Genomic DNA, 72089 nt, shown 5'->3' on the forward strand with positions numbered 1-72089 from the left:
CCAACATTTAATTAAGCCCGATTAAAGATGTAAAGAAGCCCAATCAAAAAAACTTGGATTATCTTAGCACACTTAACAATCCATGGGTTGTCCTGTATTTTTAAAGGAATCGATAGCAGCAAAAAAAATGCCAAGGATTTCGTGGATTACAGTTGTCGGCCACCAACAACAAGAAGTCGACAAATAAGAATAAAAAAGGGTTTCGGTTTCAATTTCTTATCTGATCAAAACGTCATCATCATTCATCTTAATCATCTCATCACTATATCATTATTATTCGCTCATCATCGTCATCGACAATCTTATAACATCATATGTCATCATCACGTCAGAATCAAGGTTACATGTACGCGGAGCACATATTGTTGTTTTGGGTTAATCACGACAAATAAAATATACAAGAACGATGGTGGGTTGATCGAACAACTGCACTAGTAGAAAAACAAGGAGGGTTCTTGGGTTGGGTCACACGCAAATAAACATTGCAGTAGGAGAATATACAAATGGGTTTTCCCATGGGTTGTTGTTGGGTTCATTGAACACCATTAAAAGAAAAAGGTTTTAATGTGGCAACCGGAACATGAGTAATAGCAAACAGCAGCAGTTTCGATAAGTGGTGGATTTAGATGATGGTTATGGTGATTGAAAAGGTTTCGGACAGGAACATAAATAGTAGTAGCCATCGACAACAGAAAAACACAATATATATATATATATATATATATATATATATATATATATATATATATATATATATATATATATATATATATATATATATATATATATATATATATATATATATATATATATAATCCGGTCACTGGTTTGTAACTACAACAAATAGTAGTAAAAGTTTCTAGTATTGTAGGTGTGTTTGAGGGTGGTTTGGGTTTGTAAAACAATAACTGATCAGCACTCATGTTACAAGGTGGTGGGTTTTTAATCGTAATATATAGCTGGATAAAATAGGAGAGAGAGAGAGGGGGATCAATTGGTGGTTCAAGGTGATGGTGGTTAACTGTTACAGATGCAGCAGTAATTCGAGTCACATGGTGTTTGCAAAAGAATTAGGAACTCAAACAACAACTCAAAACATTTTGATAGTGGTGGCGGTTTGATTAAAAACGGAAAAGAAAAAGATTTGAAATGCGAAGGGGGTAGATCACGATGGTTATGATTAAAGGGAGTGACGATTGGTGTTGTAGTGGTGATCATCGTTTAACAGAAGTTGCAGGGAGAAGTAGTAACAAGATTCTTGTGGTGGGTTTGTGTAACTGTGTTAATTCTTGATGTTGAATAGTTTTAATTGATGGTGTTGGTTTGATGTTGCAATTTCCCGAACAGTAAACAGAAATAAAACAAAAAGAAACACTAGTACGTAGTAGTAGGTGAAGATTTGAGAAAAGAATGGTTTATATGCATGTATCATGCATAATACATATAGGATATAAGATATTAATAATAATATAATAATAATAATTATAATATAATATAATAAAACTTAATCAATTATGTGAGTTGAAACCGTCTGAGTTTTGTTAATATGTACCGACAGTTTTAATAGGAATAGTATTTCATACTCCGTTGCTAATCAGGGGCGGGTAAAAGTTCTCACAAAAATTTCAAAATTTTAATTTAAGTATCTTTATTTATTTAGGTCATTATGGTATAAAGTTTGGTCATTAACTATTAAATAAAAATAACATTAATTATCCCCTCCCAACCCCCAAGCAAAATATAAAAATTTTAAAATTTGACAAACAACATCTAAATATATTATTAATAAGCCTAAAATTTATAAAATTCATTTTTGAATCACCGTTTATTTTAAAATTACTTAAGTTTAAATTTTAACTTGCTTAATATCCATCGAAACATCAAACGAGTATTACAATCACTTAATATTTATTTTTAATATACTTTATTTATATATAGAGATATATTTTAAATAATAATTATTATAATATCCTATTTTTATTTTATTAATTTTTTTATAAGAACAACATATAATACTTCAAATTATATTTCAAATTATTATTTATATATATATACACACATATCTATTTACAATTAATTGTTCGTGAATCGTCGAAAGCAGTCGAAGGGTAAACGAATTTATGGAAACAGTTCAAAAATTTTGAGACTCAACTTTACAGACATTGCTTATCGTGTCAAAAATAAATAAATCGTATCAAAAATAAATAAATCGTATCGAGAGTTTGAGTTAAAATTAATTAAAAATTTTTGGGTCATCACACTGCTACTAAAAGTGCTCTCTGAAAACCCTCATCCCAATCGATGATTTATTTTTGGGTAAAGATATTAACTTTAGTTTTAATTTTATATTTTATCTCATTGATTTACTATAAGGAATGGATTAAATAAATTAAGGTTCTAAAATAAAACAGAATGTAAAGAGCATAGGAATGGTTAGGGCTGTGTCAGGTTAGCGAGAGGTCGCAGGTTCGAGCCCGGGCAGTGGCATTTTTTTTTAAAGCTTGTCTTCAAAGGTTTTATTCTATTATTACTATTATTATTATTATTATTATTATTATTATTATTATTATTATTATTATTATTATTATTATTATTATTATTATTATTATTATTATTATTATTACTATTATTATTATTATTATTAACAAAATTGTTATTATTAATTATTATTGTTATTATTATTACTAACATTATTATTATTATCATTAATAATAGTATTATCATCATTATTAACATAAGTATAACTATCATTAATAGTATTGTTATCATTATTATCATTTTTACAAAAATTATCATTTTACTATCATTAAAAATATCATTATTATTATTATTAGAATTAGAATTATTATTATTTTTATCATTATTTTTATTATCATTATTATTTTTATTTTTAACATTAATATTATTATTTTTAACATTGTTATTATTATTATTAATACTACTATAAATATTATTATTATTACTATTATTAACATTAATATATTTATTAACAAGTATTGTTATTAAGTATTATTAATATTATGAAATTTTATCAAAATTAGTATTTTTATTGTAAAAATAATACAACCTTTTTATCTTTATTATTATTACTATCATTATTAAAATTTTTATATATTTCATTATTATTATCAATATTAACATTATTATTAGTATTATCATTACTATTATTATAAGTATCATTATTATTATTAATATTGTTCCTATTATTAATATTATAACAAATAAACATTAATTATAGAAAAATATTTTTAATACATATAACATAACTATATTAGTATTTTTATCTATCTAAAGTAACTAAAGTAAATATATCTAACTAAATTATTAAGGAAACCTATAAATAATTAAATATAATTATATCACTAAGAATAATATATAAATTTGTTTGATTACAATTATATGTGTTAATATATATATAAATGATATAGGTTCGTGAATCCGGGGTCAACCCTGCATTGTTCAATATCGTCATATGTATTTTTACTACAAAATACAGTATAGTGAGTTCATTTGATTCCCTTTTACTCTTTACATTTTTGAGACTGATAATACATGCGCTGTTTTTATAACTGCTTTATTAAATGCTTTTGAAATATATTTTGAACTGCGAATACATGAAATGCTTTTATAAATGTTTGACTAGATAGACACAAGCAAAACATTCTTCGAATGAATTATTATGCAGACGGAAGTTCTGTGGATTATTATTGAATTAGTTGGACGTGATAATTGCCACTAATTGTTGCGAATATTTTTCCCCTGATTATTATTTCTTGGTAACCTAAGAATTAGAAACGGGTATGGCCCTAATTCACGCGAATCCTAAAGGTAGCTACCGGGGTTAACACCACCACCCAGAATGTTCACTAGACGGAAGAGCTAGTGGGCGTGGTGTTTAGTACTTCGAGGTTTATATATTATACAGACGAGATGTTCTGTTTTTGGGGATATTATTTATGCGCATTATATGTTAAGGTCGGTAACCAAGCCAAGCAATGAATGAAAAGTGAATGTTATGTATCAAGAGAATGATTTTATACACAGGTTATGTGTATGATATTTTTGTACACGAGATATGTGTACGGTTACTAAGATTTATGAAAATGGTTTCGTACACGAGATAGGTGTACTGTATTTGAATCTTGTAGTCTATCAAAATGATGAATTTTATTGTTTATGATAAACTAATGAACTCACCAACCTTTTGGTTGACACTTTAAAGCATGTTTATTCTCAGGTATGAAAGAAATCTTCAGCTGTGCATTTCCTCATTTTAGAGATATTACTTGGAGTCATTCATGGCATATTTCAAAAGACGTTGCATTCGAGTCATTGAGTTCATCAAGATTATTATTAAGTCAATTATAGTTGAATATATTATGAAATGGTATGCATGGCATCAACTTTTGATGTAAATGAAAGTTTGTCTTTTAAAAACGAATGCAATGTTTGTAAAATGTATCATATAGAGGTCAAGTACCTCACAACGAAATCAACTATTATGAATCATTTATAATTGATATGAATGGGGCATTTCAGTTGGTATCAGAGCGGTGGTCTTAGCGAACCAGGTCTTGCATTAGTGTGTCTAATTGATAGTTGTTTAGATGCATTAGTGGGTCTGGACTTCGACCGTGTCTGCATGTGAAAAGTTTTGCTTATCATTTCGTGTCGAAAATTACCTGCTTATCATTCTTAGTCTAGACACATCTTACTGCATTGATTGCATGAATAGTGTATAGACAAAAATTCATATCTAAGCGTATCTATTACTGTAAACTTTGCCTGACAGTTCCGTAGATTCCTCCGTAACTTATGAGATTTTAGTATTATATATGCATATGTAAATTATGTATTGCAGGGTACTAATCTACATCCTATAATCTATTTCTTATTGAAAATCCTTCATCTGCTCGTACGAGATGAATCCCTCAACCAGTTCGAGTCCTTCAGATTCTGATAGCTATTCCGATAGTTATTCCGACAGCTATTTTGACATGGATATTCACCTAAGCTCCGAAAATAGTATAAATGAAATGGATCAACCAACTAGTCATCTTCAATTCTGGATGAATTGAGGATGGGTTCGTAGTTGACTTAATCAATGGAGACGCGAAGAAGGCAATCCTTTCCATCAACCAAATTCACCTCTTGGCGATGAACCTAAAGCACTCACTGGCGAACCAATCTGGAACACCATTTTCTCTCTCATTTCCAGAGTATCTCGCCACGACTATATCATAAAATAGATTCTAAATCTTATACATTCGCTCATTTCTACCGACAATCATCCCTTAGTAATAAGTTAACGAGCTTCGCGCCCGAGTTGTAGCCTTGGAAAATATGGTGCAAAACGTACCAGCTTCAGCAACATCACCGGCACCAACATCAATACATGTACCACTAACAACAACATCCGCATCACACTCCTCAACATCACAATCTATACCTCAAGCATAATCATCATTATACATGACGTTCTACATCATTTATCTTCGTTCGATATGGCAATTATGTAATCTTTAATGTTTTAGAGATTATATATTCTAGTTCTAACCGTAACCCAAATGAGTTTAATATCATATTAACTCATTAAATCCATGATTACACCTGAAGAAAATATATATGCATATATGTTTTCATAAAGATTGTAATTAAAAATTCTTTTGTACAAACTGTTAATGGTGAAAATATTTTAACGGGTAGGTAATACCCGAGGAATATTTAGATTTCACCTTAATAAGTTACACTGTACATTCTTCTAAGCTGCTTCAACAGTCATTTACTATCCTACATACAACCACCGATATACGTATCCGTTCACTGCAGAATAACCATTTTTATTCAATTTTATATTTGGATTTTGACCTATCAGAATCCAACAAGTGGCATAATGAAGAAAACATTTGACAAAAAAAAAATTTTGTTAGAAACAGACAAATTAACTATGAGGAATTTTGTTAAGAATCCACGCTAACAAAATCCTAGCTAACTGTTCCTAGCTAACTGATTAATTTCGTATTACATTTTATTTATCGCAATTTAATTATCGCAATTTATTTATCGCAATTTAAATTCTCGCAATTTTATTTATTGTCATTTAATTTCTGTTATTTATTTTATGCACTTTAAATATCGGGACACGTATACAAGGTTTTGACATATCATATCGACGCATCTATATATATTATTTGGAATAACCATAGACACTCTATATGCAGTAATGTTCGAGTTAGCTATACAGGGTTGAGGTTGATTCTACAATAATATATATACTTTGAGTTGTGATCGAGTCTGAGACATGTATGTAACGGGTCACGACATGTATTAATTAATTCGAATATTATATATTAAACTATATATGAATTTTTGAACTACTAATTGTGGACTCCTAACTATGGACTAATGACATTGGACAATTAAAATGAATTAAAATATTGATTATAACATATAAAACTAAATCTTTCTTCAAGTTTGCCACTTGATTTCATCTTAAACCTCATTTGTATCTTGACAATTCCCAATCTGCGTTCAAACCTTTCATGATTCTTGAAAACACCTCAATCGAGAGGATGAACCAACCGCACTTTATCTACGAGAAGAAAGATTTATGCATATAGTTATGCACCTAAAAACACTCGGAACCTGAGTAAACGTTTAACATGTATCTGTGCTAGATCCTTTAGCATTATTATTACCCAAAATAACTTTACAATTCCTTTTCAAGGTAGCAAATTTTGTCACAGCTCCAGCAAGCCAACTTAGACTTTTAGTTCGAAACAACCTTATTATAATTTTATTATATATGCGTGCTCTTTTATTATTACCGGGGAACCTTTTATATTCCACCATATTACCAGTAGATGTACCAGCAACCTCGTTACTCCTTGACTTAAATCTCTCCGATAAATCACTATATTCATTCAGTAAAACCCTATCATATACTCATCCGCATCTTGTAACGAGAATTGCCATACCAATTACTGGAAATTAGCAATCGGTACTTTGAAAACTCACAGCATATCTACATCAACAGTTATATGTATACACATAACATTTATCTCTTAGAATTATGATCTTTCATTCTGAAATTCTGAAAAGCACCCAGTCTACGAATCAATACTTCAAATTCTGAAAAAGCTGAATACAGCAGTAAAAACTGTACACGACCTTAACATTCGAAGGTATAAAGATAAAGAATAAGTGTGTTGGCAAAGCTCGAAAAAGTTGGAATTGGAAAACGGATTAAGCAAACCATGAAGGAGGCTATGGATAAATCACAAAGACTAAACCTGGCCTCAAAGAATCCAAATGATTCAGTATCTGCTGAAGTTATTAACGAATACCTTACTCCTGATTCAAAACCTTTACAGACAAATCTTATTCATCGTCCATCGATATTAAAAATTCTAAGATATCCTAGTATCTTTCATTATAAAAATTCTTGATATTTCTGAAGATATTTTTCATAACTATTCTCATCTGAAATCATCTATCTCTTCGTGCTATCTGTGTTACATCATAAAGGAAACTTTTAGTTTCTATATTCTATAAACTTTTGAGTTTAAAATATGAATGTTTTTGAAGTAGTGTTGGGAACTGAAGCATGAGTTAGTATAATATAATGACACTTGATCAACGTGATTATATTACATTAAGTCATGCTGAGTTTCTAATGGAACGTGATGATTCATGAAATATCCCGTTCATATTGATTATAAATGTTCCATATTAATTGATTTCGTTGCGAGGTTCTGACCTCTATATGAGACGTTTTTCAAAGACTGCATTCGTTTTTAAAACAAACCATAACCTTTATTTTATCGACAAGGTTAAAAAGTCACCACCTTGATTATTCAGATATGATAATCTAAAAATATCACACTTACACACTACCAATACATATTGGTTTATAATATTAATATGTTACAACAAAGTAAATCTCGAATGTAGTTTTAAACAATATTATACAAGCATGCTGACACCAAATCTTCTCCATATTTTTAGTATGCAACAGCGGAAGCTCTTAATAATCACCTGAGAATAAACATGCTTTAAACGTCAACAAAAATGTTGGTGAGTTATAGGTTTAACCTATATATTTATCAAATCGTAATAATAGACCACAAGATTTCATTTTTTAATAACATACAATCTGTATAAAAATCATTCATATGTTGAACACCTGGTAACCGACATTAACAAAATGCATATAGAATATCCCCAAAACAGAAATCCATCTGTACTAATAACTCGAAGTACTAAAGCATACCATTTTCCAGTATGGGGGAGTTAGGGCCCGTAGATCTACCTTTAGGATTCGCGTCAATTAGGGTGTCTGTTCCCTAATTCTTAGGTTACCAAGCTAAAAGGGTGATATTCGGTATTCATAATCCAACATAGAATGTAATTTCAAGTACTTGTGTCTATTTTGTAAAACATTTACAAAGCTGCATGTATTCTCATCCCAAAAATATTAGATTTAAAAGTGGGACTATAACTCACTTTCACAGATTTTTACTTCGTCGGGAAGTAAGACTTGGCCACGGGTTAATTCACGAACCTATAACAAATATGTACATATATATCAAAGTATGATCAAAATATAATTACAACATTTTTTATTACGTTTTAATGATTTGAGAGTTTTAAGTCAGCAGTCCTCGTTAGTAACCTACAACTAGTTGTCTACAGTTAGATGTACAGAATTAAAGCAATATATTTTATCTTGAATCAATCCACGACCTCGTGTATACAAGCCTCAGGCTAGATCACAACTCAAAGTATATATAATATTTTAGAATCAACCTCAACCCTGTATAGCTAACTCCAACATTACTGCATATAGAGTGTCTATGGTTGTTCCGAAATATATATATAGATGGGTCGATATGATATGTCAAAACATTGTATTCGTGTCTATGGTATCCCAAGATTACATAATATATGTTAGAATACATGTATAATACAATATAAGTTAATTAAGTTAGGATTTGTATAGATTTGTTACAAATTTCACGTAGCTACAACAAGCAAAATTATCCAAATCTTGTTTTACCCATAACTTCTTCGTTTTAAATCCGTTTTGAGTTATTCAAGTTGCTATGGTTTCATATTGAACTTAAGTTTATGAATCTAAACAGAAAAGTATAAGGTTATAGTCGAAAATACAGGTTATAAGTCGTTTCTGTAAAGGTAGTCATTTCAGTCGAAAGAACGACGTCTAGATAACCATTTTGGAAAACATACTTCCACTTTGAGTTTAACCATGATTTTTGGATATAGTTTCATGTTCATAAGAAAAATCATTTTCCCAAAAAAACAACTTTTAAATCAAAGTTTATCATAGTTTTTAATTAACTAACCCAAAACAGCCCGCGGTGTTACTACGACGGCGTATATCCGGTTTTAAGGTGTTTTTTGTGTTTTCAGGTTTTAAATCATTAAGTTAGCATATCATATAGATATAGAACATATGTTTAGTTGATTTTAAAAGTCAAGTTAGAAGGATTAACTTTTATTTGCGAACAAATTTAGAATTAACTAAATTATGTTCTAGTGATTACAAGTTTAAACCTTAGAATAAGGTAGTTTTATATATATGAATCGAATGATGTTATGAACATCATTACTACCTCAGGTTTTGTGGATAAACCTACTGGAAATGAAAAAAATAGATCTAGCTTCAATGGATCCTTGGATGGCTTGAAAGTTCTTGAAGTAGAATCATGACACGAAAACAAGTTCAAGTAAGATTTCCACTCGAAATAAGATTGTTAAAGTTATAGGAATTGAATCAAAGTTTGAATATGAGTATTACCTTTTATTAGAAAGATATCTTACTGTAAATAAGAAAGATTTCTTGAGGTTGGATGATCACTCAAAGTGGATTTGCAAGATTGGAAGTAAGCTAGCAAACTAGGAAGTGTTGTTGGTGTGTTCTTGAGTAGTTGTTTTATAACTTGGTTTATGTATGGATTTATGAACTAGATTGAGCTAGATTTTGATGAAGAAGATGAAGAACACTTAGAACAATGGAAGAACACTTGAGAGAGAGTAGTTTGATGCATGTAAGTTGCAAAATGAAAGTGTTTGTGTACACTCTCATTCACGTAAATCTTGCTCCATCATATAGGCTCCATTAGTTTGTTATTTTGTGAGATTTTTCATGCTAGATGTTAAATTATGGTTCCCACATGGTTAGGTGACTCACATGGGCTTCTAAGAGCTGATCATTGGAGTGTATATACCAATAGTAAATATATTTAGAAGCTGAGTATTGTACGAGTACAAATACGAGTGCATACGAGTAGAATTGTTGATGAAAAAGAATGAGGATGTAATTGTAAGCATTTTTGTTAAGTAGAAGTACTTTAATAAGTGTCTTGAAGTCTTTCAAAAGTGTATAAATACATATTAAAACACTACATGTATATACATTTTAACTGAGTCGTTAAGTCATCGTTAGTCGTTACATGTAAGTGTTATTTTGAAACCTTTAAGTTAACGATCTTGTTAAATGTTATTAACTCATTGTTTATTATATCTAATGAGATGTTGAATTATTATATTATCATGATAATATGATGTATTAATATATCTTAATGTGATATATATACATTTAAATATCGTTACAACGATAATTGTTACATATATGTCTCGTTTCGAAACCCTTAAGTTAGTAGTCTTGTTTTTACATATGTAGTTCATTTTTAATACACTTAATGATATGTTTACTTATCATTTAACATATTTAAACATAGTGTAACAATATATTAATATGATTCATAGGTATTTAATAAGACGTTGTTATAACGATAATCGTTATATATATCGTTTCGAGTTTCTTAATTCAATAAACTCATTTTTATGTATACAATTCATTGTTAATATACCTTGTGAGATACTTTCTTATCATAATATCATGTTAACTATATATATATATCCATATATATATATATATATATATATATATATATATATATATATATATATATATATATATATATATATATATATATATATATATATATAACATCATATAATTTTTACAAGTTTTAACGTTCGTGAATCTCCGGTCAACTTGGGTGGTCAATTGTCTACATGAAACTTATTTCAAATAATCAAGTCTTAACAAGTTTGATTGCTTAACATGTTGAAAAAATTTAATCATGTAAAGATCAATTTCATTTAATATATAAATATATAAACATGGAAAAGTTCGGGTCACTACAGTACCTACCCGTTAAATAAATTTCGTCCCGAAATTTTAAGCAGTTGGAGGTGTTGACGTATCTTCTGGAAATAAGTGCGGGTATTTCTTCTTCATCTGATCTTCACGCTCCCAGGTGAACTCGGGTCCCCTACGAGCATTCCATCGAACCTTAACAATTGGTATCTTGTTTTGCTTAAGTCTTTTAATCTCACGATCCATTATTTCGACGGGTTCTTCGATGAATTGAAGTTTTTCGTTGATTTGGATTTCGTCTAACGGAATAGTGAGATCTTCTTTAGCAAAACATTTCGTCAAATTCAAGATGTGGAAAGTGTTATGTACAGCCGCGAGTTGTTGAGGTAACTCAAGTCAGTAAGCTACTGGTCCGACATGATCAATAATCTTGAATGGTCAAATATACCTTAGATTTAATTTTCCTCGTTTACCAAATCGAACAACGCATTTCCAACGTGCAACTTTAAGCATGACTATCTCTCTAATTTCAAATTCTATATCTTTTCTTTTAATGTCAGCGTAGCTCTTTTATCGACTTTGGGCGATCTTCTCGGTAGTTTCTTGTATTATCTATGGACCCGTAATATGTCTATCCGCCACTTCACTCCAACAAATCGGAGACCTGCACTTTCTACCATAAAGCGCCTCAAACGGCACCATTTCAATGCTCGAGTGGTAACTGTTGTTGTAGGAAAATTCTGCTAACGGTAGATGTCGATCCCAATTGTTTCCAAAATCAATAACACATGCTCGTAGCATGTCTTCAAGCGTTTGTATCGTCCTTTCGCTCTGCCCATTAGTTTGTGGATGATAGGCAGTACTTATGTCTAGACGAGTTCCTAATGCTTGCTGTAATGTCTGCCAGAATCTTGAAATAAATCTGCCATCCCTATCAGAGATAATAGAGATTGGTATTCCATGTCTGGAGACGACTTCCTTCAAATACATTCGTGCTAACTTCTCCATCTTGTCATCTTCTCTTATTGGCAGGAAGTGTGCTGATTTGGTGAGACGATCAACTATTACCCAAATAGTATCAAAACCACTTGCAGTCTTTGGCAATTTAGTGATAAAATCCATGGTAATGTTTTCCCATTTCCATTTCGGGATTTCGGGTTGTTGAAGTAGACCTGATGGTTTCTGATGCCCTACTTTGACCTAAGAACACGTCAAACATTCTCCTACGTATTTAGCAACATCGTTTTTGATACCCGGCCACCAAAAATGTTTCTTGAGATCCTTGTACATCTTCCCCGTTCCAGGATGTATTGAGTATCTGGTTTTATGAGCTTCTCTAAGTACCATTTCTCTCATATCTCCAAATTTTGGTACCCAAATTCTTTTAGCCCTATACCGGGTTCCATCTTCACGAATATTAAGATGCTTCTCTGATCCTTTGGGTATTTCATTCTTTAAATTTCCCTCTTTTAAAACTCCTTGTTGCGCCTCCTTTATTTGAGTAGTAAGGTTAGTGCGAATCATTATATTCATAGCTTTTACTCGAATGGGTTCTCTGTCCTTTCTGCTCAAGGCGTCGGCTACAACATTCGCCTTCCCCAGGTGGTAATGAATCTCAAAGTCGTAATCATTCAACAATTCAATCCACCTGCGCTGCCTCATGTTCAGTTGTTTCTGATTAAATATGTGTTGAAGACTTTTGTGGTCGGTATATATAATACTTTTGACCCCATATAAGTAGTGCCTCCAAGTCTTTAATGCAAAAACAACCGCGCCTAATTCCAAATCATGCGTCGTATAATTCTGCTCGTGAATCTTCAATTGTCTAGACGCATAAGCAATTACTTTCGTTCGTTGGATTAATACACAATCGAGACCTTGCTTTGAGGCATCACAATATATCACAAAATCATCATTCCCTTCAGGTAATGACAATATAGGTGTCGTAGTTAATTTTTTCTTCAACAATTGAAATGCATTCTCTTGTTCATCCTTTAATTCAAATTTCTTCCCTATATGCGTTAATGCAGTTAAGGGTTTTGCTATTTTGGAAAAATCTTGGATAATCTCCTGTAATAACCAGCCAGCCCTAAAAATTGGCGTATGTGTTTCGGAGTTTTCAGGGTTTCCCACTTTTCAACGGTATAAATCTTTGCTGGATCTACCTGAATACCTTCTTTGTTAACTATGTGATCGAGGAATTGAACTTCTTCCAACCAAAATGCACACTTTGAAAATTTAGCGTACAGTTTTTCTTTTCTCAGCAACTCTAGAACTTTTCTCAAATGTTCTTCGTGCTCTTGATCATTCTTCGAGTAAATAAGTATGTCATCGATAAAAACAATGACAAACTTGTTAAGATATGGCCCACACACTCGGTTCATGAGATCTATGAACACAGCTGGTGCGTTAGTCAATCCAAATGGCATAACCATAAACTAGTAATGACCGTAACGTGTCCTAAAAGCAGTCTTCAGAATGTCATCCTCCTTCACGCGCATTTGGTGATATCCAGAACGTAAATCGATCTTTGAATAAACCGACGAGCCTTGTAGTTGATCAAATAAGTCGTCAATTCTCGGTAATGGGTAACGGTTCTTGATGGTAAGTTTGTTCAACTCTCGGTAGTCGATACATAACCTGAATGTACCATCTTTCTTCTTGACAAACAGAACAGGAGCTCCCCATGGTGATGTACTTGGTCGAATGAAACCACGCTCTAAAAGTTCCTGTAACTGACTTTGTAATTCTTTCATTTTACTGGGTACGAGTCTGTATGGAGCACGATCTATTGGTGCAGCTCCTGGTACAAGATCTATTTGAAATTCAACGGATCGGTGTGGAGGTAGTCCCGGTAATTCTTTCGGAAATACATCGGGAAATTCTTTTGCGACGGGAACATCATTGATGTTCTTTTCTTCGGTTTGTACTTTCTCGACATGTGCTAAAACAGCATAGCAACCTTTTCTTATTAGCTTTCACGCCTTTAAATTACTAATAAGATTTAGCTTCGCGTTGCTCTTTTCTTCGTACACCATTAAGGGTTTTTCTTTTTCCCGTACAATGCGAATTGCATTTTTGTAACATACGATCTCTGCTCTCTCCTTTTTCAACCAGTCCATACCAATTATCACATCAAAACTTCCTAACTCTACTGGTATCAAATCAATCTTAAATGTTTCACTAACCAGATTAATTTCTCGATTCCGACATATGTTTTCTGCTGTAATTATTTTACCGTTTGCTAATTCGAGTAAAAATTTATTATCCAAAGGCGTCAGTGGACAACTTAATTTAGCACAAAAATCTCTACTCATATAGCTTCTATCCGCACCCGAATCAAATAAAACATAAGCAGATTTATTGTCAGTGAGAAACGTACCCGTAACAAGCTTCGGGTCTTCCTGCGCTTCTACCGAATTAATGTTGAAGACTCTTCCACGGCTTTGCCCATTTGTATTTCCTTGATTTGGGCATTTACTCTTGACGTGGCCCGGTTTTCCACATCCATAACAAATAAAGGCGGCATTACTTGTCCCGACATTACTCGTTGAATTATTTTTGTTAATCACCGGTCCGTAGATTTCACACTTCGTCGCGCTATGACCACCTCTCTTACACTTAGTACACGTTGTCATGCAGAACCCAGTCGGATGGTATCCTTCACACCTCTGACATGGTTTTTACCTTTTGTTATTATTGTTGGGATGGTTGCTATTGTGGTTGTTGTTGTTGTTGGGACGTTTGTTGTAGTTATTGTTAGGATTGTGGTTATTGTTGCGATTGTTGTTGCGGTTATTGGGATAGTTGTTGCGATTGTGGTTGTAATTGTTGTTGTTATTGTTGTTGTACTTGAGACTCTTGTCACCGTTTTCCTCCCACTTCCTCTTGAGTTGTTTCGTATTGGCTTCTTCGGTCGCCTGCTCTTTAATTCTTCCCTCAATCTGATTTATAAGTTTATGAGGCATTCGACTTGCCTTTTGTATGGAAGCGGGCTCGTGTGAACTCACATCTTCTTGAATCCTTTCTGGTAACCCTTTTACAAACGCGTCGATCTTCTCTTCTTCATCTTCGAACGCTCCCGGACACAATAGGCACAACTCTGTGAATCGTCGTTCATACGTGGTAATGTCGAACCCTTGTGTTTGTAACTCTCTAAGCTCTACCTTAAGCTTATTGACCTCGTTTCTGGGATGATACTGCTCGTTCATCAAGTGCTTGAATGCTGACCACGGTAACGCGTAGGCAGTATCTTGTTCCACCTGCTCGAGATAGGTATTTCACCATGTTAACGCAGTACATGTGAAGGTATGCGTAGCGTACTTTACTTTGTCTTCTTCAGTACATTTACTTATAGCAAACACCGATTCAACCTTCTCGGTCCACCGTTTTAATCCGATTGGACCCTCGGTTTCATTAAATTCCAAAGGTTTGCAGGCAATGAATTCTTTGTAGGAGCATCCTACACGATTTCTTGTGGAATTAGTTCCACTGTTAGAACCAGAATTATTGTTGTTATTTTGCATTGCGGCCTGCACGGCGGCTATGTTTGCAGCAAGGAAAACACGGAAGTCTTCCTCACTCAAGTTCAAGTTCTGACGAGTCTTCGGTGCCATTTCCTTCAAAAATAGCCAAAAGAATTGAGTTAATCATATAGAATTTAAGAGTAGTCAATAGTATTTCGTAGCATAATATGAACTTATTTATAAAAGCTTTTTCTTCATATTAGCATTTTATAGTTTTAATTCGGGTAGTACCTACCCGTTAAGTTCATACTTAATAGCTATTATACAATTCAACTACTACGATTCTATATGAAAAACTTATTACAATAATATTTCGCATTCAAACTTTTATACAATATTTTACAAACATACAATACCACTATTATACATATAGGATGAAATATAGCACATAATAAGTTGCTACTCGGCAGCTATAAAGGCAATTCTAGTTAGTACGCAAGCCGTTCAGCAAAAGAAATAAAGACACGTAATTCATAAGTCCAGAAACAAGTCATACATTCTGGTTGTACTAATATTATTTCCCATCCTTGGTTATGTAGCAGATAACCATTACGACCGTTAGCTAGGTAGCATGTTGTAACATCGTCAAAAGGACGAGGGTTTCGTAATGCCCAACAGCCTCGTAACAATCTAAAAACCTTGCTTCTCACCTCAACTACCGTGTCCGTCACTTGTGGGAATGTTTTATTTAAAAGTTACAACCCAATGTTCTTTTTCTCAATTTGATGAGAAGCGAACATTATTAACCCGTAAGCATAACATGCTTCTTTATGTTGCATGTTAGAAGCTCTTTCTAAATAACGGAGTCCTATGTTGGGATATGTTGAGTCAAAATACGTTCGTAACCCGTAGCGTAAAATTGCATCTGGGTTTCCCGCACTAAATACCTTAAAGAAAACTTGGCATAACTTAAAGTCTCCCCAATGTGATATACCTCATCTTTCAAAGGAAAGCCTTTTATATACTAAGGTATTCCTGGAATGTCTTTCAAACGTTTGACAAACTAATTTTGCCGTAACTAATTGTGCTGATGAATTCTGCCCGACTCTAGACAAGATTTCATCAATCATATCTCCTGGTAGGTCTTCTAAAATTTTTGGTTTTCTATCCTTAACGTCCATTTTTGTTTTTATACTGTAAAATAAACAAGGATTAGATTCGTAAAAGGTTATTAACAAACAATACAAGAAATTTTTTTTACATATAAAAAAAATTCAAACACACTACAATACATATATTACACAGCATGATTACAACTCTTTATTTCGACTCACTCGTTTCTTCTTCTTCGGACTTAGTTCGTTTGGCTAATTTCCTAGGGATACTTGGTGATCCTCTAATACGAGCCGTCATTTTCACAAATGGTTTAGAAAAACCTGGTGGCCTAGATGTTCCTGGATTATTATCAAAATCTAAGAAATACGGGCGTTTACGATATATATAAAGTTCATCGGGTTGTAATCAGGTTTCTCTATTTTGATACCTTTTCCCTTATTGTTTTCTTTTGCTTTTTCAAATTGGGTCGAGGTAATTTCTATAACATCATCAGAATCCTCGTTGGGATCCGATTCATCAGAAAATTGGTAATTTTCCCAATATTTTATTTCCTCGGCGGAAACACCATTGACCATTATTAAGTTTGGTCCGTTGGTTGAGGATTTTCTTTTATTCAATCGTTTAACTGTTGGTATTAATATTTCTTCCTCCGGAACCTCTTCTTCTTCCGGTTCCTCCTCTTCCGGTTCCTCCTCTTCCGGTTCCTCCTCGGGATATTGTGAATCTTCCCAAAATATATTCGACTCTTCATTATTAATATGTGAGTCGATGGGATTTGTACTAGAAGTAGACATCTATCACACAATATCAAACACGTTAAGAGATTAATATATCACATAATATTTACATGTTAACAATATATAGTTTCCAACAAAAAGTGTTAAGCAATCGTTTTAGAAGAAAACACGGTCGAAGTCCAGACTCACTAATGCATCCTAACAACTCAGTAAGACACACTAATGCAAAATTCTGGTTCTCTAAGACCAACGCTCGGATACCAACTGAAATGTCCCGTTCATATTGATTATAAACGTTCCATATTAATTGATTTCGTTGCGAGGTATTGACCTCTATATGAGACGTTTTTCAAAGACTGCATTCGTTTTTAAAATAAACCATAACCTTTATTTTATCGACAAGGTTAAAAAGTCACCACCTAGATTATCCAGATATGATAATCTAAAAATATTACACTTACACACTACCAATACATATTGGTTTACAATATTAATATGTTACAACAAAGTAAATCTCGAATGTAGTTTTAAACAATATTATACAAGCATGCTGACACCAAATCTTGTCCATATTTTTAGCATGCAATAGCGGAAGATCTTAATAATCACCTGAGAATAAACATGCTTTAAACGTCAAAAAAAATGTTTGTGAGTTATAGGTTTAACCTATATATTTATCAAATCGTAATAATAGACCACAAGATTTCATTTTTCAATAACATACAATCTGTATAAAAATCATTCATATGTTGAACACCTGGTAACCGACATTAACAAAATGCATATAGAATATCCCTAAAACAGAAATCCATCTGTACTAATAACTCGAAGTACTAAAGCATACCATTTTCCAGTATGGGGGGAGTTAGGGCCCGTAGATCTACCTTTAGGATTCGCGTCAATTAGGGTGTATGTTCCCTAATTCTTAGGTTACCAAGCTAAAAGGGTGATATTCGGTATTCATAATCCAACATAGAATGTAATTTCAAGTACTTGTGTCTATTTTGTAAAACATTTACAAAGCTGCATGTATTCTCATCCCAAAAATATTAGATTTAAAAGTGGGACTATAACTCACTTTCACGAATTTTTACTTCGTCAGGAAGTAAGACTTGGCCACGGGGTTGATTCACGAACCTATAACAAATATGTACATATATAGCAAAGTATGGTCAAAATATAATTACAACATTTTTTAATACGTTTTAATGATTAGAGTGTTTTAAGTCAGCAGTCCTCGTTAGTAACCTACAACTAGTTGTCCACAGTTAGATGTACAGAATTAAAGCAATATATTTTATCTTGAATCAATCCACGATCTCGTGTATACAAGCCTCAAGCTAGATCACAACTCAAAGTATATATAATATTTTGGAATCAACCTCAACCCTGTATAGCTAACTCCAGCATTACTGCATATAGAGTGTCTATGGTTGTTCCGAAATATATATATAGATGGGTCGATATGATATGTCAAAACATTGTATTCATGTCTATGGTATCCCAAGATTACATAATATATGATAGAATACATGTATAACACAAAATAAGTTAATTAAGTTAGGATTTGTATAGATTTGTTACAAATTTCACGTAGCTACAACAAGCAAAATTATCTAAATCTTGTTTTACCCATAACTTCTTCGTTTTAAATCCGTTTTGAGTGATTCAAGTTGTTATGGTTTCATATTGAACTTAAGTTTATGAATCTAAACAGAAAAATTAACAAGTTTATAGTCGGAAATACAGGTTACAAGTTGTTTTTGTAAAGGTAGTCATTTCAGTCGAAAGAACGACGTCTAGATGACCATTTTGGAAAACATACTTCCACTTTGAGTTTAACCATGATTTTTGGATATAGTTTCATGTTCATAAGAAAAATCATTTTCACAGAAGAATAACATTTAAATCAAAGTTTATCATAGTTTTTAATTAACTAACCCAAAACAGCCCGCAGTGTTACTACGACGGCGTATATCCGGTTTTACGGTGTTTTTCGTGTTTTCGGGTTTTAAATCATTAAGTTAGCATATCATATAGATATATAACATGTGTTTAGTTGATTTTAAAAGTCAAGTTAGAAGGATTAACTTTTGTTTGCGAACAAGTTTAGAATTAACTAAACTATGTTCTAGTGATCACAAGTTTAAACCTTCGAATAAGGTAGTTTTATATATATATGAATTGAATGATGTTATGAACATCATTACTACCTTAGGTTTTGTGGATAAACCTACTAGAAATGAAAAAAATAGATCTATCTTCAAAGGATCCTTGGATGGCTTGAAAGTTCTTAAAGTAGAATCATGACACGAAAACAAGTTCAAGTAAGATTTTCACTCGAAATAAGATTGTTAAAGTTATAGGAATTGAATCAAAGTTTGAATATGAGTATTGCCTTGTATTAGAAAGATATCTTACTGTAAATAATAAAGATTTCTTGAGGTTGGATGATCACTCAAAGTGGATTTGCAAGATTGGAAGTAAGCTAGCAAACTTGGAAGTGTTGTTGGTGTGTTCTTGAGTAGTTGTTTTATAACTTGGTTTATGTATGGATTTATGAACTAGATTGAGCTAGGTTTTGATGAAGATGATGAAGAACACTTAGAACAATGGAAGAACACTTTAGTGAGAGTAGTTTGATGCATGTAAGTTGCAAAATGAAAGTGTTTGTGTACACTCTCATTCACGTGAATCTTGCTCCATCATATAGGCTCCAATTTGTTATTTTGTGAGATATTTCATGCTAGATGTTAAATGATGGTTCCCACATGGTTAGGTGACTCACATGGGCTGCTAATATATGATCATTGGAGTGTATATACCAATAGTAAATACATTTAGAAGCTGAGTATTGTACGAGTACAAATACGAGTGCATACGAGTAGAATTGTTGATGAAAAAGAATGAGGATGTAATTGTAAGCATTTTTGTTAAGTAGAAGTACTTTGATAAGTGCCTTAAAGTCTTTCGAAAGTGTATAAATACATATTAAAACACTACATGTATATACATTTTAATTGAGTCGTTAAGTCATCGTTAGTCGTTACATGTAAGTGTTGTTTTGAAACCTTTAAGTTAACGATCTTGTTAAATGTTATTAACCCATTGTTTATTATATCTAATGAGATGTTGAATTATTATATTATCATGATAATATGATGTATTAATATATCTTAATGTGATATATATACATTTAAATGTCGTTACAACGATAATTGTTACATATATGTCTCGTTTCGAAACCCTTAAGTTAGTAGTCTTGTTTTTACATATGTAGTTCATTGTTAATACACTTAATGATATGTTTACTTATCATTTAACATATTTAAATATAGTGTAACAATATCTTAATATGATTCATATGTATTTCATAAGACGTTGTTATAACGATAATCGTTATATATATCGTTTCGAGTTTCTTAATTCAATAAACTCATTTTTATGTATACAATTCATTGTTAATATACCTAGTGAGATACTTTCTTATCATAATATCATATTAACTATATATATATATATATATATATATATATATATATATATATATATATATATATATATATATATATATATAACATCATATAATTTTTACAAGTTTTAACGTTCGTGAATTGCCGGTCAACTTGGGTGGTCAATTGTCTACATGAAACTCATTTCAAATAATCAAGTCTTAACAAGTTTGATTGCTTAACATGTTGAAAACATTTAATCATGTAAAGATCAATTTAATTTAATATATAAATATATAAACATGGAAAAGTTCGGGTCACTACAATTCACAGACCATAACGTCATCATGTGTCATGTTACACGACTCTTACAGTCTATCTAATCTCCGAACATATCAAGAAAATATATTCTTGATAGTTCTATCTTTCGTGAATCTGGTAATTTACCAAATTAAATCGTGCTATTACATTTTCTTTTGATTAGAAGATTTCTTTAAATTCCTTGAATTCCGGAAATCCACCGTGACTACGTAAAAAGTTAAATCTCTATCTCAAACTTTTATGACAGCTTCACCCGTACACTTCACATAATCAAATTGTTTCATCTGTATTACTCAATAATGATAAAACTCTATTTATCAACTCATATTCGTCATGAAAACATTTTTATTGTTAGCCATGACCACCTCACTCAAATTTCGGGACAAAATTTCTTTAACGGGTAAGTACTGTGACGACCCGGAAATTTCCGATCAAATTTAAACTTAATCTTTGTATGGTTTCGACATGATAAGCAAAGTCTATTTAATTGAATCTTAAAAGTTTTGAACTGTATATATGGATACATTTAAACTTTGACTATTCCCGACGATTCACGAACCACTATTTATAAATAGATACATATATAAAAAAAAATATAAATATATATTAATTCGAGTTATAATTTAAAATATTATATTATTTAGTTATTAGAATTAATTTTGTAAAATAAATTAATATATGATATAATAAAATTTATTATTAAAATGAATATGTATATATAGATATAAAAGTTTATTGAATACATTTATTAATCAATTGTGATACTCGGTTGACGTATCATTTATTGAATACATTTATTAATCAATTGTGATACTCGGTTGACGTATCGTTAGTATTCATATAGATCTAATATGAAATTATGAAGATTTAAAATTAAAGTTGAATCGTAAATTGATTACGAAGATTTTAGGTTTGATAGAAATATTTTTATCTTTTTAGTTTAAATTATAGTACTCCGTACATATCATTTGGAACTGAAAATAAATATTAGACCCACCTTTTTGATCAGTTTTCAAACATTTAATGACCAAAATAAATAAATATATTTAATCTAAAAATTTGAGATTTTTAGGAACACTTTTATATTTTAACTGTTTAGCAATGCACACGATATAATACCTGTAAAATGTAAATGTCGACTGAAGAAAGGACAAGAGTCTGATGGCTGTGCTATTTGAATTCTAAAATATCCACAAACTTTTAATTACACGTTTTTAATTTAATATAATATGGAAAGTGGGTTATAGCTGTCCAATTGATTTATATTTTTATTACTGATGCTTTTCCTATCTATCTTAATCTAATATATACATATAGAGGTGAGATGTATGCAGAGAGAGATAGGCACATATCGCCAATACTACCCTATCTTCTTCAACCTCACACCACCACCGTGATCATCTTAACCTTAGCCGGCTACCACCAACATGGTCACGACCACCACCACACTCGCCATCTTCCATCCACTTCCGGTCACCATTCAAATACGTCACCTTAACACCACCTCTTCATGAACCCACCACTATTTTCATCAAACCTTCACTACACCATAACCAACCCTCTTCTATTCTATTAGCTACTATTACACCTTCTATTACTTCTGTTCTATGATTTCTGTGTAACAAAATAGCTGCAGGTTGCAGCTATTACTGCTGCTGTTACGCACCCATGAACCAACCCTAGCAACCACAATGACCGCCATTCTTCAATTTCCCCCTCTCTCTTTTCTATTCGTAACCAAAACAACCGCTTGATATCTTTTTCTTCTTCCTAGTTCGTTTGATAACCAAACACCCACCACCAATGTAATTGACTTTTTGCTATTGGACTTACTTGAGACACGCCTGTTTGAGACACACTTGATCGAAACCCAGCTGCAAATTATTTCAACTTAAGTGTCTGTTTCTGTTTCATTGTCGAGACTAAAAGCTCACCCAAAACCACCGATTGTTTCTGTTTTATGACAATCAAACCCACAATTGAAATATCAAACAATAATCTAAAAACCTGCAAATACATATTACTGCTACTGCAGCTTTATATTTCTGTTATGTCCTAGCTATGTGTCGAAACCACCATCATAGACAAAAACATCACATTAATTGTTGTTATACGATGAGGACTAGGATATGATGAAGGAGAGGATACCTATAATAATGAAGATAATGAAGATGAAACACGATGGTGTGAGCAAAAGTCTCTCTGATTCCTATTCTGATCCAAAACCATCACCGATCTTCGAATTATGCTTTATTGATGTTACTTTTTCTGTCGGATTTCCAAACACCACCATAATACACTGCTGCACTTCACCGGACTCTGTTGAGGAAGAAGAACGAGGGCCTAACTTCATACGAAAGGATGAAAGATTAAATACGACCGAGTATGAAACATGTCTCAATTGATTGTGATTTATGTTCTTGATTGAGTGAATTTTATTTTGATCGAATGAGATTGTTGGAGGGTACTCCTGCTGCTAAAAGTGCTCGTTGAAAACCCTCATCCCAATCGATGATTTATTTTTGGGTAAAGATATTAACTTTAGTTTTAATTTTATATTTTATCTCATTGATTTACTATAAGGAATGAAAGGACCCATCCTAATCCATCTGGATGAATACATTACATTTGGTTACATCGCGAGGTACTTGACCTCTATATGATACATTTTACAAACATTGCATTAATTTTTAAAAGACTAACTTTCGTTACATCAAAAGTCGACGGCATGCATACTATTTCATAATTTATCCAACTATAATTGACTTAATAATAATCTTGATGAACTCAACGACTCGAATGCAATGTCTTTTGAAATATGTCATAAATGACTCCAAGTAATATCTCTAAAATGAGCAAATACACAGCGGAAGATTTCTTTCATACCTGAGAATAAACATGCTTTCAAGTGTCAACCAAAAGGTTGGTGAGTTCATTAGTTTAACATAAATAATCATTTCCATCATTTTAATAGACCACAAGATTTTCATTTTCATTTCTCATAAATATACGTCCCATGCATAGAGACAAAAATATCATTCATATGGATGAACACCTGGTAACCGACATTAACAAGATGCATATAAGAATATCCCCTATCATTTCAGGAAATCCTTCGGACATGATAAAAACAACATCGAAGTACTAAAGCATCCGCTACAACGGATGGGGTTCGTTAGGCCCAATAGATCTATCTTTAGTATTCGCGTCAATTAGTATACTGGTTTACTAATTTTTAGGTTACCAAGTAAAAAGGGGCATATTCGGCTTCGATCATTCAACCATATAATGTAGTTTCGATTACTTGTGTCTATTTCGTAAAACATTTATAAAAGCAGCGCATGTATTCTCAGTCCCAAAAATATATATTGCAAAAGCATTTAAAAAGGGAGTAATGAAACTCACAATACTTTATTTTGTAGTAGAAATACATATAACAACATTGAACAATGCAGAGTTGGCCTCGAATTCACGAACCTATATCATTTGGATATTTATTAATACACATAATCGCAATCGAATAAGTTTTTATATATATAATTTACTAATTATATCATTTTTATATTAATAATATATATACGTCTCATATATTCATTTTGTATATAAAACTGGAAATTTTGTTATGTTATATGTATTAAATATATTTTTATAAGTATATATATCATTTGTTTGTTAAAAATAGTATTGATAGTAATACCAAAATTATATTAATATTGATATAAACGATAATAATTATAATACTTAATATTACTAAATAAGGTATTATTGTTAATAATTATATTAATGATAATAATAATGATATTTATAATAATAACTATAAAAATATAAAAAAATTTCGGTTAATGATACTTAGAATAATGATTTTAGTAGTTATATATTAGTAGTACTCGTTATTATATAAATAATCATACTTATAATGATAATATTTAATAAACATATTCATGATAATAATATTAAAGTTTTAAATTTAATAGTAATATCATAATTAATACTTATGAAAATAATAATAATAATTGATATAATACTTATAATTACGATAATAATAATAATAACAATTATAATACTCTGTAAAAATAACAATAACTAATAATAGTAATAGTAACAACAACTATAATAATAATAATAATCATCATTTTCATATGATATCAATAATACTAGTAACAACAATAGTAACTAAGATCATAACAATAATAATGATAATAATTATAGTTTTAGTAATAATAATAATAATAATAATAATAATAATAATAATAATAATAATAATAATAATAATAATAATAATAATAATAATAATAATAATAATAATAATAATAAAAATGAAAGTTGTATACCCTTTAAATAGCCATCCTAAAAAGAATTGCCCGAGACCGGGTTCGAACCCATGACCTCTTGTAAACCCGCTAACACCCATTACCATTGAGCCATTGCCCGTTTTTCTGATTAATACTCAATTCAAAACTATTTAACCCATTTTCTTTTCTAGTTATCTTCTTCTCCATCTTCATCAATTAGACGGACCAGGGAACCACTTCCATTATAATAACTAAACACTGAATTGAATCTAGTTTGAAATTTAATTATAATTGATCTGACTTTGGTGCATTTATTTAACAGACAAATAAAACAAACAAGACCTGCTGTACAGGCTTCGTTAAGAACACCTTCAACTTAAAACTTGATTCGATTATTGTGATGTTTTTAGATAAAAGTTTCTTCATGAAATAACTTATAAATCATTCCTAGAAACTTTCTAAGTTATCAATTGAACTTGAAACGTCCAATTGATTACGAATTTCTTCAAGAACACAGCGTTTTGACTTTTTAAACCAAAGTTTGACTCGAAAATTAACACTTGATAGGAAGAATTGGGACTTTAACTTTTGCAGATAGTTGAAGTATAATAATCCTAACAAAGCTGCATTACCAGATTTTGAAGTTTAATACAAAAACGAGTTTTGAAAAATTTAAACCAAGAACAGGGTCATTTGGTTTAGTCTTATGTTCCTGTTTTAAAAATTAACTCGATTTGGACAGATGAACATGATAATTGATATTGAGGAAGTGTAATTGTTTGAATGTGTCCAAACCTGAGTAATTCGTTTATTTATCGAATAAATTGGTCGACAGAATATCAATCATCAGGTACACAAGAAAATATAAAAAAAATAAAAAGCTGCCAAGAGTTGTTAGCAAAATCGTTTGAGATTGTTTTCTAGCACGACAAGAGTACCAATTACGCACAGAATAAGAAGAAAAAAATTAAAGCGATGGTGATAGTTAACAGAATACATATACGGCTGTATTTAGGTAAGTATATACTGTTTATATATAGATATATATATCTGTGTATGTCTTTAAATATATACATACTGTATTTTGTACATATATCTGATTATAATAAATATATACACGAATTATTAATAATATTAATACTATTAATAAGTAAATAAATAATATTAATATTAATAAAATTTATAATAATAACTCATAATTAATAATTACATGATTTAATAATAATACTAATGATAATATTAATATTGATTTTATTAATATAATTTAACAAATAAATAATACTGTTAATGATATTACTAATTATTAATGATAATGTTCATAGTAATATTCATAATGACATTGATAATGTTATTAGTAAATACTAATACAAATATTACAATAAAAGATTACTACTACTAATAATAATATTGTCTAAATATAAGACTGATATTAATCATAATACTAATGTCATAACTTTACTACTAGTTGAAATGATAATAATAAAAGTGTATCAAATTTCGGTATTATAATTTTAATAATATTACTAATACTAATATTAATTCTAATAATAATATAGTATCTATAGTTAAACTTGTAATTACATTTAATATTACAATTTATAAATTTTGTAATATCTAATACTTATATCATCTATTATATGAATACATCTATTTAACATTTATATGTTTTATATATGTTTCAACATAATACTTATTAATAGAAATCATTTATATATTTTTATCCTATGTAGATTCATAATAATATTATATATATATATATATATATATATATATATATATATATATATATATATATATATATATATATATATATATATATATATATATTTTTATATATTCACTTCTAATAATAACTTAATTCCTCTGTTTATTATTTTACATTTTTAAATTTCAAATTGATTAAAGTGTATTTTTATTATTTCAAAACATTATATATACACTTATATTTATACATATTTATTTACACACAACTGTTCGTGAATCGTCGGAAATCGGTCAAAGGTTAAATGAGTCCATGACACAGTTCAAAGTTTTTAAGATTCAGTTTAACAGACTTTGCTTACCGTGTCGAGATCATATAAAGATTTAAGTTTAAATTTGATCGGAAATTTCCGGGTCATCACAGTACCTACCCGTTAAAGAAATTTCGTCCTGAAATTTGAGTGGGGTCGTCATAGCTAACAATAAGAATGTTTTCCTGACGAATATGAGCTGACAAAAAGAGTTTTATTATTGTGGAGTAATATGGATAAGATAATTCGATTACTCGAAGAGTATGAATGAAGTTATCACTAAATAGTGAAATGAGAAAGACATGTTTCATCATAACTTTTGACTAGTCATGGTTGAATTTAGAAAATAAGGTTCGTCTTAACTTTTGACGTCGTTTTGGTTGAATTCCAGAATCCAAGGGATTTAAAGAAAATTTTCGAAATCTAAAAGATTTGATCCTTCGGCGAATAAGGGAATTAAGATCTCTATAATTAAATACGGTGATCTGCCTCGATTACTCTATCTGATATTTCCATTATAAATTTAGCTTTTCCGTTCTATTAGTTTCCACCACTTCTATACCTTCTTTCTCAGTTCATATATCCAACAGATTATAATAATGCTTATTCCGGTTTCAATCCTTGTTCTTATTCTGACTATCGCAATGATTGTTCTTCTTTTCCAACTCCCACCGGAAGAATCTGTTTATTTCTACTATTCTTTAGGGATTATTTTATTTATAATCCTCCCGTGTCTTTATAATGCTATACGCACTGATATCCACAGTTTGTAATTTCGATGTTGTTGTTGGGCTTTATATTTTCCCTTATATATCGGAGTTTCATGTTCTTGTTTTTCTCTTCCCGACTTTAAATCAAGCGAATAATGGTCCAGAATTTGTAGGTATAAAGTTTCAAATGAACATAATGTCCTAAACAAGAAAGAACGTAATAGCACGATTTGATTTGTCAAATTACCAGAATTACTGAGAATAGAACTATCAAGAATATACTTTCTTGATATGTTCAGAGGTTAAGCAGAATGAAAGAGTTATGTAACATGGCACATGATGACGTTAAGATCTGTGAATCATCACGTTCCATTAGAAACACAACATGACTTACTGTAATATAATCACGTTGATCAAGTGTCATTATATTATACTAACTCATGCATCAATTTCCAACACTACTTCAAAATCATTCATAATTCAAACTCGAATTTTAAAGAAATTTAGAAACTAAGGTAGTTTCATTTATGATGTAATATAGATAGCACGAAGAGATAAATAATTTTGGATGAGAATATTTATGAAAATATCTTCAGAAATATCGAAGATATTTATGATGATATTTTGGAATTTCTAAGTTCAATGATTGATGAAGTAAGATTTTCCGCAAGATTTTAACATGAATACGGAGCAAGATATACGTTGAAGGTTTCATTGGATCCATAATTACCTGGATTCTTTGATTATAGGGTTTGGTCCTTGTATTTGTCCTCGGTCTTCTTCATGGTTAGCTCAATAAGTTTTCCAGTTTCAACTTTTCTGAGCTTTTCCAATATACTATTTTTTATCATCAAACTTCCGACAATTAAGGTCGTTTACGATTGTCTACAGTTTCTGCTGCTTCAATCAGCTTTTTTAAAGTTCAATGCTTTGATTCGTAGGCTGTATGCTTTTCAAAATTTCAGAATGGAATATCATAATTCTAAGAGATAAATGTTATATGTATACATATAATTGTTGATGTAGAAATGCTGCGAAATTCAAAATACTGATTGCTAATTCTCGATAATTGGTATGGCAATTATCGTTACAAGATGCTGATGAGTACATGATGAGACTTCAATAGATAAATATAGTGATTTGTCGAAGGGATTTAAACCAAGGAGCGACGAGGTTGCTGGTACCTCTGCTGGTAATATGGTGGAATATAAAAGGTTCCCCGGTAACGATAACGAAAGGCAAGCTTATAAATCAAGATTATAATAAGGCTTGTCCGACTAAAAAGTCGAAGTTGACTTGCTGGAGATGTGACAAAATTTGCTACTTTGAAAAGGAATTTCAATGTTATTTTCGGTAATAACAATGCCAAAAGAGCTAGCATAGATACGGTTTAAACATTTACTCAAGTTCCGAGTATTTTCAGGTGCATAACTATATGTATCAATCTTTTTTTTTTCGTAGGTGAAGTGCGGTTGGTTCATACTCTCGGTTGAGGTGTTTTCAAGAATCATGAACGGTTTGAACGAGGATTGTAATCGTTAAGATACAAATGAGGTTTAAGATGAAATCAAGTGGCAAACTTGAAGAAATGTTTAGTTTCATATGTTATAATCAATATTTTAATTCATTTTAATTGTCCAATGTTATTAGTCCACAGTCGATAGTCTACGGTTAACAGTCTAATAATTCATATATAGTTTAATATATAATAATCGAATTAATTAATACGTATCATGACCCGTGTACATGTCTCAGACTCAATCACAACTCAAAGTATATATTATTTGAGAATCAACCTCAACCCTGTATAGAGAACTCGATCATTACTGCATATAGAGTTTCTATGGTGATTCCAAATAATATATATAGATGTGTCGATATGATATGTCAAAACCTTGTATACGTGTCCCGATATTTAAAGTGCGTAATATAAATAACAGAAATTTAAATGACGATAAATAAAGTGCGTAAAGTAAATAACAGAAATTAAATGACGATAAATAAAATTGCGAGAATATAAATTGCGATAAATAAATTGTAATCAGTTAGCTAGGAACAGTTAGCTAGGAACAGTTAGCGTGGATTTTGTTAGCGTGGATTCTTAACAAATTTTCTCATAGTTAATTTGTTTGTTTCTAACAAATATTATTTTTGTCCAATGTTTTCTTCATTATGCCACTTGTTGGATTCTGATAAATCAAAATCCAAATATCAGAATGAATGAAAAGGGTTATTCTGCGGTGAACGGATACGTATATCGGTGGTTGTAAATAGGATAGTAAATGACTGTTGAATCAGATTGGAAGAATATACTGTGTAACTTATTAATGTGAAATTTAAATATTTCTCGGGTATTACCTACCCGTTAAAATGTTTTCACCATTAACAGTTTGTACAAAAGAATTTTTAATTACAATCTTTATGAAAACATATATACATATATATTTTCTTCAGATGTAATATAGATTTAATGAGTCAATATGATATTAAACTCATTTGATTTACCGTTAAAACAAGAATATATAATCTCTAGAACATTAGAGATTACATAATCGTCATGTCGTACAAAGATAAATAATGTAGAACGTCATGTAGAACGATGATTATGTTCGAGGTATAGATTGCGATGTTGAGGCGTGGATTGTTGATGGTACTGGTGCTGTTATTATTGGTACTGTTGGTGCCGGTAATGTTGCTGAAGCTGGTAAATTTTGCACCATATTTTCCAAATTGATTACTCAAGCGAGAAGCTCGTTGACTTCTTTCATTATTCCGAGATGATTGTCGGTTCTGACGAGTGGATAAATAAGATCTAGAATTTGGTATAGTATATGATCGTGACGAGATACTCGGGAAATGAGAGAGAAAATGGTGTTTCGGACAGGTTCGCCGGTAAGTGCTTCAGGTTCTTCACCCAGAGGTGAATTCGGTTGGTGGAAGGGATCACCTTCTTATTGCCTCCAATGATTAAGTAGGCTACGAACCCATCAGATGAATTGGGGATGGCTGATTGATTGATTCATTCTGGTGGCACCGATTTTGGAGCTTAGGTGAATATCCATGTCGGAATAGCTGTCGGAATAACTATCGGAATAGCTATCGAAATCTGAAGGACTCGAACTGCTTGAGGAATTCATCTCGTACGATCAGATGAAGGAATTTCAATAAGAAATAGATTATAGGATGTAGATTAGTACCATGCAATACATAATTTACATATGCATATATAATACTAAAATCTCATAAGTTACGAAGGAATCTACGGAAGCTGTCAGGCAAAGGTAACAATAACAGATACGCTAAGATATGAATTTATCTATACACTGTCTATGCAATAGAGGCAGTAAGACATGTCTAGACTAAGAATGATAAGCAGGTAATTTCCTAAGGATGATAAGCAGATGATTTTCGACTAGAAATGATAAGCAAAACTTTTGACATGCAGACACGGTCGAAGTCCAGACTCACTAATGCGTCTAAACAACTATCAGTTAGACACACTAATGCAAGACCTGGTTCGCTAAGACCACCGCTCTGATACCAACTGAAAGGACCCGTCCTAATCCACCTGGACGAATACATTACATTTGGTTACATCGCGAGGTACTTGACCTCTATATGATACATTTTACAAACATTGCATTCGTTTTTGAAAGACTAACTTTCGTTACATCAAAAGTCGACAGCATGCATACTATTTCATAATTTATCCAACTATAATTGACTTAATAATAATCTTGATGAACTCAACGACTCGAATGCAACGTCTTTTGAAATATGTCATAAATGACTCCAAGTAATATCTCTAAAATGAGCAAACGCACAGCGGAAGATTTCTTTCATGCCTGAGAATAAACATGATTTCAAGTGTCAACCAAAAGGTTGGTGAGTTCATTAGTTTAATATAAATAATCATTTCCATCATTTTAATAGACCACAAGATTTTCATTTTCATTTCTCATAAATATACGTCCTATGCATAGAGACAAAAATATCATTCATATGGATTGAACATCTGGTAACCGACATTAACAAGATACATATAAGAATATCCCCTATCATTCCGAGAAATCCTTCGGACATGATAAAAACAACATCGAAGTACTAAAGCATCCGCTACAACAGATGGGGTTCGTTAGGCCCAATAGATCTATCTTTAGGATTCGCGTCAATTAGTAGACTGGTTTACTAATTTTTAGGTTACCAAGTAAAAAGGGGCATATTCGGCTTCGATCATTCAACCATATAATGTAGTTTCGATTACTTGTGTCTATTTCGTAAAACATTTATAAAAGCAGCGCATGTATTCTCAGTCCCAAAAATATATATTGCAAAAGCATTTAAAAGGGGAGTAATGAAACTCACAATACTATATTTTGTAGTAAAAATACATATGACAACATTGAACAATGCAGGGTTGGCCTCGGATTCACGAACCTATATCATTTGGATATTTATTAATACACATAATCGCAATCGAATAAGTTTTTAAATATATAATTTACTAATTATATCATTTTTATATTAATAATATATATACGTCTCATATATTCATTTTGTATATAAAACTGGAAATTTTGTTATGTTATATGTTTTAAATATATTTTTATAAGTATATATATCATTTGTTTGTTAAAAATAGTATTGATAGTAATACCAAAATTATATTAATATTGATATAAATGATAATAATTATAATACTTAATATTACTAAATAAGGTATTGTTGTTACTAATTATATTAACTAGCTGGAGACCCGCGAAATCGCGGGGTTATTTGAGTCAATAACGATGAGACAGTTCTGGAATGGGTCTATGACATTAATGTATACGCTTTCTGTTTGCAAAAGTAATATAAATCAATATATAGTTTAAATCTAAAAATAACATTTCGTCATTGTAAAAAATTAAAAAAAGATAACAATGCAGTCAAACTTCCGGTCTTGATTCCCACAAATTATTCCATGATTGAAGACGCTTGACATGTTTATGAACAACGTAAAAAGCCATAACTGTTTGTCTTAGTGTGAGTATAGTCTGTATTTCCTTGTATGTAGTTGCTCGTAGGGTATCCGCCTGCTTGTAAAGAGCATTAGCAAACAATTATATGTCAAATTATTATTGTTGATACACTTGCAAGAAACATACTCTGTGTATTAAAGTCACCTGAGATAAGTAGTTTTCCATAGCTGATAATCTACCAATCTGTTCAAACATATTGTTTGTGTAATTTGACATAGCTGCAGTATCTCCTTTATCAACAAAACTTTTACCTACAAATGTTTCTGATATTTCGTGCTTCAATGTATGCACCTTATTTATAAGCTGCGTCTCTTGTTGTAGGGTTAGTAGTTTCAAGTTTTCTATTTTGGCTAACTGTTGAGTAGACAACTCAATGTGGTTGAGTATTAGCTGCAACGTAATTTGAAAAACAGTTAGAAATGAATTTAATTAGTAAATTGATATAATATGTAAACGATATTCATTATTTAGTGTTAACATTTGTATGAATTTTTTTTGTTTGGTTATAGTTAAATATTAACGTACTTAAGACGTATGAAGTAATATAAGTATCTCGAGTTATACCTTTATTATATCCGACGGACGAATACCACCAATCCACATAATAGTTGAAAGTGTAGGTTGCAGCCATTTGACATCTATGATTGACATCACACATTTTTTTGCTGATTGTTTCTTGGTATTTAATAACTCTAAATAGTGATCATTCAAGAGCTGTATTACCGGAGAAATGTGAGCAGCATCATTATTTACATACATTTGACGTTGTAGAGTAGCAATAAGGTTGTCAAATTTTTTAGACCAATCTCGGAAAAAAAAGTCCAAAGTTTGTAATATCTACAATATAATTTAAGAAAAAATTAATAAGATTAAGTATATGCAATCTGAATTCAGTAATACAGTAATTAAGTTATATGCAATAACAATGGTAGTTTTGTAAACATACCTGATTGCGAATCCACACAAGTGTTTTCCTGATGATTATATTATGGTAATTATAATCTTTACGTAAGTAATATATATATATATATATATATATATATATATATATATATATATATATATATATGTGTGTGTGTGTGTGTGTGTGTGTGTGTGTGTGTGTGTGTGTGTGTGTGTGTGTGTGTGTGTGTGTGTGTGTGTGTGTGTATACCTGAATTTGTGTTTGGATTAATGTTTCAATCTGATTTTTTTGATCTTGTATAAGTTTTTCCAATTGATCAACGTATATCTGTTTTAAAGACATGTTAAAAGAATTGACATGTATTGTTGTTAATAAAATTTTATGAATACTTATGGTTTGATTTATTGTAATATTACGATGTACCTTTTGTCGATCTCTACAACGCCTTGAAGCCTCAGCAGATCTGGCTCGTTTCTTTCTCAGCTATAAAACATAAGTAGATAGATTGTTATGTTATTAAAAAGTATTATCATTATGTAATGATAATTAGTAAGTATAAGTATAAAAACTTAGAAATTGCCATGAGGTACAACACATACCTGTTCTGATGCATCTTTTTCATCTTGAATAGATTCGTCAGTAGTATGTTGATCATTGTTTATAGGTAAAGATTCAGTTGTTTTGTCTGTATTCATCTGATTTGCACAGAAACAACAAAAACATTTTTCACATAGAATAAAGTAACGTAGGAAAGTATATGGAAAAAACGATTTGTATAGTTATTCTATATAGATAGTAAGATAATCTTTACCTGGTGAAATGAAAACAAACCGGATGCTGAAGACTTATGTGAAGAAGCATGTACAATGTAATTGTGGAATAAAAAGCTTGGTAGGCTTTTAAATAGAGACTAAAAAAAAATTAATGGCCGTAGTATATGAAGTTGAAAATATAATTGATATGATTTTCAATAACAAACTTAACAACAAAATCACCTACAGTTTAGGACTTAATATCCTGAGATTTTTTAAAATATTGTTAGTAATCTACAACCTAATTAGTAGGGATTTGGTTTGACTTAGTGATTTAATATGTATACATATCTCATTAAACGAATGTAAGATATTGTATATCACCATTAACATTATTTGTTATGAAAGAGGTTTTTTTGTTTTTTATAGAACTGTAACATAATTAACAAACTATGTGTAAAGGGTTAATTGGTATATACCAAACAGTGAATTTAAAAAAAAGTACTGTATTATTAGAAAAAATGTAAATTGAGAGAATAAAAAAAAAAGAAACAACACAAAGAAAAACAAAACAAAGAGTGTATTAACTAAGGTTGTTCCTGAGTTGCGTATCTGCACATAAAAATGTATATAAATGTATTACAGTTGTAATTTTGATGTTAAAACGAAATAAACAAACTTAATGTTAAAATAATACCTTTGATTTATATGGAGCACAGAACTTCTTTGTAAACCACATTTTTTGTTATATTGGTGTCTTTTCCCTTGTCATCTAATATGACAGCCTTCAAACCTTTTTTGCTGGTGACTCGAGAGATTGCAACATACAACTGTCCGTGAGAGAACACTGGTTTGCGTAGGTATAAACCAACATTTGACAATGATTGACCTTGACTTTTGTTTATTGTCATTGCGAAACAAACAGTAATTGGAAATTGGCGTCGTTGAAACTTGACTGCAATCTTTCGATCAGTAGGTGCAATCACCATTCGAGAAATGTAAGCTAAGTTGCCAAAGAAGTGGCCGGTAATGATTCGAGCTTCTATTGTATGATCCCCAATACGCTCAACCAATAGTCTTGTACCATTACATAACCCTTTTGATTGATCCATGTTACGAAGTAACATTATAGGTACACCACGTTTTAGAGTTAATCTATGGTTAGGTACACCAGGTACTTTAAGTCCATTCAATACTTCAGGTGAGTAAACTTGTTGAGCCCAAGTGTCATTCTCTTCATCTGGTGTTAGACTATCAGAGCTTAAGAAGACCCGTTCCTCATCATCTATAGAAGACAAAATGTGGTCATTTATTGAATCTACTTCTTCGTTGGTGGGAGCAAGAATAGCTTTCGAGCTGAAAAAATTTCCGTCACCTAAGTGATCAAGGATCTCTGGATATGTTGAGTTTACAATAGTACTGATTGCATTACCATTTGTTTTTAACAACATTTCCATAGGAAATTCAACATTTGCTTCACCATCATTTGGCTCGTTGATTTTGCCCTCACCAATCTTTAAAATCCAATCAGCAAAATCCCTGATTTGTTGTTGATCAGTATCATTCATATCCGTTCTTAGTCGCATGTTTTTAGTTAACTTCAAGACCTTACAATGTCTCCATAAATCAGAAGAATGAAGTGATGCATGCACAATTTCAGATCTTGTACCTCTCTGTATTACAGGAAGGATCTGTCTAAAATCACCACCAAAAACAACTACTTTACCACCAAATGGAGAAGATCTGTTAGGAGAAACTATGATGTCGCGCATTGTTCTGTCAAAAGCCTCGAAACAGTGTTTATGCATCATAGGTGCTTCATCCCATATGATTAATTTTGCTTTGTTCAATATAGCGGCTAAGTCACTATTTTTCTGAATTGAACAGAAAGAATCTTCCAATACGTTGATAGGAATTGCAAACCGTGAATGTGCTGTTCTACCACCAGTAAGAAGTAATGCTGCAATACCACTTGAGGCTACATTTATGACAATGTCTCCACGAGAACGAATAGCCGCAGCTAGTGTTTTCCAAACGAATGTTTTTCCAGTGCCACCGTATCCGTAAAGGAAAAATAGACCACCTTTATCATTATAGACAGCATCAACAATTGTATCGTACACAACGTTCTGTTCGTCAGTCATAGTAGATTTCAGATTTTGATGCTCTTCATTTAAACTCTGTATGTCGTAAGAGATCTCATCTTGTATAAGCATGTTTAGTGATGACTGTACAAATTCGAGATCTGGAAAAGGCATATTAGGTATGTTACGCAAGCTGTAACCTGCACTATTAAGGTCCTTTTCAATTCTCGAAAGTGAAATGTTGTGTAGGACACGTCTAAATGTCTCTGGATCTACAATAAAAATATTAGATTTTAGTTTAATTCAATTTATAGATAAATGACAACGTTGTAAAAGTTATTGTAGTAAAAATGTAATAATTATGTACCATTGGATTTGAGACGTTCTGGTACTTCTCTAGCAAGATCGTCAGACAGGAGGTCACAAGTTTCTTTCCAAACACGATCAGGGAACGTGATACTGTCAGTGGTAATTAATGAAACAAAATGAGACCGACATGCGTTCCCTGTTGACCATTGGTGGACCTCTTTAATAGAAGCAATGTATTCTTTATCATCATCTAATAGTCCCATTGCATAGCAAGCTTCCTTGAAGGTATCATAAATTATACCATCGATAGTTCGCAAGTCTTCATAACATGTTGGTCCTCTCACCTTATTGAGCATGATACGTAAGTAGTACGCCTCCCCTGATTTCGGATGAACATAATGTAATCGGGCAACAGTTTTCTGTCCTTGTCTCTTTGACCACTTTCTTGGTGTTGCATTCCAAACATAATGGCGAGGAAATTCAACATAAGTGTACTGTCTTCCATCAGGATTCTCTTCATTGTATTTCATCCACTCAATGAATTGAGAAGCGCCGACTGAAGGTTTGTTAATAACTTGTTCCATACAGTCATCACCATCATATACAATTGGTTGTTGATTAGGTAGATGAAAAGATAGCCTGTACACTGCCGGGGATCTGAATACTATCTCGTAGTTGAATATTCGCCAAGTGGCCTCACATGCAGATAGGTAACGACAGCTATAATACTAATTAATCTCATCCCTAACAGTGGTTGTAGTTTGGGCTTGATTTGCGCTATTATTTGCAGAATTGTTGTTATTAGAATGAAATTGAGCAGATATTCTGTCTGGACCTTTGTTGATATACTTGAACAGATACTTTATGGATCCGAACTGGTTACACCATTCAATATTCATGTGTGCTTGGTACTGTCTGAGTAGTGATTAATTATAACCAACTACGTTCCTGTAAGTTAAAAATGGTAGAACAATTAGAATGCAAGTTAAAATCAGGCTAACAGGATTTGTAGGAATTTAGAAAAGGTTTAAATGATAAAAATAAAAGTATTGTAGTTCTGCAGTTTGTATGTGTAAACCAACCTGTTGTCTAGCTTTTCTCCTTTTTTCATAATAAAATTACCATCATTACGGCGTTTGTATACAGGGAAACCATCTGCGTCAAAGTGGCTCTCATTTGTGAAATCCTTTGGAAATCCTTTCGAGCAAGTACCGCTTCGCATGCATGGACATTCTTTATGTTTCTCTCCGCACGGTCCATGCATCATAAAATCTGAAACTAAAGAATACAGTTCTGGATCCTCATCTTTATCTGGTATTTCGGCACTAATAAATCTGTCAATTTCTGAAGCGTTTGGTGTGGCTTCTGTTTCGTCAAGCCATAATATCATGTGGACATGAGGTAACCCACGTTTCTGAAATTCTATAACATATAAACCTGATATTGTTTGAAAATGGAAAACAATTATTCAACTTAGACTTGTATGTCATAAATTAATTAACTAATGTATAATAGATAGTTGTATAAATGAACATTTAATAGTAGATGCTTAAAAAAATACCTCCTCTAAGATATCCGAACATCTTTTCATCTTTGATTTGATCGTACAAAGAATATAGTTTCATTTTAAATACGCGTGTAACAATATCTGGCCTATCTTCTGGGTTTAGATTCAAAGGCGCCAAAACACGAAGAACTTCAGGCCATTTTGGATTAGACGTTAAAGTGATAAAAAGGTCAGGTGGACCAAATGATCGAACAATAGCCATAGCATCCATATAGTTTGCATACATATATCTTGCTCCGCCCGTAAAAGAAGAAGGAAGTGTTATCCGTGTGCCCATAGCTGAAACATCATAATTTCTAGTTTCTTGTGCTTTGTGTAAACTGGAGATTTGAGCAACTCTGAATGCTTTCTGATTGTTCCTGATGTAATGCAGCCTTGTATTCTCGACCATAGTATAAGCATCTACCATGAACTGCTGTAAAAGTTTTCTTGACATTAGAATCAAAGACTTTTCGCCTACTCTCATTTGTAATCGATAAGCAAAAAATTCACGTAAAGTGAGACGTGCATGTCCAGTAGCGTCCTCTATTTCAACACCCTTATGGAGTATATCTACTCTGTAACCATCTTGAGCGTAGGGAAATAATAGTGGATACTGTAGTGCTAAATAAGACGGATGAAGCTCACTTATACGTCTTAATCCCTTTCTACGGTGATCCAATACAATGTCACGTTTATCACAAGATCCATCAATATCTCCAATTATTATTGCAGCAACTTCATTTGCAGTTGGTAAATTATAAGTTCGTCCATCTTGTGCTCGGCTACCAATTAGTTTGATTTGTATCGGTTCATCTTCGTCCATGTCAAACCGATCTCTTGCCATACGAAATTTTTTAACCAACGGATTAACATGGTCAAGCAAACCTTTCAAACGGTGTACTGTGTTCGGAAGCAATGAGTTTTGGTTTGACGTTGATTTGGAACTTCCGTTACTGTAATGAAAAATAAAGCATATATCAGTAATAATTTATTATTATTTAAAAAATAAAAGCAGCCGTGGTTAGTTATTGGTTTATAGTAGTTGGTAGTATAAAGAGTAAATAATCTGGCAATGATAAAGAAAATAATGTTATACCCGTATGAATTAATGCTGTTATCTACTTCATTTCCAGTGTCATAGATATATAGTTGGCAGAATCGTGGATCTTGACCAGGCTCGGGTAGTAAGCTACCTACCAGATGATAATTTTGACCTTGCATACGATATACATAAGGACCGTTGCCGTTGTTGATAGAATGGTCAATTTTGCCACCAATCGATGTAAAACTGAATATCATGTTATACCGCCGTATATTCTCCATAAAATTTTTGCCATGTTCGCTTTGACCAGTAAATAGATCTAATAACAACTGTGGCGGATCATTCAAAGGTGGTAGTTCGACTTTATCATTTAAACAACATAAAGAATAAGCTTTTCTTGTAAAAGAAGGATTGCCTCGCATTGCTTCAGATTTCCACAATCGTGCTTTGCATGAAGTGCATATATATATAGGATCACCAAGGTCTCTATATTCTGTAAGATTTATATGTTAGTATATATACACAAAACAAAGTATGAATGAATATTTTTTGGTAAATGTAAAAAAAATTAACAAAACAGTTTATTTTTGAATTTTTCTTTAATTACCAAGACTTCTTCCAGAAAACTTCTTATTATCATCATCATCTCCTATTGTGTTGTCATTCATACCATCTGGTAAATCTAACGGTATCATTTCTTCATCAGAAAATTTGTACTTTGGTGGTCTTCCTCTACGTTTGACGGTTAATTCTTGCTTAATAGGAAGTTCTTGGTTACCAAATGTATTTTGCAATACATATTTAGGATTTCTTCATAAATTTTTTTTTCAGGTGTAACGTATGATGTGTTACCATGACCTATTAATAACATGTAAAACATTGAATTATGTTAATATATATTTGTCTATGTATATTAAAAATAGAATTAGTATTACGAAATAATTGACATAATTACGAATACATACTTTTGGTTATGTCAGACAACGGACTTCTGATAGTGTGTAACTGAGAAGAACTCTTGGTTGCGATATTTCCGGCAGAAGATGATGGTTGAGATAAAGAACCTAGACATACAATAAAGAAATAAAAATTAAAAACACACAATGTAACAAAACACATTTGTATTCAATACTTTTAAAATGAGAACATACAAAGTAATGCCGGTTTAATAATTGTAGTTGAATGACAGAAAATGAGATAATAAGAATTACCAGCGTTTTTATTTATATTTTCTAAGCTGAATGGAATAGTATCGGATGGCGAAAGTTTGTATTTTGGTGGGCGTCCAATCCGTTTTGTTTTAGTAGTAGAGGTTGAATTCACACTATCAATATTAGAGATACCTAGTGGACTGTTTGAACCTGCATAAATGATTCACATTCAAATCAATAAGACAGTATAAGACAACTGTTAGTGATATAAATTTTTAAAAAAGAATAATTTCTATAATCAAAATAGGTAGGTTTAAAAGGTAATAAACCAAACAATGAGTGTATTAGTGAGTCTTAATTTTTTCCTATATGATTGATCATGGAATAAGTTAAATAAAATAATAATTCTCTAAAACTTTAACAGAATGTTGAGTAAATAGTATAATGAATCTTATACCTATCGTGGATAGTGGACTTTTACATGAATTCTGCAATCTGCTATCCTCTGGAGTTTCAACCTTTAACTGTTTTTTTCTTAACGCTTTATTCATCGGTGTAACAGTTGCACCAAATTGATTTCCTGCATTTGTAAAGATGTGAGTAAAAAAATAGTTAGTAGGTTAATTGTGTGGATTTCTATTAAAAGTTCACATGATGTTGTATTTGACTGACAGATACTGATATCAGTTACATATATAGTACATATTATCATGAAAAATAATCTACGAAAAGAACATAATCAGAATATAATGTTGGCAGAATAAACCTGGTTACACAATTAAGAAAACAACACAATTCTAACTATAGAAAGGTGAAGATGTTGGATGTGCTATGCTTCACAGTCTTGGATGATGATAACTTGTATTTTACATATTTTGCTGATGATTCTAAGGAGATGTCAACAGCCAGAGTTACTTTGAAGACGCGTGATGGTGCTTCGACATCAAAACAAATTGAACATAATGATGATGCAATGGAAATTTCAGCTGAAGAATCCGACAGTGATAGCGAAGAAGATCCTGACTCTAACATTGATGTTACTGTGAAAATGATCATAACTGGGGCCCATGTGTTTGTAAGTATTGTTTCTCTATTAAGACATAAGCTTTGGTTTATTACAATTTAATTTGTTATTTATTTTTTTTTGCAACTTTAAAACTAAAGTTTTAAGGCTTTTCATATATTTATTTAATCATTTTAATAGTTTGAAAGTTTGATTGATATAGCGTCTTCCGGAAGAGTTGTTATCTCTGAGGAGTTTGAAAGCTGGAAGGGAGTATACCGTGACAACTTATGACGGACACGACTTCAAGTGGGTTTTACGAACAAATGACGATGTCAAGAAACGAAACTTGTATGTTTCAGCTGGGTGGTCAGGCTTTATGCGTGTTAATAATCTAAAATTGAAAGATGAAGCTGACTTGACATACAAACCAACGGAGAGGAAGTTTGTGTTGTCTGCATTTTCACGTCATGGTTAATAGGTGTTGGGAAAAGTGGTATCTAAATCCTTGTTTTTTGTTGATAATTTGGTGTTCTGGTAGCATGTATGTTTGATGTTGCTTGTTTTTTTTGAACTCAATCCTTATGTTGGTACTGTAGCTGTTAGTAATCGTTTGTGAAGCTGTAGAATGATTTCTACTGGTGTTTATGTAGATTTGAATCTTTTGAATGTATAGGTGGTCTGAAAATGTTAATCCAGTTTATGTGAACTGATGTTTTAGTAAGAACATGATGATGTATCTAGTAGTTTTATTAATATAAAAAAATGTGTGTTTGAAGTTATTATGTATGTTTAAGTTCATTTGAATCACGAATTGTAGCTCATAGATGAAACTGGATTTGTTTGATTATTAATCACATATGCATGTTAAACTGGATTTAATTCCAAGGTGTTTCCAAAATACATTAATGATTTTAATTTGTCATACACAAAATTATATGAGGATGCTAGATTTGGTAATTTTTATACTATCACAAATGGTATGAATCCAATAATTATCTAAAGGTGTAATAGTTTATTTTTGTTAACATGTAATTTAGAGACATCAATTTTAGTGTAATCGAGAGTAAAGTAATTTATTTTTTTGTTTTTTTAATTAACAACGCTAATGTTGATTCAAAAGACTTGTGACAAAATGTAACTCATGCACGTTTGTTACTCTTTTTAACATTTAAAAAAAATGTGTGTTTGACGGTACTGATTTTTATCTAAAATTTTGATGTACATATTCGATCCATTATTATAAGAAAGTGTTTGTTTGAAGTTTTTACGTATGTTTTAGTATGTTTAAATATAAATATTTAGTTGACAGATAAAAATGGATTTTTGTCAATTACATGCACATATACATGTATCGTGTGTATACTCTTGAACGGTTCTTTCTAAATAAACTAATGTTACAAAAAAGGATGCTATAATTGATCTTTTTTTTCCATACCAAAAAAGGTATGAGTATACTTGATTAAAAAAAGTATAATGGTTTAAAACTGTTCAGATGTGTATCGTGATCATTTTATAATCGAAGATAGATTAAAAAGGTATTATTTTTTGATTATATATGTGTTCAACGCAAACGTGATCGTAACATCATTCTAACTCAATGTAATTCCAGCTAGATTATCGAACGTTTTAATAGTTTGCGGTAATGAATAATTTATATGATAACCAATGTAGAGATTTGGTAAAAAGGTTTCGATGTTTAGTATTCATCAAATATTTTTTTTTTTTTTCACTTGTTTGTTTGTGAGTATATTTAACCTTTATTTGGATTCAATTCTATTGAATACAATGGATGTTTATATTATAAAGGTCTAATAAAAGAATTGTTCAAAAATATAAAAAGTAAAGTAAGAATGACAATTATTTAAATAGCGTTATCATTCATGGACCATCCCAATAAAGGTGGTCTAATTCAAAAACAAAACACTTGCAGAATGTAAGGAAACAGAAAATTCAAAATCATCCAAAATCACTGTATCAGACATAACACTCGCCTGACAAATTATTTGCAGAAATATAATGTAAACACTAAGTATGAGCTATATGCTCCACACTATGAATGATAACAGCTACCACTTTGATGTTCAAAGTGGTTCCATCTTAGGTATTTTTAAAGCAGAAATCCCAGCAGCAGTGCCACCAGTAGGTGTTTCCTCATTACCAACTTCATCAACGGTAGCAGCCTTTCGTTTTCCATCGGACGATTCACCAGTGTTGCATTCACTCCCGCTGGCAGACCCACCACTATGCGCTAACAATGCCTGTAAATAAGTGACGATCGCGGGAAAGTTTATGTGTACGATAATTTGTATGAATGTACTAATTGAATGTGGTGCGTTAAAAGGTATAATATTTGTTCAATACCTTAAACGGTTTTGGGGTTTCAAACTTTTCATCTTGTTGAGTCGCATTGTAATTATCTACGTCTGGCTTATTTCCCTTGCGACTAACTTCATCCATGATATCAACATCGTCAGTAGCGTCCATCACAGTGTAAGACTTGTAATTCAATTTTTCATTAAAGGTACTCTTGCGAACCAAAAACAGAAAAGTTTGTTTGACAACATCATTGAGTTCCGCAGGTACATCCACAGGATTGACACACTACATTATAAATAGATTTAGTAATTCATGCATAATACATGTAGTAAGACCAAAGGATATAAACATTTTGGTCATGTCCATGGTTTGGTAAATGTATATTCATTTACTTTTAAAACGTGTGTTACTTACAGATCCTGCTCTAGTGTTGAGCCAAGTTGCACTACGTTTCACCAATTTAGCAAGATGATTATCAAAAAGTATGATGTCACAAGCACCAGTGTCGTCCTTGATTGTAATTGAAGTACGAATCCTGTGCATACATCAAAATGTTAGTATAGTAAATGTTACAAACTAACTGACAACTCCAAATTGGATGAGTGTAACGAATATTAAAGATGATACTACCTTGGAATCCATTTTTGATCATCAACTTTACAGAACTCACACCACAAAACATCGACATCAAGATCACAATTGTAGACTTCTGCTAGTTTGTTCTCATGTACTGGACAAAGTCTCTGAAACCAGCCATCACTATTGCAAACTTTAACCACTTTTCCAATAACCACAAAGTTGTAATCCTGCATTAACAATACGCTGAATATGAATATGAATGACATATAAAGAAAATGAAAAAAAGCAGTTTTTTACAATTATGGATGGAATAATGTTGTCTAAAATTACAATATACCTCCTGATAATTAGGAACTTGTTCAACTTTTAGCAAGTGACACTTGGTATACTTTGCTCCGATTTCTTGCTCATCTTCACGAAAGTCAGGCGACATCGTTGGAATTGCGTTCAACTCTCCTTTATTAGGAGCGTTGGCGAACCTGTGGAAGAAGCAACATTATTCAAGAAATTGTTAACATGATTATTAATTGTACATATGCACTTGAAAATTATCAATATATATTCATACTCGGAGTTGAACGTAGAAATTGGATGAACCAATTCATTCAGGTACAATCTGGTCCCAAAAAAAATATTGTTGACTTCTGGTCCTCCTGCAACATAATAATTTGTAAACAAATGAGTTTATGGAAATTAACATATTAATATTATTCTTGAATATTATTAAAAATACCATATACCTTCCCACAGTTTTAGTTGACAATTGTGAATGAGTGCAACTATTGGTGGTGAGTTTGCATAGCATTTCCTAGCCATAGTCAACAATCTCTTACCATGTTCTCCCCATAAAGCACAACGAATAGTTTCACCGCTGTATATAGTTTGTTTTACTAATTATATTAGACAAACAACGTTTAAAAATCTATTAAAACGATGAATAATTAAAACATGAATTCCACAGTTGATTGCAAAAAAAAACCTTGGTGAAAGCAAAAAAAACTTCAATTTCTTCTTATCACCAGATCTCTCTTTAATAGTTCTGTTCCTAATAATGTTAATGACCCTCCCACACACATCTGTAACAAATAAATATAACTTTTGTTAGTACAAATATTTAGTTATCTAAAACCTAAAGATCAATAAATTTTTGAGTTATAACAACGCATTCGTTGAGTGAAGGAAGAAATAAAGTTACCCACCAAAAATATCACTCCCATATTTCAATTCTCGTTCATTGATTTGTTGAAAAGTAACTATGCGATAGAGATCTTGTTCAACAGAAAATTCAGGACATTTTTGAACTTTAGAACTCTTTCGAATCCTCAACTTTAGCTTGTTTGTCAAGAACTTGATTTTGTCATCAACATCCAGCACATCAAACTTATATATAGTGAGATATCTACCCTCAGTGAAGGTTGGTCCATAGTACTTGACCGTATCTTTCTCGATGGCAGCCCTCATCTTGTTTCCCTGTAAATACATTATGTCAATAGTTATTGTATTGTATTGATTACAGTAGGTAATATGGACATTTTAAAAAATACATGCTGGTCCACAAGAACCATCTCAATGGAAGAAACATCAGAAGGGTTGTTAACCCAGTATTTCTTCCACAGAAAAAGCACCTTGACCTTAACTGTGATCTTCTCCTGTCCTTTGACGATTTCATTGAGCGGGGTGAATTCTTGAACTGCAGACATTTTTTTTGTGTTAAGTCTGTTCTGGATTAAAGAAATGTGTTTGCTGAATACTTGTTTGAAAAGTGAGTTCATAGTTTGTGGTTATCGGATCCCTTATATAAGGATTAAAATCGAAACAAAAATAGCAAAGATTATGGTCATTAATTCTATCTTATCAATAACCATAGTCAACATATCAACTTTAAAACTGTGAACCCTGATTTGTAGCGCTTTTTTGAACGTATTTTTAGCCAAATCATTCAGAAATTAATTGATATTATATCTCATTTATTAAAATGTCTACGCGTTATTATATAAAAAAGTCAACGTAACAGTATTGTTAAGCAGGTTGATTTAAACGTTCATAATTTTAGTGCAGTGTATTAGACAAAAAAAAAATTGTAGATTTTAAGCTAATCATAATATAAATAGAGTAAGACTATATATTTGAAACTATTTACTGACGAAAAGATCCAAATCATGTTGCAGAGAAAGTGTCTGATCGATTGATAATTGCAATTGGATAGATTTCATTGAACCCCTAATTTTGCAATTGAGTAGCGTACGTTTTTTATTATAGAAGGGTAGTTTAGACAATGTAGAAGTGTAGAGATTGACTTATCACCTGATTTGTGAGATTAGATGTAATGGAGGGCCATGATTTAAAGTTTAGTTAGGATGGATGGTCAGGATTTATTTTGTTTTGGAGATATCACTTAATTTAGTGTTTGTTATTAGTGTAGGAGAGATGATAATAATAATGATATTTATAATAATAACTATAAAAATATAAAAAAAAATTCGGTTAATGATACTTAGAATAATGATTTTAGTAGTTATTTATTAGCAGTACTCGTTATTATATAAATAATCATACTTATAATGATAATATTTAATAAACATATTCATGATAATAATATTAAAGTTTTAAATTTAATACTAATATCATAATTAATACTTATGAAAATAATAATAATAATTGATATAATACTTATAATTATGATAATAATAATAATTATTAATATAATACTTTGTAAAAATAACAATAACTAATAATAGTAATAGTAACAACAACTATTATAATAATAATAATAATAATAATAATAATAATAATAATAATAATAATAATAATAATAATAATAATAATAATAATAATAATAATAATAATCATCATCATTTTCATATAATATCAATAATACTAGTAACAACAATAGTAACTAAGATCATAACAATAATAATGATAATAATTATAGTTTTAGTAATAATAATTAATAATAATAATAATAACAATAATAATAATAATAATAATAATAATAATAATAATAATAATAATAATAATAATAATAATAATAATAATAATAATGAAAGTTGTATACCCTTTAAATAGTCATCCTAAAAAGAATTGCCCGAGACCGGGTTCGAACCCGTGACCTCTTGTAAACCCGCTAACACCCATTACCATTGAGCCATTGCACGATTTTATGATTAATACTCAATTCAAAACTATTTAACCCGTTTTCTTTTCTGGTTATCTTCTTCTCCATCTTCATCAATTAGACTGACCAGGGAACCACTTCCATTATAATAACTAAACGCTGAATTGAATCTAGTTTGAAATTTAATTATAATTGATCTAACTTTGGTGCATTTATTTAACAAACAAATATAAAAAAACAAGACCTGCTGTACAGGCTTCGTTAAGAACACCTTCAACTTAAAACTTGATTCGATTATTGTGATGTTTTTAGATAAAAGTTTCTTCATGAAATAACTTATAAATCGTTCCTAGAAACTTTCTAAGTTATCAATTGAATTTGAAACGTCCAATTGATTACGAATTTCCTCAAGAACACGGCGTTTTAACTTTTTAAACCAAAGTTTGACTCGAAAATTAACACTTGATAGGAAGAATTGGGACTTCAACTTTTGCAGATAGTTGAAGTATAATAATCCTAACAAAGCTGCATTACCAGATTTTGAAGTTTAATAAAAAAACGAGTTTTGAAAAATTTGAACCAAGAACAGGGTCGTTTGGTTTAGTCTTATGTTCCTGTTTTAAAAATTAACTCGATTTGGATAGATGAACGTGATAATTGATATTGAGGAAGTGTAATTGTTTGAATGTGTCCAAACCTGAGTAATTCGTTTATTTGTCGAATAAATTGGGTCGACAGAATATCAATCATCAGGTACACAAGAAAATATAAAATAAAATAAAAAAACTGCCAAGAGTTGTTAGCAGAATCGTTTGAGATTGTTTTCTAGCATGACAAGAGTACCAATTACGCACAGAATAAGAAGAAGAAAAAAATTAAAGCGATGGTGATAGTTAACAGAATACATATACGGCTGTATTTAGGTAAGTATATACTATTTATATATAGATATATATCTGTGTATGTCTTTAAATATATACATACTGTATTTTGTACATATATCTGATTATAATAAATATATACACGAATTATTAATAATATTAATACTATTAATAAGTAAATAAATAATATTAATATTAATAAAATTTATAATAATAACTCATAATTAATAATTACATGATTTAATAATAATACTAATGATAATATTAATAATGATTTTATTAATATAATTTAACAAATAAATAATACTGTTAATGATATTACTAATTATTAATGATAATGTTCATAGTAATATTCATAATGACATTGATAATGTTATTAGTAAATACTAATACAAATATTACAATAAAATATTACTACTACTAATAATAATATTGTCTAAATATAAGACTGATATTAATCGTAATACTAACGTCATAACTTTACTACTAGTTGAAATGATAATAATAAAAGTGTTTCAAATTTCGGTATTATAATTTTAATAATATTACTAATACTAATATTAATTCTAATAATAATATAGTATCTATAGTTAAACTTGTAATTACATTTAATATTACAATTTATAAATTTTGTAATATCTAATACTTATATCATCTATTATATGAATACATCTATTTAACATTTATATGTTTTATATATGTTTCAACATAATACTTATTAATAGAAATCATTTATATATTTTTATCCTATGTAGATTCATAATAATATTATATATATATTTTTTTATATATTCACTTCTAATAATAACTTTATTCCTCTGTTTATTATTTTACATTTTTAAATTTCAAATTGATTAAAGTGTATTTTTATTATTTCAAAACATTATATATACACTTATATTTATACATATATAATTTACATATTTATTTACACACAACTGTTCGTGAATCGTCGAAAATCGGTCAAAGGTTAAATGAGTCCATGACACAGTTCAAAGTTTTTAAGATTCAGTTTAACAGACTTTGCTTACCGTGTCGAGATCATATAAAGATTTAAGTTTAAATTTGATCAGAAATTTCCGGGTCATCACAGTACCTACCCGTTAAAGAAATTCCGTCCTAAAATTTGAGTTGGGTCGTCATAGCTAACAATAAGAATGTTTTCCTGACGAATATGAGCTGAAAAAAAGAGTTTTATTATTGTGGAGTAATATGGATAAGATAATTCGATTACTCGAAGAGTAAAGTTATCACTAAATAGTGAAATGAGAAAGACATGTTTCATCATAACTTTTGACTAGTCATGGTTGAATTTAGAAAATAAGGTTCGTCTTAACTTTTGACGTCGTTTTGGTTGAATTCCAGAATCCAAGGGATTTAAAGAAAATTTTCAAAATCTAAAAGATTTGATCCTTCGGCGAATAAGGGAATTAAGATCTCTATAATTAAATACGGTGATCTGCCTCGATTACTATCTGATATTTCCATTATAAATTTACCTTTTCCGTTCCATTAGTTTCCACCACTTCTATACCTTCTTTCTCAGTTCATATATCCAACAGATTATAATAATGCTTATTCTGGTTCCAATCCTTGTTCTTATTCTTACTATCGCAATGATCGTTCTTCTTTTCCAACTCCCACCGGAAGAATCTGTTTATTTCTACTATTCTTTAGGGATTATTGTATTTATAATCCTCTCGTGTCTTTATATTGCTATACGCACTGATATCCACAGTTTGTAATTTCGATGTTGTTGTTGGGCTTTATATTTTCCCTTATATATCGGAGTTTCATGTTCTTATTTTTCTCTTCCCGACTTTAAATCAAGCGAATAATGGTCCAGAATTTGTAGGTACGAAGTTTCAAATGAACATAATGTCCTAAACAAGAAAGAACGTAATAGCACGATTTGATTTGTCAAATTACCAGAATTACTGAGAATAGAACTATCAAGAATATACTTTCTTGATATGTTCAGAGGTTAAGCAGAATGAAAGATTTATGTAACATGGCACATGATGACGTTAAGATCTGTGAATCATCACGTTCCATTAGAAACTCAACATGACTTACTGTAATATAATCATGTTGATCAAGTGTCATTATATTATACTAACTCATGCATCAATTTCCAACACTACTTCAAAATCATTCATAATTCAAACTCGAATTTTAGAGAAATTTAGAAACTAAGGTAGTTTCCTTTATGATGTAATATAGATAGCACGAAGAGATAAATAATTTCGGACGAGAATATTTATGAAAATATCTTCAGAAATATCGAAGATATTTATGATGATATTTTGGAATTTCTAAGTTCAATGGTTGATGAAGTAAGATTTTCCGCAAGATTTTAACATGAATACGGAGCAAGATATACGTTGAAGGTTTCATTGGATCCAGAATTACCTGGATTCTTTGATTATAGGATTTGGTCCTTGTATTTGTCCTCGGTCTCCTTCATGGTTAGCTCAATCCGTTTTCCAGTTTCAACTTTTCTGAGCTTTTCCAACATACTATTTTTTATCATCAAACTTCCGACAATTAAGGTCGTTTACGGTTGTCTACAGTTTATGCTGCTTCAATCAGCTTTTTCAAAGTTCAATGCTTTGATTCGTAGGCTGGGTGCTTTTCAAAATTTTAGAATGGAATATCATAATTCTAAGAGATAAATGTTATATGTATACATATAACTGTTGATGTAGAAATTCTACGAAATTCAAAATACTGATTGGTGATTCTCGATAATTGGTATGGCAATTATCGTTACAAGATGCGGATGAGTACATGATGAGACTTCAATAGATAAATATAGTGATTTATCGGCGAGATTTAAACCAAGGAGCGACGAGGTTGCTGGTACCTCTGCTGGTAATATGGTGGAATATAAAAGGTTCCCCGGTAACGATAACGAAAGGCAAGCTTATAAATCAAGATTATAATAAGGCTTGTCCGATTGAAAAGTCGAAGTTGACTTGCTGGAGCTGTGACAAAATTCGCTACTTTGAAAAGAAATTTCAATGTTATTTTCGGTAATAACAATGCCAAAAGAGCTAGCACAGATACAGTTTAAACGTTTACTCAGGTTCCGAGTGTTTTCAGGTGCATAACTATATGTATCAATTTTTTTTATTTTTTTTCGTAGGTGAAGTGTGGTTGGTTCATACTCTCGGTTAGTATTTTTATTGTAAAAATAATACAATCTTTTTATCTTTATTATTATTACTATCATTATTAAAATTTTTATATATTTATTATTATTATCATTTTTATTATCAATATTAACATTATTATTAGTATTATCATTACTATTATTATAAGTATCATTATTATTAATATTATTCCTATTATTAATATTATAACAAATAAACATTAATTATATAAAAATATATTTAATACATATAACATAACTATATTAGTATTTTTATCTATCTAAAGTAACTAAAGTAAATATATCTAACTAAATTATTAAGGAAACCTATAGTTAATTAAATATAATTATATCACTAAGAATAATATATAAATTTATTCGATTACAATTATATGTGTTAATATATATATAAATGATATAGGTTCGTGAATCCGAGGTCAACACTGCATTGTTCAATGTCGTCATATGTATTTTTACTACAAATTACAGTATAGTGAGTTCAATTGATTCCCTTTTACTCTTTACATTTTTGGAACTGAGAATACATGCGCTGTTTTTATAACTGCTTTATTAAATGCTTTTGAAATATATTTTGAACTGCGAATACATGAAATGCTTATATAAATGTTTGACGAGATAGACACAAGCAAAACATTCCTCGAATGAATTATTATGCAGACGGAAGTTCTGTGGATTATTATTGAATTAGTTGGACGTGATAATTGCCACTAATTGTTGCGAATATTTTTCCCCTGATTATCGTTGCTTGGTAACCTAAGAATTAGAAACGGGTATGGCCCTAATTCACGCGAATCCTAAAGGTAGCTACCGGATTTAACACCCCCACCCAGAATGTTCACTAGACGGAAGAGCTAGTGGGCGTGGTGTTTAATACTTCGAGGTTTATATATTATACAGACGAGATGTTCTGTTTTGGGGATATTATTTATGCGCATTATATGTTAAGGTCAGTTACCAAGCCAAGCAATGAATGAAAAGTGAATGTTATGTATCGAGAGAATAATTTTATACACAAGTTATGTGTATGATATTTTTGTACACGAGATATGTGTACGGTTACTAAGATTTATGAAAATGGTTTCGTACACGAGATAGGTGTACTGTATTTAAATCTTGTGGTCTATTAAAATGATGAATTTTATTGTTTACGATAAACTTATGAACTCACCAACCTTTTGGTTGACACTTTAAAGCATGTTTATTCTCAGGTATGAAAGAAATCTTCAGCTGTGCACTTACTCATTTTAGAGATATTACTTGGAGTCATTCATGGCATATTTCAAAAGACGTTGCATTCGAGTTGTTGAGTTCATCAAGATTATTATTAAGTCAATTATAGTTGAATATATTATGAAATGGTATGCATGCCGTCAACTTTTGATGTAAATGAAAGTTTGTCTTTTAAAAACGAATGCAATGTTTGTAAAATGTATCATATAGAGGTCAAGTACCTCGCAATGAAATCAACTATTGTGAATCATTTATAATCGATATGAACGGGGCATTTCATAGGGTAACCTCCATGAACACGTTCGGTTATCCTAACGGTCCAATCCTTTATGGGACTACGTTATGGTGCAATGTTTGAGACTGCGTTATGGTACAATTACTGTATCCCCACGGGAGATTAGCTTCCACGGCCATGCATGGAAGAGGCATAAAGTACTACAACTGTTGTGCATCCTCATATGCTTACATCGTTTAAATGCTAGTGACTACACAGGCATAGCTCAGGGCTAACCATGTACAATGTATCTTAGTCATAGTTTCCATTAAAAAAAAATACCAACTGCCAGAATCCATAGTAGAGGTTGCCTTACTACAACCGTTGTGCCTCCAACAAACGCATTATGTATCCGATAGAGGCTTCTTTTCTTACCAAGGGGCAGTGTTGTAAATCTCCTTATTTCTCCCCGAGATCTCGTTTTTAGAAGGCAGCCGAGACGAGATGTCATCTTCTGAGATTTCTCGGTCAACGGGGTCAAACTTAGTAAAAGCCACGATTTCTCGAATTTTCTTGCTATTGTCAGATTTTCTTGTAAAATTTCATAATTTCTAGGATTTCTCGATCATTTCTCGGATATTTTGGTAAAATCTCGTAAAAACGTATATAAATATACATATATTTATGTTTTTATGTTTATTCAATGTTCGAGATCTCCCCGAGATTATTTCGAGATACCGAGATCTCTCTAAAAAAGTTCAAACGAGATCTCACTGAGATATGAGTTCTCCAACCTTGCCAAGGGGTGACACGGATAGTGTACTCTGAATCGGGGTCCGCGACTTCCCAATAACAGAGCCGGTTAACCGCGTTCTTGATATGGATGAAATGGACGGTTTTATTAGTGTGGTGTCGTTAGGTAGCAACACGTCAGAATCAACCACCAAGAGGGGGGTACTATTTTAAATTTATATTTAGCGGGGCCTAAATCGTACTACTCCTTAGTATGAGTAAGGGAAGTATGACCTAGAGTCGTATTTTTGAGATATCAGTAGAATCGAACATATATTTAAACCTAAGATAGTTATGAAGGAGTAGTAGTTACTTAATTTTTAGGATTTTCTAATTTATAAGACAGATAAAGTAAATGCGATAAAATTCGTAATTCAGATAAGGTTAAAGTAAGTGCATACTATGATTTCATCAGTTATTCTGCCGAGATTATAGAATGATGGCTCATGAATAGTCATAGGCCTTGTATTCATTACACTGGTCCTAAACGCCCCTATCATAAGACATGTCACTGGGTACTGCACTAGGCTTGAAGATTCTGAATAGACAGCAACGTCCCTTACTCCCGACGCCCGTGCAGTCTGACTACAGGCATACACGTTCAGACGGTTCATCCAATTGAGCGACTCGGTTGGGTGATGTATTAACATTCCACAAAGGTCTAAACTTTTTTAAGCATAATAGAATACATGATTTACCATATCCGAGAGACGTGATGTGTTTCAATGCTTTCATTAATGATTGGTTTTAAAAGATAGTTAGGCCCTTAAAAAGAGTTTAACTATAAAGAACACCATGGTCAAGTCAAGCTGACTTCCATGAACACCTTCGGTTATCCTAACGGTCCAATCCCTTATGTGTCTAAACAAACAGTTCCTTAATTAACTAAGAATCCCTCGAGCGGGGTGCAATGCTTGAGACCGCATTATGGTGCAGTGTACTAATCAACACTGACTGGGTTCCATGGCCTTACTTAGCAGAGGTACAGCTTACAACAACCAATGTGCTTTAGCATGCACGTACGAAGTTTACATGCTTGGTGACTACACTAGCATGGTCTGGGACAGACAATGTACTAAGGGTCTAGTCAGATGTTTCACTACGAAAGAGTCCTCAGTCGAAATCCAAAGATCGATAGACTTACTACAACCGGTGTGCCTCAGTCGATCTTACATTGTATCCGATAGACTTCTCTTACCAAGGGGTGACACAGATAGTGTACTCTAAATTGGGGTTCGCGACTTCCCAATAACAGAAACAATAACTACGTTCTATTAGTTGGAAAAGCGATTGAGTTTAGAGCATAATCGGAAAGCATTTCAACAGCATACACAAACCATAACATTAATTCGGCATTATAAGTGCTTACATCATAGCATACACTAAAGATAACTACTCGCTAATCATGGAAACAATATCACAGAACATAATGATAGAAGGCATTATATAAAGATAAAGGATAGAAGTACCAGTAGATTAAACGAGTTCCGAATACAAAAGTGACAACTTCAAGACTCCAGACCGCTCCTAATACAATCTTCGGCGTTCTTCTCCGGGTACTAGGTTTCCCACACGGAGTCGAAGACCTTTAAAGTATGACTAATATTGTACAAGAGAGAGAAAGAAGTGAATTGAAGCATGTGTTGGAATGAATGACAAAGACCCTTTAAATAAGCATGATTTTTCCCTGCAAACATTTGGCAGGCTGTTTGCAGGGGCCGTTGCCAAGCCAAGCCATTTGCAAGGGCTGTTTGGCAGGCCGTTTGTGAGCCAGGCAAGCTGTTTGGCAGGCCGTTTGATAGTCCATTTGGCAGGCCGTTTGGTTTGCCTGGTCAGCTGGATTTCCTGGATCGTAACTTAATTTCTTGTCTTTCACCGTTTTCGCTCTAGAATCTTCGTTTTAGCTCCGATTCTCTTGATCCTTTTTGCACCGTCTTTGTAATTACTTGTTCTTCAATTCTAACCGATGAAGTGGGTATTTTGCCGACAAATTTTGAATCTTTCTTGTTTTTGGACCTTAATACCGGGGTGAAAACGTGACTTTTTAGCCAATATCAAATATCCCACACTTAGACTTTGCTTGTCCTCAAGCAAACTCTCATTTTCCTTAAGATATCGTTTCGGAGTTTCTTTTCTAATAGCCTAAGCAGTTTGCTTTTTATTATAAGAGCGGAAAAGATAAGGTGAGTCATCTGTGTTATGATTGAAACTATCTCTGCAAGCATGCGAGGAGGTTACATGACATAGGCTAGCTTTCACGGGTCACTCAAATCACTTTAGTGTTTAGGGTTCCCTATAGATCTAAGAAATGAATCTACTCAGAGCCAGTCATGTTGCACCCATCATCATAGACTTGATAAAGACTCAAATCCTTGCTGCTAATGTGAGAACAGTAGTAATCTTAGCTTCTAGGTCATTTGTCAATAATGGAAAATGAATTTTGGAGCGATATTGAAGTTGTTTTTGAGGGGTGAGAAAGGGGTAATATAGTCTTTATGCAAACTTTTATTCGGATAAATATGAGTGCTGAAATGTTTGAGAAGCACTTTTGAACTTTTCTTCATTTGATAATCATTTTCGGTCATGTTCTTCTTCGGCGTTTCTCTTAATAAGTTCTGCTCCTTTTTTCAGAACTTTGAATTTTTTTTTTTTTTGGAGATTCCATCTCGAGAAACTTTTTGCCGGTAAACTTTTTCAAGACCTTTGCCATGATACTTGAGGGGTTTATAACATCGGATTTTCGGAACAAATCTCATTTTCTGGAATTTTCAAGAAATAGTAAAGATGATGTGGATGTGGTGGTGGAGTAGAAGTGGTGGAAGTGCGAAAGGCTTATTTTTGACAAATGACTAACTCTTCTGATTATAACCGAATCACGTTTCGCTGCTTTGGAAATGTAGATCTAAAGCAAGTTCTGATTCTGAGTACAGACATCGGCACTCTCAATGGAAAACAGTGAAGCATTAAAGATGAATGTTGGTCTTATTTGGGGTGCCTCACCATAATCAATTTAGGTCGATAATGCCTTAGTCATGCAATGCTCTATTAGAGATTTGGTTCATCCTAACAAGATTTCCACCCTACTTAAGCCTTACTTTTATTTACAAACGTTTCAGGTTTTCAAAAATACTTTTTCGAAAAGACTTTCTTTTGTTAAAAATTTTGAAATTTTGCTTAAGAACTTGAAATCTTCTTAATGGGTTTTTTTAATACAGCATAAAAAGATTATACCAACATATCACACTTAGATGAACATTGTCCTCAATGTTCCTAGTGTATCCCACACTTACGAGTTTTAGTTGAAGATTTGGGAGTATTTGTCTAGTATTTAATTGGGTTGGAATCCCACACTTAGTGATAAGCTATGATGTGGCATAGTTTAAATTTTGAGCTAGTAGTGGGAAGAAAGAAATACCCCTAGCAGATGTGGCTGGCTTTCAATCCTTGCGTCTTTTATTGATCGGCTCATTTGTCATCCTTTATTCTTCTACTCTACTTTATTGCACGGGTTGCCTCCCGAGAAGCGCTTTTGTTTAAGGTCGTTGGCTCGACCGTAGTGATGCTTCAAAAAGCAAACATTTCTCGCTGATGGTTGTAACCTTGGTGTTCTCGAGGGAATGTGAGTCTTGGCGGGTAAATCCTGAGAAAGTGTCGGACCAATAGTGGTAAAAGATCCGGTACTTCTATTGAAGATCTTCTGAAAGATAAGTAGTGCGCAGTTTCGGCTCGTGATAAGTCTTGAAGTCCGATGAGAATATGATCCATGGCTCTACTGGTTGACCCATGAATGTCAATCATAGAAGCAGTGCTGGTGGTGATTGTTTCTCTGATGGTATGCTCAATTCGGAGGTCTTCAAATAATGTTAGAAACTGTATCTTTAGAATCTTGAATTCTTTGGAATGGTGATCTCCACAGTACGAGTTTGTAGCTTTTCACAGATTTGTTAAAATACGAAGCTGAAAAGAAGTGAAAAGCAATCCTGACCCGAGCATTAATTTCACCGTCTTTGAGTATATCTCCTGACATCCAGCTTTAAATGTGAAACTTGGATCTGTGGATTCGTGGAAGATACTTGATATTTGATTCGTAACATAGGTGGCAATGTTGACTCGATCTGGTTCAAGATGAGAGAACAGATTGTTGCGCCTTACTTCCTCTGTAACAGCGTCTCGTAACTCTTTGATTATCAGATCAGCATGGTGATCAATTGTTACGTAAATCACTAGTCTGTCTGGTGTGCTTTCAAAATTATCTCTTTCCAGGAGAGCGAACAAGCTGTGAATATCATCGATCATTTTCAAATCAGAGTGATAACTCGGGCGTCCGGTGGAAAGATCCATGTGCTTCCGGATGAGAGTCAGTAGTGCTCGTTGGTTTGTTGAGAACGGAAGTGCAGATCCGGCTAAGGCGTTATAGACCTTAGAGTAAATGATCTTCTGATCTCGACAGAATCTTGTCTCAAGAATAGTGCGAACCAATGAATTGTGCTCTCGTTGCCTTTCTTCGCGGTAGATATGATCGTGAAGACTATTGATAAAGTATTGAATGCGTTCTTCTACGATTTCAACATCATTGTCTTCACTTTGGAGATAAAGGTTGTATTCTTCTCGGATAGCCATAATTCTTTCTGTTAAGCATAGCGTGAAACCAATTGTTGATTTACGGATGGCTTCGAGAATATATTCAAATTCATCGGTATCATTGATGTAGGTTATCATGTATGCGTGTGTAGATATGACCAGAATCTAATCTGAAGAAGAGTCCGGCTCCCCTAGATCTGGTTCAGTTGGAGAGTGTGAATTATCCAGAATGTCTTCATGTTGCTCTTCCTCGTCATCATCGGTATAGTGTTCATCTGAGGATGGGTCTGATGAACGGGTTTCTTCAGTATTCTGATTCTCCACTTTGATACTTGCAGGATCAATTTCGATATCCTTAACCTCAGCCTTGTCAGTCTTCTTCTTAAAGCGAATGATTAAACTGTGATCTTCTGTCTCAAGCCTCATTAATTCTTCGTGATGCTTAATGCTTATAGCGGGTATTATCGCAGTTTCTTTTAGGTCTTCCATTTCCTCTTCCTCTTCAGATTCCTCCTCTTCCTCTATTTCTTCGTTGGGATCCTCTTCTTCCATTTCTGGGTCGTCTACATACTGTGATTCGACACCCATCTCGATATCATCGACTGGTGGTGAAGACTCGTCATCGGAAGTGATCCATCTAGTGGAAATAGCAAACATCTCTACCTGTCCAGAAAGATCGGTTGGTCGGTCAAGTTTGAAGGTAACGCTCTCCCCATGTGATCGTAAGATCAAGGTTTGATTGTACACATCAATGACAGTCCTAGCCGTATTCATGAATGGTCTTCCTAACACTACTGGTGTGTGTAGGTCTTCCTTAATATCCATTACTACGAAATCTGTAGGATACAAGAATTTGTCAACTTTCACCAAGACATTCTCAACTATGCCCTTAGGATATCGAATTGTGTGATCGGAAAGTTGGATTGTCATTTTAGTTGGTGACAAGTCTCCTAACTCTAATCTCTTGTAGAAAGAGAGTAGGGGATTAGGTTGATACTTGCTCCTAAATCTGCTAGCGCATGAATGGTTCCAGATTGGTAGATTGAACACGGGAAAACGAATCGGCCCGTATCTCCCAGCTTTGGCGGTAGAGAGTTTTTGAGTAATGCTAAGCATTCTTCACTCAGTGGAATTTTGTTAGAATCTGGTATCCTCTCCTTTGTAGAGAGAAGCCTTTGGATGTATCTCTTCTGGTTGGGGACTTTGGACATAGTGTCCAGGAATCTTCCATCAAGTTTGAAGGAATCAAGCTTGGATGGTTTCTCCTGCAGCCTTCCAGGATAGGGTACACGAACTGGAGTTTCAGGGGTCAGCTTCTGAGTATATGTCGATTTGTTCTTGAGCCTTGCTGACCTTCTTCGTGGTTCTTCCTCTGGGATTACGGAATCCATTTGCTTTTCTTCCTCTATGTGGGGATTTTGAATAGTATTACTTGGTAACCTTCCATGCGGTCGGGTTTCAAGGTGTTGTGATAACTGTCCGAGCTGCGTTTCCAGACTTTTGAGTAGAGCCAATTGATTTCTCATTAGTATCTTCGTCTGATCTTGTCTAGATGCAGTTCTTCGATTTAGCTGTTGTCCTTGAATGAACTGAGTCAACTGATCATCAGCTCCGAGAGTGGGGTTAGTTGTTTTTGTAATCTGGGTGGTAGGGGAATTTTCCTCGACTGGTGGACCAATGAGTGGAAGTGGTTGATCGTAGGTCAATTGAGATTGTTGGGCTGGGTAAGGTGGATAGCGATAGCGAAAAGGCTGGTTGCTTCGCTGAAACTGATTAACCCTAGGTTGTTGATTGAATCCGGGATTTGGTGGACGAGCTGGGTATTGAACGTAACAGACTGAACCGTCAGGGTTTTCGTACTCAACTTGATATTCTTCAGTGGGTTTCAGGTTAGTACAATTAACACAAGCCTGAGCTTGGTTGACCTGCTGCGGCTGCGTCTTCAATTCTCCGAGTTGTTTAGCGAGAGATTCCATCTTATCCGTGAGGGATTTGATGGCCTCCATTTGATTGTTAAGTGCCTAGAGTGGGGCAGATAATGAAGTCGTTTCACCACTGTTCCAGTCATGATGATGAATTGTCATGTTCTCGAGCAATTCTCATGCTTCATCTGCGGTTTGGTTCATCAGATTCCCTTGAGCTGCTGCATCGATCGTCGTCCTATGATTTACCGTAAGACCATTGTAGAAAGTACAAATTTGGGCTGACCGTTCTAGCTGGTGATTAGGGCATTTCTTCAGCAGGGTTTTGAATCGCTCCCATGCAGTGTAAAGAGATTCATCATAACTTTGTTTGAAGTTAATGATGTCATTCTTTAGTTTGGTTTGTTTAGAAGGAGGGAAATATTTGGTTAGGAATTTAGTAGCCACCTCCGTCCATGACGTGATGGAATCTTCTTCCAGTCCTTCAAACCAGGTTTGCGCATGATGAGTGAGAGAATAGGGAAACAAGTATAGCCGGACTATATCTTTTCCTATCCCTGGATGTTTGTAGGAGTTCGAAAGAGATATGAATTTATCAAGGTGAGAATTAGGATCGTCATTCGGTAATCCATGAAACTGAATCCTATTTTGGATGAGCTGGATGACGTGATGTTTTAACTCGAACGAGTGTCCTTGAATCTCTGAAAATCTAAACGGTCCTCCTCGACCTTCAATCGAGGGTTTGGTATTTTCTGCTAAAGTAACGCGTAACGCCATTTGATTTCTGATTCGTGCTTCCTTGCGTGCTTTAGAGATTATTGCGTCTGGATGAGGTACGAATAACAACGGCCCTGGTCTAGATTGCACTGGGTATGCCTTTTTGTTTTTAATTTTGAGCAGATAAGCTAAATTTCTAAAGTAGTCTAAGGTAAGCTAAGCCAGTCTAAGGTAGTCTTAATCTAAGGTAGTCTAATTCTAAAGTAATCTAATTTTAACAACTATCCTATGGTTGAATATGTTTTTGGATCTGGCTACTGATTCCCTGGTATTTCGATAACAGAGCTCCGCACGAACTATTCAACAAACCAAGTGGCAAGGCCGACTACGGAGAGGTAGGATCCTTTTGGTCCCAATATAATTGGCGACTGTTCGGAAAATCCAACAACCAAGTCCGTGTATAATCGTCTCTCTTAGACACCACTAAATGCTTGTGAATAAGTTTGATAGAGAGCAGTGTTGTCTGATACCAGTTCCCGGGTAGCGGCGCCAAAAACTAGCTTCCCTCTTGATATGGCTGAAACGGATGGTTTTATTTGTGTGATGTCGTTAGGTCGCAACACGTCAGAATCAACCACCAAGAGGGAGGTACTGTTTTAAATTTATATTTAGCGGGGCCTAAATTGTACTACTCCTTAGTATGAGTAAGGGAAGTATGACCTAGAGTCGTATTTTTGAGATATCAGTAGAATCGAACCTATATATAATCCTAAGATAGTTATGAAGGAGTAGTGGTTACTTAATTTTTGGGATTTTCTAATTTCTAAGACAGATAAAGTAAATGCAATAAAATTCGTAATTCAGATAAGGTTAAAGTAAGTGCATACTATGATTTCATCAGTTATTCTGCCGAGATTATGGAATGTTGGCTCATGAATAGGCAGAGGCCTTGTATTCATTACACTGGTCCTAAACGCACCTGTCATAAGACATAGCACTGTGTACTGCGCTAGGCTTGAAGATTCTGAATAAACAGCAACGTCCCTTACCCCCGACGCCTGTGCATTCTGACTACAGGCATACACGTTCAGACGGCTCATCCAATTGAGCGACTCGGTTGGGTGACGTATTAACATTCCACAAAGGTCTAAACTTTCTTAAACATAATAGAATACATGGTTTACCATATCCGAGAGACGTGATGTGTTTCAATGCTTTCGTTAATGATTGGTTTTAAAAGATAGTTAGGCCCTTAAAAAGAGTTCAACCATAAAGAACAACATGGCCAAGTCAAGCTAACTTCCATGAACACATTCGGTTATCCTAACGGTCCAATCCTTTATGTGTCTAAACAAACAGTTCCTTAATTAACTAAGAATACCTCAAGTGGGGTGCAATGCTTGAGACCGCATTATGGTGAAGTGTACTAATCAATACTGACCGCGTTCCATGGCCTTACTTAGCAGAGGTACAGCTTACAACAACCGCTGTGCTTCAGCATGCACATACGAAGTTTATATGCTTGGTGACTACACTAGCATGGTCTGGGATCGACAATGTACTAAGGGTCTAGTCAGATGTTTCACTACGAAAGAGTCCTCAGTCGGAATCCAAAGCTTGATAGACTTACTATAACCGGTATGCCTCAGTCGATCTTACGTTGTATCCAATAGACTTCTCTTACCAAGGGGTGACATAGATAGTGTACTCTGAATCGGAGTTCGCGACTTCCCAATAACAGAGCCAATAACTACGTTCTATTAGTTGGAAAATCGATTGAGTTTAAAGCATAATAAGAAAGCATTTCAACAGCATACACAAACCATAACATTATTTCGGCATTATAACTGCTTACATCATAGCATACACTAAAATAACTACTCGCTAATCATGTCAACAATATCATAGAACATAATGATAGAAGGCATTATATAAAGATAAAGGATAGAAGTACCAGTAGATTAAATAAGTTCCGAATATAAAAGTGACAACTTCAAGACTCCAGACCGCTCCTAATACAATCTTCGACGTTCTTCTCCGAGTACTAGGTTTACCGCACGGAGTCGAAGACCTTGAAAGTATGACTAATATTGAACACGAGAGAGAAAGAAGTGAATTGAAATGTGTGTTGGAATGAATGACAAAGACCCTTTAAATAAGCATGATATTTCCCTGCAAACGGCTGGCAAGCCATTTGGCAGGCCGTTTGCAGGGGCCGTTTGGCAGGCCGTTTGTAGGGGCCGTTTGCCAAGTCAAGCCGTTTTCAAGGGCCGTTTGACCTGACCATTTGGCAGGCCTTTTGTGAGTCACGCAAGCCATTTGGAAAGCCGTTTGGCTTGCCTGGTTAGCTGGATTTCCTGGATCATAACTTGATTTCTTGTCTTTCAGCGTTTTGGCTCTAGAATCTTCATTTTAGCTCCGATTCTCTTGATTCTTTTTGAACCGTCTTTGTAATTACTTGTTCTTCAATTCTAATCGACGAAGTGGGTATTTTTACGACAAAGTTCGAATCTTTCTTGTTTTTGGACCTTAATACCTGGGTGAAAACGTGACTTTTTAGCCGATATCAAATATCCCACACTTAGACTTTGCTTGTCCTCAAGCAAACTCTCATTTTCCTTAAGATATCTTTTCGGAGTTTCTTTTCTAATAGCCTAAGCGGTTTGCTTTTTATTATAAGAGTGGAAAAGATAAGGTGAGTCATCTGTGTTATGATTGAAACTATCTCTGCAAGCATGCGAGAAGGTTACATGACATAGGAAATCACACTAGTGTTTAGGGTTCCCTATAGATCTAAGAAATGAATCCACTCATAGCCAGTCATGTTGCACCCATCGTCATAGGCTTGATAAAGACTCAAATCCGTGCTGCTAATGTGAGAACAGTAGTAATCTTAGCTTCTAGGTCATTTGTCAATAATGAAAAAGGAATTTTGGAGCGGTAGTGAAGTTGTTTTTGAGGGGTGAGAAAGGGGTAATATAGTCTTTATGCAGACTTTTATTCGGATAGATAGGAGTGCTGAAATATTTAAGAAGCACTTTTGAACTTTTCTTCATTTGATAATCATTTTCGGTCAAGTTCTTCTTCGGCGTTTCTCTTAATAAGTTCTGCTCCTTTTTTCAGAACATTGAAATTTTTTTTTTTTTTTTTTTTGGAGATTCCATCTCGAGAAACTTTTTACCATGATACTTGAGGGGTTTATAACATCAAGTTTTTGGAACGAATCTCACTTTCTGGATTTTTCGAGAAATAGTAAAGATGATATGGATGTGGTGGTGGAGTAGAAGTGGTGAAAGTACGAAAGGCTTATTTTTGACAAATGACTAGCTCTTCTGATTATAACCGAATCACATTTCGCTGCTTTGGAAATGTAGATTTAAAGCAAGTTCTGATTCTGAGTACAGACATCGGCACTCTCAACAAAAAACAGTGAAGCATTAAAGATGAATGCTGGTCTTATTTGGGGTGCCTCACCATAATCAATTTAGGTCGATAATGCCTTAGTCATGCAATGCTCTATTAGAGATTTGGTTCATCCTAACAAGATTTCCACCCTACTTAAGCCTTACTTTTATTTACAAACGTTTCAGGTTTTCAAAAATACTTTTTCAAAAAGGTTTTCTTTTGTTAAAAATTTTGAAATTTGGCTTAAGAACTTGGAATCTTCGTAATGGATTATTTTAATACAGCATAAAAAGATTATACTAACATCTTACACTTAGACGAATGTTGTCCTCAATGTTCCTAGTGTATCCCACACTTAGGAGTTTTAGTTGAAGATTTGGGAGTATTTGTCTAGTGTTTAATTGGGTTGGGATTCCACACTTAGTGATAAGCTAGGATATGGCATAGTTTAAATTTTGAGCTAGTAGCGGGAAGAAAGAAATACCCCTAGCAGATGTGGCTGGCTTTCAATCCTTGCGTCTTTTATTGATCGGCTCATTTGTCATCCTTTATTCTTCTACTCTACTTTATTGCACGGGTTGCCTCCCGAGAAGCGCTTTTGTTTAAGGTCGTTGGCTCGACCGTAGTGATGCTTCAAAAAGCAAACATTCCTCACTGATGGTTGTAATCTTGGTCTTCTCGAGGGAATGTGAGTCTTGGCGGGTAAATCCTGAGAAAGTGTCAGACCAATAGTGGTAGATGATCCGGTACTTCTCTTGAAGATCTTCTGAAGGATAAGTGGTGCACAGTTTCGGTGTGACGACCCGAAAAATTTTGACTAATTTTAAATCAAACTCTCGATACGATTTAATATTTGTAACACGATAAGCAAAGTCTGTTAGGTTGAGTCTCAAAAAAAAAAATTGAACTGTTCATATTTGCAATTACCCTTCAACTATCTCCGACGATTCACGAACCATTAACTGTAAATAAATGTGTATACATATAAATATAAATATAAATATATGTATCTATATATATATATATATATATATATATATATATATATATATATATATATATATATATATATATATATATAATAACTAGAAATAATAATATACGATTTAATCGTTAGAACTGAAAATATAAAATAATATACGATATAATTAAATTGTTATTAAAATAAACCTATATATATATATATATATATATATATATATATATATATATATATATATATATAGTATACCAAATATAATTATTTAATAATTGTAATACTCGTTGGACGTTTCGATTATTATTTAGAGAAGTTTAATTCGAACTTATATGATTTTAAAATAAATGGTGATCCGAAAATGATTTCTATAAATTTTAGGCTTACTAAAAATGTATTTAGGATCTAGTTATTAAATATTAGCACTTTTTATATTTTACCCAGAATCGAGCGGGACAATTGATGTAATTTTTATTTAATAAATTAATGATCAAATTTTATACCATAATGACTTAAATAAATAAAGGAATTTAAATTAAAAATTTGGAATTTTTCTGAGAACTTTTAATCCGCCACTGAGTAACCACGGAGTACGAAATAATAGTCCGTTAAAACTGTCGGTAATTAGAATCCAAGAATTGAGGCTGCGTACTGTTCTTCTTTCATTTCACATGTTTCTGATTGTAAGAATATTATTATTATATTACTTATTTTACTTTATAATTATATATATATATATATATATATATATATATATATATATATATATATATATATATACATGTGTGTGTGTGTGTATGTGTGTGTGTGTGTGTATTAACAGATACACATACAATGGTTATGAGACTCAAACACCCATCATCTTACCTTCCTCCTCTTCTTGAATCGGCAGTCCACAACACCATCACACAACTACCGAGACTCCCATCACCACCATCTAAACTACATATATATACACCACCCTATCATCACATTTGTTGTTGTGTTTATGACTTAAACCATCATCATAAGAGAACCAAGAGCTCACCACCATAAATCATCATCAAACCATAACCAACCTTTAAACTACTGCCTTACGGTTACTGTTACTAATTGAAAACACCAACATCCCTCGTGTTTGTTACTGCTACACTCGTTTCTGCAGCAACAAATTACAGCTACTGTTGGGTTTGCTTTGTCAACCACAACACGAATCAATCACCATCAACGATACTACTTGGCTTTTTGTTGTTTTATGTGTTGCTCGAACCAAACCCGCAACCCAACGAACATCACCTCTTGATCATCTTTTTGGTCCTACTTTAAACAAAACCTAACAAACAACTACCATCAAACCCCTACAATTTATTTCTGTCACGATTGAAATCACCATCCGCCACCCTAAGATCATTCAATTCAAATAATCATCATCTTCATTCGATAATCACCATCACCACCACTATAATCTTCTGTTAATTTTTTTTCTTTTCTTCCATTCTTCTTCAAGCTGATCGATTTATAGTCATTGAAGTCGCGAAGTTTCTGCTACAGCTATCCTACTACAACAGCCGATCAACCAACAAGAACCACCCCAAACATCACCACCTACGATTCACCTTCACCCTTGATACAACCCAAACCACTATTTTTTTTATTTCTTTCTTTTCTCCCTCGCTACAGTTTCCATTTCTAATTCATATGAACAGCAGCAGTTTTGCTGCATAATTTCCTGTTTCACTCGATATTTATGTTATAAGAACAAAGAGAAAAAGATAATGAATGATGATGAAAAGTTAATATGTAATAAAGAGGTGATGATGAGCTGTAAAGGAGGTGACATATATGTTGTTTCATTATTTTTTCCAATCAACAGAGAACGTAACCCTTGTTAATTAATTAAATGGGTCATGTAATTATTCTGGTCGAGAATTAGGAAACAAGTTGGACTTGTTTCAATGATTTGGGCTGTCGAAATTTTCTATTGTTATAATGGGCCGAGATCAATCTCAAAATACGGTTGGGCCGAAAGCTAGATTAATGCTGCTGTTGGGCCGGAATAAGTATGGATATATGATTTTATTTCGGGGTTAAAACAGAAAGACATAAGCAGAGTAAATGGTTAAGGGTGTTTTCGGGTTAGCGGGAGGTCGCAAGTTCAAACCTGGACTTGGGCATTTTTTTTTAAGGGCTACTTCTTTGAGGTAGTATTACAATTACCATTATTATTATTATTATTATTATTATTATTATTATTATTATTATTATTATTACTATTATATTATTGTTATTATTATTATTACTATTATATTATTATTATTATTATTATGGTTATTATTATTATTATTATTATAAGTATTACTATTAGTATTATCATTAGGTTATTATTAGTAGTATCATTAAGATTAAAACCATTAGCATTAATATTAAAAATCATTATTATAGTTATTATCATTATTAGTATTATTATCAAAACTATTAATATCAGTATCATTACTAAATCTAATTATTTATAGTATTATTATTATCATAAAAAGATACATATTTTTCATTTTTATTATTAATATTATTTTACCAAATAAATATTAGGTACATGAAAATATACGTAATACATATAACGTAACAAAATTAATATTTTTATTTATGTAAAATATATCAAATGAATTCAGACATATACGTTATTAATATAAAAATGATATAACTAATAAATTTATATATATATATATATATATATATATATATAAATTTGTTCGATTGCAATTATGTGTGTTAATATATATATATGAATGATTTAGGTTCGTGAATCTGAGGTCAACCCTGCATTGTTCAGTTCCGTCATATGCATATTTTTACTACAAAATATCGTATCGTGAGTTCATTTGATTTCCTTTTACTCTTTACATTTTTAGGACTGAGAAATCATGCGCTGTTTTTTCAACTATTTTATTAAATGCCTTTGAAAACTATATTTATGGACCAAGAATACATGAGATGCTTTTATAAATATTTGACGAGATAGACACAAGCAAAACATTCCTCGAATGAATTATTATACAGACAGAAGTTCTGTTGATTATTATTGAATTAGTTAGACGTTATAATTGCCACTAATTGATGTGAATATTTTCCCTTGATTATTATAGCTTGGTAACCTAAGAATTAGGAAAAGGGTATGGCCCCTAATTCACGCGAATCTTAAAGGTAGCTACCGGGTTTAACACCCCCACCCAGAATGTTCACTAGACGAAAGAGCTAGTGGGCATGGTGTTTAGTACTTCGAGGTTTATATATTTATTACAGACTGAAAGTTCTATTTATTTTGAGGATATTATTGATGTGCATTATATGTTAAGGTCGGTTACTAAGCCAAGCAAAGAAAGCAAAGTGAATGTTATATATCGAGAGAATGATTTTTATACACAGGTTATGTGTATGATATTTTGTACACGAGATATGTGTACGGTTACTAAGATTTATGAAAAATGGTTTCGTACACGAGAAAGGTGTACTGTATTTAAAAGAAATCGCATGTACATCACAGGTGGGTATAGGATTCGGGCCTATTTGTACCATGCACATTTAAATCTTGTGGTCTATCATAATGATGAATTTTATTGTTTTATGATAAACTTATGAACTCACCAACCTTTTGGTTGACACTTTTAAGCATGTTTATTCTCAGGTATTAAAGAAATCTTCCGTTGTGCATTTGCTCATTTTAGAGATATTACTTGGAGTCATTCATGACATATTTCAAAAGACGTTGCATTCGAGTCGTTGAGTTCATCAAGATGATTATTAAGTCATTGATAGTTTGATATATTACGAAATGGTATGCATGCCTGTCAACTTTCGATGTAATGAAAGTTTGTCTTTTAAAAACGAATGCAATGTTTGTAAAATGTATCATATATAGGTCAAATACCTCGCAATGAAATCAATTATTATGTAACGTTTATAATCGATATGAACGGGGCATTTCACTCGGCTCGTGATAAGTCTTGAAGTCCGATGAGAATATGATCCACGACTCTGCTGGTTGACCCATGAATGTCAATCATAGAAGCAGTGCTGATGGTGATTGTTTCTCTGATGGTATGCTCATTTCGGAGGTCTTCAAATAATGTTAGAAACTGTATCTTTAGAATTTCGAAGTCTTTGAATGGTGATCTCCACAGTACGAGTCTGTAGCTTGACGACAAAGTTCGAATCTTTCTTGTTTTTGGGCCTTAATACCGGGGTGAAAACGTGACTTTTTAGCCGATATCAGTTCTATTAGTTGAAAAGCGACTGAGTTTAAATCATAATCGGAAAGCATCTTAACAACATTACATTACACAGTCATTATTTCAGCATCATAACTGACTTTTCATAACAAACACTTAAAGATAACTATTCGCTAATCATGAAAATAATATCATCTATCATAACAATAATGGAAAGCATTATAACAGATAGAATAAACAGGAATAGAAGTACCAGTAGATTAATCGAGTTCCGAAAGTACAAAAGTGACAACTTCAAACCCACCTCCAATCGTTTACAGACTCTTTTTACTGTCTACTCTAGGTAATTATCGTTATTCGATAATTACATTACAATCCTAGAGAGTGAAACTAGAGAAAGAATGGAGATTGAGAGATAATTGTGTGTTGAAATGGATAACAAATTAACCTATTTATAGGAATTTTCTAGTCGGGCAGGCCGTGTGGAGAGGTTGTGTGGGTTGGGCAGGTCGGGCACACGGACCGTGTTAATGGCAGCCGTTTTGATCAATGGCAGGCCGTGTGGCAGCCCATGTATGCCTGGTCTTCCTTGGTCATTTTTGCTGATTTTCGGGATCATAACTTGGTTTCTTGAGTTCCATCATTTTCGCTCTAGATTCTTCGTTATAAGCCCGTATTCTTCAATTTTTCTTGCATCATCTTCATAATCACTTGATATATCAAATAAAGCAAATAAACGCTTAATTTAGCGATAAAATTTGTAACTTTATTGTTTTGGGCCTTAATATTGGTGGGTAAAAACATGACTTTTTAGCTGATATCAGATACACTCTCCAGACTCAAAAATTTAGTTTTATCGTTGAATTGTCTTACAATGAGAATTACCCGGTTGATTTTCGACATATTCGATACAACGTCTTAAATTAAAATGGTAAGGATATTATTTATAGATTAAAAAGCGTAGATAGGTTCTAGAATATGACCAAATTGAACACTTTCACAAGAGAACTTTTTTTTTTTAACTATATAGTTTTTTGAATTTAAATGAACAACAAGACTTTAGGGTGAGAGACAATAGGCTAATCAATCATGTTTCACATTCTTTGTTAGTGTCACAATCTAAGAAAGTTGAGCAATAATTCATGTGTGCTTTAACCAGTCAATTTACATTCTTATACTGCATTCTCGTATTTTTCAGTCTAAAGGACAAGAAACACACTACTTTTAAAATAATATTAATTCTTGAGTTTCTACTTTAAGCGGAAAGGAAACTAAATGAAAAGATTGGAAACGATAGTATATTAACTTTTGGTTAACAACACTAACACTTTCTATCAAGTTTTTATAAATTCAAAGAGAAAATTTATGTATTTATATGATAATATCATTATAAAATATTCATGATTCTCCTACTATCTTATAACCAAAGTTATTACTTATTATAGCCGAGATAACTTTCATAGAAAGTTTTTTAGTTTTGTCTTCTATGACGGTGTTTTGTGTTTATTAGAAATTATTCTTCATTTAAACAACTTTTAACTCCTGGTTTATACCATATTGTTTGAAATCAACATATTCATTGGAAACTTAAATTATTTTCACTGCCAAGTCAACTATCAATACTAAAAAATTCTTGATTTTTTTGAGGGTGATACATTCTACAGACTTGATGTTTTAGTTTTATCGTTGAATTGTCTTAGAGGGTGAATTACTCAGTTGGTTTTCGAATTATGATACAACGTCTTAAGTTAAATGGAAGGATAGAATGTATACAACGTTGAGTTGTTTTAGTCGAAAGTAAAAAAAAAAAAAAAAAGCACACTAATTTTGTAAAAAATAGTCATTCATGAGTTTCTATGTTAAGCGGAAAGA

At 32.3% G+C, this 72089-nt stretch overlaps 2 protein-coding genes across 2 annotated transcripts; both read right to left on the bottom strand.

The window, feature by feature from the left end:
* Nucleotides 1–33222: 33222 nt before the first annotated feature.
* Nucleotides 33223–41657, bottom strand: LOC139870988 (uncharacterized). The gene is made up of 17 exons (XM_071858746.1): nt 41564–41657; nt 41167–41316; nt 40921–41019; nt 40808–40813; nt 40563–40724; nt 40010–40448; nt 38926–39866; nt 38447–38801; nt 37423–38003; nt 35706–37327; nt 35031–35129; nt 34819–34914; nt 34643–34702; nt 34469–34546; nt 33880–34152; nt 33460–33705; nt 33223–33369 (listed from the first exon to the last, which is right to left on the bottom strand). The coding sequence occupies exons 1-17, from the start codon at nt 41655–41657 to the stop codon at nt 33223–33225; spliced, it is 5448 nt and encodes a 1815-aa protein (XP_071714847.1).
* Nucleotides 41658–44193: 2536 nt separating this feature from the next.
* On the bottom strand, nt 44194–46707 carry LOC139870989 (uncharacterized). The gene is made up of 10 exons (XM_071858747.1): nt 46570–46707; nt 46207–46477; nt 45987–46083; nt 45748–45878; nt 45576–45660; nt 45345–45486; nt 45059–45234; nt 44843–44963; nt 44474–44713; nt 44194–44370 (listed from the first exon to the last, which is right to left on the bottom strand). The coding sequence occupies exons 1-10, from the start codon at nt 46705–46707 to the stop codon at nt 44194–44196; spliced, it is 1578 nt and encodes a 525-aa protein (XP_071714848.1).
* Between the last annotated feature and the right edge of the window lie 25382 nt (nt 46708–72089).

The sequence above is a fragment of the Rutidosis leptorrhynchoides genome, chromosome 10 (genome assembly GCF_046630445.1).
Source record: "Rutidosis leptorrhynchoides isolate AG116_Rl617_1_P2 chromosome 10, CSIRO_AGI_Rlap_v1, whole genome shotgun sequence".
NCBI lineage: Eukaryota > Viridiplantae > Streptophyta > Magnoliopsida > Asterales > Asteraceae > Rutidosis > Rutidosis leptorrhynchoides.

What these genes read in the sequence shown, in the direction of transcription:
- LOC139870988 (XM_071858746.1), bottom strand. Translation starts at nt 41,657, where the DNA reads ATGAATAAAGCGTTAAGAAAAAAACAGTTAAAGGTTGAAACTCCAGAG. An exon ending in AAATATAAATAAAAACGCTG is followed by an intron (nt 41,020 to 41,166) that starts GTAATTCTTATT and finishes TTGTATGTCTAG; the next exon opens with GTTCTTTATCTCAACCATCA. An exon ending in CCAATATAACAAAAAATGTG is followed by an intron (nt 35,130 to 35,705) that starts GTTTACAAAGAA and finishes ATTTTTTTTTAG; the next exon opens with TCTCTATTTAAAAGCCTACC.
- LOC139870989 (XM_071858747.1), bottom strand. Translation starts at nt 46,707, where the DNA reads ATGTCTGCAGTTCAAGAATTCACCCCGCTCAATGAAATCGTCAAAGGA. An exon ending in TCAACTAAAACTGTGGGAAG is followed by an intron (nt 45,661 to 45,747) that starts GTATATGGTATT and finishes ATTATGTTGCAG; the next exon opens with GAGGACCAGAAGTCAACAAT. An exon ending in AAACCCCAAAACCGTTTAAG is followed by an intron (nt 44,371 to 44,473) that starts GTATTGAACAAA and finishes ACTTATTTACAG; the next exon opens with GCATTGTTAGCGCATAGTGG.